At 38.7% G+C, this 70,660-nt stretch overlaps 5 protein-coding genes across 12 annotated transcripts; 3 read left to right on the forward strand and 2 right to left on the reverse strand.

Annotated features, from left to right (window-relative positions):
• The first annotated feature begins 2,469 nt into the window (after nt 1–2,469).
• Nucleotides 2,470–24,890, forward strand: LOC115725991 (protein prenyltransferase alpha subunit repeat-containing protein 1). 3 transcript variants are annotated; one of them, XM_030655685.2, is made up of 12 exons: nt 2,471–2,494; nt 19,567–19,675; nt 19,848–20,150; nt 20,826–20,936; nt 21,237–21,327; nt 22,197–22,265; nt 22,502–22,579; nt 23,165–23,254; nt 23,340–23,390; nt 23,801–24,037; nt 24,224–24,391; nt 24,478–24,890. In XM_030655685.2, exons 2-11 carry the CDS (start codon nt 19,593–19,595, stop codon nt 24,377–24,379), a joined length of 1,269 nt encoding a protein of 422 aa, XP_030511545.1. In that variant the 5' UTR covers nt 2,471–2,494; nt 19,567–19,592; the 3' UTR covers nt 24,380–24,391; nt 24,478–24,890. The 3 variants fall into 3 exon arrangements, with proteins under 3 accessions (XP_048134868.1, XP_030511545.1, XP_048134864.1); XM_048278907.1 differs by having other exon boundaries at nt 2,476–2,494; nt 19,574–19,675; XM_048278911.1 differs by lacking the exon at nt 20,826–20,936 and having other exon boundaries at nt 2,470–2,494.
• On the reverse strand, nt 5,609–16,716 carry LOC115725990 (serine/threonine protein phosphatase 2A regulatory subunit B''beta-like). The gene is made up of 13 exons (XM_030655684.2): nt 16,114–16,716; nt 11,852–12,094; nt 11,655–11,760; nt 11,488–11,587; nt 11,240–11,345; nt 10,971–11,061; nt 9,279–9,420; nt 8,686–8,833; nt 8,417–8,526; nt 7,229–7,385; nt 6,938–7,063; nt 6,675–6,825; nt 5,609–6,155 (listed from the first exon to the last, which is right to left on the reverse strand). The coding sequence occupies exons 1-12, from the start codon at nt 16,264–16,266 to the stop codon at nt 6,685–6,687; spliced, it is 1,623 nt and encodes a 540-aa protein (XP_030511544.1). The 5' UTR covers nt 16,267–16,716; the 3' UTR covers nt 5,609–6,155; nt 6,675–6,684.
• A 1,188-nt stretch (nt 24,891–26,078) lies between the features above and the next one.
• LOC115725989 (pentatricopeptide repeat-containing protein At3g04760, chloroplastic) lies at nt 26,079–28,639 on the forward strand. Its single transcript, XM_030655683.2, has one exon. It carries the CDS (start codon nt 26,396–26,398, stop codon nt 28,148–28,150), a length of 1,755 nt encoding a protein of 584 aa, XP_030511543.1. The 5' UTR covers nt 26,079–26,395; the 3' UTR covers nt 28,151–28,639.
• A 1,109-nt stretch (nt 28,640–29,748) lies between these two features.
• On the forward strand, nt 29,749–47,618 carry LOC115725985 (exportin-4). Of its 5 annotated transcripts, none has more exons than XM_048278882.1 (32): nt 29,754–29,982; nt 30,629–30,716; nt 31,251–31,359; nt 31,560–31,658; nt 32,865–32,907; nt 35,461–35,532; nt 35,634–35,729; nt 35,881–36,114; nt 36,383–36,566; nt 37,408–37,569; nt 37,866–37,992; nt 38,125–38,263; nt 38,592–38,688; nt 38,763–38,825; nt 38,954–39,063; nt 39,820–39,924; nt 41,266–41,339; nt 42,288–42,363; nt 42,794–43,030; nt 43,874–43,945; nt 44,068–44,139; nt 44,215–44,279; nt 44,367–44,469; nt 44,584–44,715; nt 45,264–45,407; nt 45,726–45,833; nt 45,942–45,992; nt 46,057–46,134; nt 46,237–46,350; nt 46,591–46,787; nt 46,868–46,937; nt 47,060–47,618. In XM_048278882.1, the coding sequence occupies exons 1-32, from the start codon at nt 29,884–29,886 to the stop codon at nt 47,246–47,248; spliced, it is 3,609 nt and encodes a 1,202-aa protein (XP_048134839.1). In that variant the 5' UTR covers nt 29,754–29,883; the 3' UTR covers nt 47,249–47,618. The 5 variants fall into 5 exon arrangements, 4 of the variants coding, with proteins under 4 accessions (XP_048134846.1, XP_048134839.1, XP_030511531.1 ...); XM_030655671.2 differs by having other exon boundaries at nt 29,755–29,982; nt 37,408–37,519; nt 37,906–37,992; XM_048278887.1 differs by having other exon boundaries at nt 29,930–29,982; nt 31,262–31,359.
• Nucleotides 47,619–48,206: 588 nt separating this feature from the next.
• On the reverse strand, nt 48,207–52,510 carry LOC115726006 (RNA-binding protein 42). 2 transcript variants are annotated; one of them, XM_030655707.2, is made up of 6 exons: nt 52,133–52,505; nt 51,628–51,805; nt 50,762–50,859; nt 49,500–49,596; nt 48,588–48,673; nt 48,207–48,502 (listed from the first exon to the last, which is right to left on the reverse strand). In XM_030655707.2, the coding sequence occupies exons 1-6, from the start codon at nt 52,373–52,375 to the stop codon at nt 48,449–48,451; spliced, it is 756 nt and encodes a 251-aa protein (XP_030511567.1). In that variant the 5' UTR covers nt 52,376–52,505; the 3' UTR covers nt 48,207–48,448. The 2 variants fall into 2 exon arrangements, 1 of the variants encoding a protein (XP_030511567.1); XR_004013488.2 differs by lacking the exon at nt 48,207–48,502 and adding an exon at nt 50,619–50,668 and having other exon boundaries at nt 48,629–48,673; nt 52,133–52,510.
• Between the last annotated feature and the right edge of the window lie 18,150 nt (nt 52,511–70,660).

Below are 70,660 nucleotides of genomic sequence, written 5' to 3' on the forward strand. Positions count from 1 at the left end.
GCAATTTCTTTACTCAAGATTTACTCCCATGGTTGATATCAAACCTATTTAGCTCTTTAACTAGCGTTCAAGATGATTGGTCACTTATGTTTGCAATTGCTCATTGTAATTTACGGAACTGGAGGAATAAATGATTATTTAAGGACTTTTGTCTTACCAGAGAACCCTTATGCTTGATTCTAGATCATGTTAAGGACATCTTATTAGCTCGAGTAGCAGAACATAGATTATCTCCTTGAAGGGACAAAAGAGATAAGCTTGTGGGTTGGACTGCCCCTTCAACTGGTTGGGTCAAGCTCAATTCTGACGAGGCCTCTAAAGGCAACCCGAGCCCCGCTTCGAGAGGTGGGCTTCTGCGTAATGAATCGAGCAACTTGCTTGCTGGATTTGCTCGGACTATGGGAGTATGCTCTTCGCTCAAAGCAGGATCGCGAGGTATTCTCTTGGATCTTAAAATGGCAATTTCTCTAAGCATCTGTAAACTTATTGTGGAGGTGGACTCGCAAGACGCTATTTCACTGCTCCAAAAGTCAACCCCTTTTCTCAACTTTGGTGAAACGCTCATTTCTCGGACTCAGAAATTTTTAATGTATTTCCAGCATGTCAAATTTCTACATAATTTTAGAGAGGGAAACTCATGTACCGACTCGTTAGCAAATTGGATTGTTCGCTCATCTCATGTGATGTAAATGACACCTCAGTTTTAAATAGGCCACCGAGAGATTTGATTCCTTTATTGTTACGAGTTCAGGTTAGATCAAGTTTCGTTAGGCGAATTATGGTGTAATATTTGGACTTCACCCCTTTCATTATTAAAAAAAAAAAAAGTAAAATATAAAGATGACGAAGTAGAAGGTGTCAACCTAGACATAGACCAGCCAACTGTAATCTACCGTTGCTATATGCCAAAGGTGACATCTCTCAAACAGAATGCAGAAAATAATGCTTTGCTTTCAACAGCTCCCATTTGATTATTCAAAAGCTTCAACTTGTTGCTTCCTAGGGCAATTTCAGGCGATCAAGCACTTTATAGGCTCACCAATTTACTAGAACCATCTTCATTTCAATTTTTTAAAGCAATGAAACAAATAATTTTGTTGGATTGGGAAGATGCCATTAGGAAAATTCAAGCTCATAGCCATAGACTACCTTCGTGCTGCACAAGTGATGTGGAAAAAGTGTCAAAAAAGTCATAAATCTATTGTATTGATGTCAATTCAGTCCTAAACTTTTTTTTAGTACCAATTCAATCCTAAACATTTTGCATTGGTGCTAATTCCATTCTAAATTTTTTATTGGTGTCAATTGAGTCATAAACATTTTGGATTAGTGCCAATTCAATCCTAAATTTTTACCATTTGTATCAATTGAGTCAATTCGGTCACTTTTGATCGGAGGTCGCTAACGTGGACGTCGATTTTCCTATATGGTCTATTTGGCACCGACGTGCATATTTTTTAATGTTATTTTTATATTTTCAAATATTTTAAATAATTTTTTTAAAAAATATTTAAAAAAATATTACAAATAATTGAAAAAATATTTAAAAAATTCACGTCAGAGCCAACCGTGCCACGTAGGACAATCGACGTCTACGTCAGTGATTTTCTGTCAAAATTGATCGGATTAATTTAATTGATACAAATGCAAAAAGTAGATAGCTTTAGTGAGAAAACCCTTCTTCCTCCATAGCTCCCACGCCACCCCACCCCACCCCTTCCCTTCCCTTCCCTTCCCTTCCCTTGCCTCTTCCTTCCTTCCTTCCTTCCTTTCTTTTTTTTTTTTTCCGGACATGGATGCGGCTGAGCTTCAACGTCGACCATGCCACATAGTGGCGATGCCTTTCACCGGGGGAGAGGCCACGTCAATCTCACGATGAACCTCTATGTAAGATCCTAGTTTCCTCCAGAAGCAGACAACACCCTCCTCTCATCATCACCTTCGTTTTCTCACTAAAGCCATCTGCTTTGACCAGAGCATCAGTGATAATTTTTATATTGGTACAAGTGAAGACTCGGGCTTCTTGCTGAAACTTAATCAACCCTCCAGTTTTTACCCATTCCAGATCCTTCAAAGCCCAAATTATGCCTCAGAAAAAACCAAACAGCGGCATCATTCAGCAAGCACTGTAATTACCACATAGCTAAAGCTGTCCAATCAAGACAGAAAAAAAAAATGCCTAAACATTATCGCGCTGACTTCAAACCAGCAAAGTCTCGTACTAGCAGTCTTGCAGCAATCGACCGTGTAAGAACACTACTCGTTTGCACATCTTTGACAGGAAAGCGAACAACAAAACTTCTTCAGAATCATCTTTCTTCAAGCAAATCAAGCTTTGAAAACACCGAAAAAGTAAGAAAAAGCGATCACCTGAGAAACACGAGGCCAAGAACTTCAGAGCCCCACGCGATGAAAGCTTGCGGCGAGGCCGCCGACGATGGAAAAGCATCAGCAGCGAGATACAGGGCAGAGAGAGAGAGAGAGAGAGAAAGAGGTTATGATCCGTACGGGAGAATCGGGCGGCGGGTGCAGGCACGGACTCTGTTACTGCGTACATCGTTCAGCTCAGGTGGATATAGCTGTAGAGAGAGAAGGAGAGAAAGTAGCCGTCGGACTCGCTTCCACTCCGCTCTAGAGAGAGAAACCCAGTGCGCCGCTACCGCCGTGAAGTTCACCCGAATTACGGAACTGCCATTCCAAACCACGTCTGACGAAAGGCGGGCTCGAGTTTGAGCGGAATTGCGAAAGTACCATTTACTCATTTAGGCGAGTTTTAATTTGTTTTTTCTCCGATCGATTTTTTCTAAATGGGTAAATAACGCAAATGAACCCTAAACCGTGACTCGACGTGCAGTATCATCTTTGAAATTTTAATTTATTCGATATGATTTATGTACTTTAGCCTGACGTGCAATGTCGTTCCTAAACTTTTAATTTATCCAATATGATCCTTTGATTTTTGGGACATGATTCAATTTAGTTTCTGAACTATATGAAAATTCCCAATGTTGTTGTTCTATTAATTCAAGTCCAAGGAAAACATCAAACATTTTCATACGGTCCATGAATTAAATTGAACCATGTACGAGAAATCCAGGGATTACATTAAATATTTTCATACGGCCTATAGACTAAATTGAATATGCATCAGAAGTTCATGTATTACATTGAACAAATTAAAAGTAAAAGAACGACATTCTATGTTGGGCTAAAGTATATGGACAGCATTGAACAAATTTAAACTTCATAAACAGCATTACACGTAGGATTAAAATTCGGAGATCATTTGCGACATTCATACGGTCCATGGTATATGGGCATAAATTTGAAGATCCGCGCGAGTTCGTGAAACACACCATTCTTAACGGCTTATTAGGATTCTCCATTTTTGTTTAATAGAATTGACAATTTCCTTAAAAAGCTCATGCCGAACGGGAATTTTAAAGCGTTCATTACGATCACGCGCATTAGAAGGGACGTCGCTAAACGGGCATGGTATTAAGATTACGATTGATTAATTTAACTAAGTAACTCATAAAACTAATGCGATCCTCTGTTTTCATACATGGGTGATGCATGTTGTTCTCATCTCACCCTGGATTCCATGCAATCCATTTGCAACTTAAAACCAAATGCCTCTCTCCAGTGAGAAAAAAATATACACATGAGTATCATCGATGGCTGTGGCGATCTTCCGTCCGCGTGGTCGCAAATTTATCATCGCGGCATAGTTTGTGATCCCGATCGCTAGATGATACAAAGGAAAATGTACGAATGCATCCATGAAACTCGGATCTCGAGTAAATAAAAGAAAAGGTTAATATCACGAAAAACGCCAAATCGGTATACTTGTGATAAATTTATCCAAAACTTTTTTTTTATCATAAAAAAATTTCAAACCCATACACCTATAACAAATTTACCCTAAATTATTTTTTTGACCGTCAAAAATCCTAAAATGGTATGCCTTTGACAAATTTATCTCAAATCGACACACCTATGGCAAATTTACCCTCCGTTAGTTTTCGTTAACTTTTATCGTTAAATTTGATGAATTGGATGATACATGGCAATCGTCAGGGGTATACGTTTGGGATTTTTACCCTTTATTTATCACAAGTGTATCAATTTGAGATTTTTCGTGGTATTAATCTAATTTAGCGAAAGCTAACGGAGGGTAAATTTGTCATAGATATATCAATTTGGGATTATTGGTGGTCAAAAAATTAGTTTGGGGTAAATTGGTCACATGTGTACTAATTTGGGGTTTTTGGTTGTTGAAAAAATAATTTGGGATAAATTTTTCACAAGTATACCAATTTGGGATTTATCATGATAAAAAAAATATAGTTTTGGATAAATTTGTCATCGATGTACCAGTTTGAGGTTTTTTATGGTAAAAAAATAGTTTGGGATAAATTTATCATATACGTACCGGTTTAAAATTTTTCATGGTACTAATCCTAAAAGAAAACATCGTTTTTTTTTTCCCTCGATTTGACTCCTTGCGATAATTCGCCTCAAATTGGCCTTCGGTACATGAATTTCCGGCGACTCGAGTGCCGGAAAGTTTATTTTCGTATTAAGGAACTGAGAATTTGACATACCCATGAGCAAAGTGTAAAAGCACTGAGATGGCAGGGCAATAAGGCGTCATTGCATGAACCATTAGGAAGAAACATATGTAGGCTCACCTGAAAAAGATGGTGGGCTCCTCTGCTCTTGGTTCTTCATTTTCTATGCTATCGGTTGAATTCCTGAACTCATCACGTTGTGCTTACTTACTCCTAGACCACATTACCAGGTACCCTTATCTACGTGTCAAGTTCTAATTGGACCAGACGGCGCTTTGAAACTACCAACTATTTTCTCCAGATTTATAACTAGCAAATCCTGCGAAATGATTTGACCTAAAACGAAAAAAAAACAAAAAAATTCCTGCTAAATGCCGCCCTCATGAAATGGAAATGTAATCCTGCGCATCTGTTTCAGCTTTCCCAGCAATTCTGTCTGAAATTTTGGGCCATCACATTGTTCTTTACCATATCCAATCTTGACGAAGCAAAAATGTGTGCAGATCTACCTGTATCCTGCTAGAAGCCCCCGGGGTTAACATCATTCGAAGTCAAGTGTCGTCAGAACCAAAGAAAGAAGTCAAAGTCGATGATGTCTGTTCTGTATCTCCAATTGAATTCGGTGTGATGTCATTGCAAGGCATCCCGTGCGATCTGGACTTCTGCATGCCACTCAAATGAACGCGGAATACAAGAAATAAATAAAATCATAATGTCAAGTGATGAGCATCAACAACATGAGAACAGTCCTTCCAGCAACATAAAGAATTTCGACAGCATGAAGGGATCAGACTGTCTTACTATGGCTCAAGACACGGGAGATTTCTCTCAGACATCAGATATGCACATGCACACGTGCTTTGAACACTAGTCCAAAGACAGAACAATAACATAGAATACACCTTATAACCTGTGGATCCCGCATAAATTTCTGTTGTTCCATTTCGGTGGCGGCAAGTTCACAAAAATCTCCTCGCATCTACTCCATTAAAAACCATCAAGAAAGATATCACTTTGAACAAGAGTCAAGGCGATTCAATCAAAACCGTCGCATCATCTAATAAGTTATTAATTATCAATATATGAACAAAATTTGCTAAAAGATTGGACTCTAAAAAGACAAAAATGTGCCTACCTACTTAACACTCGGTAAACGAACAAACACACTTAAGTTTTGCTTAAGCAACAACCTATGCTCAAGAAGGGATGACCAACCCACTACCATAGGGCAAAAAATGACATACCATACACATAAGAATAGAAACTCGATGTCTCCTGGACTACCCCTTTTGGGTCTTTACACACTTAAACTCTCTCTGCTTACACCTTGGAAGAAACTTTGCCCTCAAGCTATGATGCTCCGAAATACTCCACTGTTAGTACCGCGCTATCAGTCAGCTAACACAAAAAAATAAACCAAAGGCCATCTTCTGAAGGGAAATCCAAGATAAGACCAAACAGCTGACACCAAGTTTGAGTTCTGATGGATGCACAGCCACTTCTGGTTGAGTTTCGCAGGGACGACTCCTCAGCCCAGCCCAGCAACTAGCCTGGGGAACGATCGAAGCTTCTATTCATAACCTACAGGAGGAGAAAATTAAATCAGAAATTCTAAGAGAACGAGTTCAAGAACGAAAAATGGAAGCTAAATTAGTTAGCAAAGATGCATATCTCAGACAAAAGGTGTCCTACTTTCTTTATTAGTCATTAAACATGGAAAACGACCAGACCAAGAAAGTAAAGAAAAAGTGTTCCGCATTAACACACTGCAGATATCAGCTGGGCATATTGTGGGAACTTTGCTTGGGCACAATCTCTCGAGCAGGCAGCATTTAGATCTAATGAGCATGTTGTGCAGAAAATGACATGCTTCAAGCATGAATCATGAACTTCCATCCCATTTTTAATTTTTCTGAAAAATTATCAAAGGGGACTGTTCAAAGCAGTAAAGAAAGTTTATCCTAGGATGAAGTTGCATTAATCTAACTAGCCACAGCCTTGAAGGAATCCATTAATTTATCAAATTTCAATGTTCCATTCGACAAACCTGAATGATGCCCATACTGCTATCTTAAGATATTTGCAGGAAATCTAACTCACCTAGGTGGTCTCAGAAGGGAGCCTCAAGTGATTCATCCCAAACTTCTGCACTTCCATTGGATGCATCTTCGACATCTTCTTCCATTGACAGCCTAATATATTCTCTGTGCGCAAAGCGATCCCACTCAGTCAAGGTAGGGTTCTCCCTCTCCTGTTTCATGTCAAAAAAGAAAGAGAAATTATCAACCACAATAAACCTGGCAAAGAAGCATGACCGTGATTCTTCCTTGTTGAAATTCATAAAAAAGAAATTAAGCATATACCTGACGAATCAGAAATGGATCACGAGTTTCAAAGGCCATAAATTTATTGAGGTTGAATAGGATATTGAAAACACTTCCAGAGAGTTTACAACCTTTCAGATCATGTAGTGTGATGTAACTCTCATTCTGCAAGCAAGGAAACTTCAGGTGTTACATGCATTAGTGCATTCAGAAATAAGCATGAGAAGATGTTTGCATTTCAGCACCTAGTTGAATAAGTGTCTCCATGCCCAACTACAGCATGGTTCAAATAGTAAACCCAGCAAAATAAAAAGAAGGAAGCGGTTAAACCTCAGGTCCAATCATGTCAATGATCTGGCACAAAATATCCTCAAAAAGAACTGGTTCTTGTGCCATGCATTCCATTCGATGCAACTGTTCCTCATAAAAGAATTGCATTTCATTCCTTGTTAAAACTCCATTGCCATCCAAATCTATGCACTTGAACCTACACAAAAAAATCCAACCTCAAAAGGTGTATTGAAGGAAACAAGATGGCTCACAAACAGATCAAGATAAAGGAAATAGTTAACTTGCTTTTTCCCATTTTCTGTATCTTACTAGTGTTAGTAGCTAATAAGGATTCCAAAAGGACAAAAAATGAAGTGCAGAACATTCCACCATCTAATTACTGCTTTTTCAGTGATAACGACATAGCAGGAACCAATACTTTCACTGCGATAAATGAAACTAACAGGACATTAGCATAAAATGATGAATGAGCATCAGCTTGAGAGATAAAGCACTCTATTTAGGTACTAAGACCAGTGCACCAGCGAAAGGAACTATCATTTGACTGGCTCCCTTATTTTACAATCTAAGTTAAGTGCACGAATTGTAGGATAAAAAAGTAAAACATAAAGATGATGAAGTAGAAGGTGTCATCCTAGACATAGATCAGCCAAGTATATTCTACAGTTGTTATATGCCAAAGGTGACCTCTCTCGAATAGAACTCAGAAAATAATGCTTTGATTTCAACAGCTTCCATTTGATTATTCAAAAAGCTTCAACTTGTTGACTCTAGGGCAATCACAGGCAATCAGCTACTTTATAGCCTCACCAGTTAACTGGAACCATTTTCATTTCAATTTCTTAAAGCAATGAAACAAATAACTCTGTTGCATGAGAAGATGCCATTAAGAAAACCCAAACTCACAGTTATAAACTACCTTGCTGCTACACATGTAATGGCCTTGAGAAAACCATAAGATTTTATCCCACACCATTTGGTAAAAGATAGCTTCTAAATTCTTACCACAACATTTAAAGGTGATACGGAAATTTTTATTCCCCACCAAATATGGAGCCTAATGATTTTAGGATGATTACAATCTTTTACTAACTAGTTAACAAAGAAATATTTCCATCTGACGGCCTGAGTAAATAGTAATAATTTGATCCCGTCATAATTTACGATACCCCAACTTTTTTATACTCAAACATGATATCTTATTTAAAGGTATTCCAGCCGCAATACCAATATTCAAGACTAGGCTCAGATGACTTATCCTCCTCAGATATTATGAAGTAAACAAAATCTTCATATCCCATCTTTCCTTCAACTTTGCTCGTAAACTTCCTCGGAACCTGAGATTACAAGACAAAGCTATCAAAGAGAAAATCCTTGATAAAGAGAAGAAAAGAGTACAAGTAAGAAAGCACGGGACAAAGGATTCCATTTCCTTTGCAAGGATTCAAATTACTTTTCTCCAAAAGAAAAAGAAAAGCGATCCAGCTAACACAAACCTGAGAAAATATCCTGTCGACTATTCGGTAAGTCAACGCATGGTTACCATATCTAATAAGGTTCTCCTTGTCAATTAAGAAATCGTGATCCGCGTCCAGCTCCCAGAACTTGCAGTATATTACATAGAAATGCTCATAAGAGAAATACCTGATGCAAAGAATAATATAAGTGCCAAACGCCCCAAAGATAATATAACAAGAAAATTTCATACCATCATTCGCTCAAACTTTTTAGTCACTACTCAAATTCATAGTTAAGATGCCTGACTGAACACGGCCAAATAAACTACTTCATTTCCAATGTAAACATATTAAATCAAGATAATATAACAAGAAAACTTCACACCATCGCTCACTCAAACTTTTTAGTCACTACTCAAATTCATAGTTAAGATGCCTGACTGAACATGGCCAAATAAACTACTTCATTTCCGATGTAAACATATTAAATCTTTTCAGCACAACTTCAAGAAGTTGTGTTTAAATGGCACTTACCTGCATTTAATACAAAAATTGACAAATTATAAGCCCTGTGTGTGAGGGAAGAATTATGACATCTTAATGGAAGCATCTTCAGTTAATAATCAACCTACCTCAATACTTTGTTGATATCTTCTTCTTCATCAGCATGTTGCATTGCATCAATTAAGTTTCCACGTTTCAGCTCCCTCAGGGTAAGTTGCCCATTTCCACACCTATTTATGTAGTAAAATATTCGGTATATTACAGTTTCAGCTGCAAAGAAAATGAAGAGTTGTATCATATAATGAGGAATGCCTTCAGTATATCTGAAAGAGCACTCAAGCTTCACTGCGATATACAACATCTGCTTAGGGTTTTATGTTCTATCTGCGTCATGCAGCAGCTCATAAGTTAAATTCAGCAACTCTAAACTTAAATACAGGTAAAGAATGACAGATACCGAGCAAAGAGCAAAAGGTCACCGGACTGAACGGAAAATGAAACTGCTGTGATTGCAAAACCCAATTCATACCTTTTAAGTTTCCTTTCAAGAAATATATAGACAGCTAGTTCCAATCAAATGAAAAGAAAAGAAGAGTTTTGTCCCCAATCAAGCTAATTGAAAGGCGGAATAAAAGGATCAGTAAGAGTTAACAGTATTGTCTTCTAAAGAAATATGGAGCAGAAATATTACTCCCATTTTTTTTTTTCTTTGCCAACATAGATAGCACTATGCTGAATTTACCAAGGTTTTTAGCTATATGTACCAAGTTATCCTAAGAGAAAAAAAGCAGATATAGCAACCAAAACAGTCTCTTCGTTTATACAATTTCCATGGGCCAACTGAGTTTATATTGAGCATTGGATCATTTATCTTACAATAAATCTGAGACTAGAAAGTGTTCCATCATCTTAACCAAGTGGAGCAAGGCAATAATTAAAGGAAACTCACACTTTTTTTGTTTTTTGACCACCAAGGATAGCCATTTGAAAAACACATAAATTCAAAGAACCAGAAAACCAACCAAATATCAACAGTAAAAGAAGGAGAAATTTTCACAGTTTGAGTACTACCCGTTAACCAAGAGGAGTGTTTCATTAGGGTACCAAACAGTTGAGCTACTTCAGCTCAAGTAATGAGTTCAAGCAGCATGAACATCAACTGCGAACCTTGTTCTTGAAAACAATTAAATTAACCAACTTGTGACCTAATCAGGTAAATTAAACTTTTCCACGTTTTAGATATCTTCATAAGCTTCACGTAAGTAACAGCATAATTATATTCAAATTATATGTCAGTTGAAACTCAAGTTTGACTCCAGCAAATCTTCAAATATTTCTCAAGCTCCACATAAAACTTAGTTTTTGCTTATTGAGGCTGAACGCACCAAATGCTTTAGTGAGCCCACCTCACGTCATGTTTTGAGCTTAAAAGTTTTGACTCAAGATAAGTTTGAGGAATAAATTGTGTCAACACAACCAATATCGTAAGAAAGAAAACTTTAAATTAGAACCGGAAAAGGAATAGAAAACATAAGGAAAATCCATAGATATCCAGTGTACAAACTATATTTCCGCTTGACACATCACAGTTTAATTAATCGTGCAACTTCATCCACAGAGCTTGAACTTGTACTTTTACTTGCTGATAAGGCTGCACCTTCTGCAATAATTCGATAATATCCAAACATGCAACTGTGTTGCAGCAAAAGTTGAGTTCCAAAATTGGTCGTACAAATTTTATTTGGCCAGCGTTCATTTATAACAGGAATTAACTTTGACCACAGAACTAAGGGAAGCTGATCAATGGTTTTAGAACGAACCATATCTATCCTGAAACTCAGGCGTGCTTTGCAAAAACTCCAGACCTGGATGAGTGGCCAAAAGTTCTTGAAGCACAGGTCTAAAGTCATCCTGTTATTAAAAAAAAGGAATTTTGTAAGAGACAATTTAAGAGCCTAACAGTGTAACAAAAGCAAATTTGCCGAAATCAAAGGAAATATTATATCATCACCAATTTCCATAGTAAAACACCCATTCTAATAACCAACAAAGACTACAATGTATAAGAAGGAAACAGACAGCAGCAAACCTGAGTAAGATGTCTGAGCTCTGGTTGCTTCAAAATAGTAAATATCTGAGTAGGTATATCCTTTGTCAACATATTGCCAGTGACCCAATAATCAATAAATGCATCCCTGAAGAGCATTTAATAGAAAACTTATACAGAAAAACATAACACAAAGTTTTGCTAACAAATCAATATCTTGCATACTTCTGGTGTAGATAGTTTGGAAGGGGTGTCAAATAATTTGTATTTGCCTGGTTAGGAGTGCATACCTCATCACAAATCCAGTACCGTTAACATCAATTTTTCGGAACAGAGATGTTGAGAAGAATGATGGCAGCTTGCATATTTCCCGAGTTACAAGCTTGAACTCTGTAAGACCAGAAAACAATCAAAAGACCACTTCTAAGTGTGTCACATGGACTGAAGAAGGTCTCACCATTTATCTGCAATCCTTCTGAACGACCATAGAAAAAATGATTGATTCTATACAAACATTGTTCTTTCAGTTCAACTGGAGGGGGTTGACCATTCTTAAAGTAAAACTGCAACAGCAGAAGCACAAAAAAATTCATCATCAAAGGGCAGGAGAGGATTAAAAAGCTTAGGCCATACAACTTATAAGAATTAGGGAACCTGGGGGATTATTTCTCTGACTGGCTCACTCACTACTTTCAAGGGAGAGCCTAAATTGGAAGGAACAGCTCTCTGCTTTGTCGTGCGAGGAGAACCAGAAGTACTTCTTGGAGAAAGTGGAGGCGCACTGCCAGCAGGAAATAGTGAAGGTAGTGAATTGCTTGCAGAAGTAGTTGCAGAAGAAGAATTTCCAAGGGCATTCAGAGGATGACCTGCCTTTGCATCATTAAGCAATGATGTCACCTACACCCATCAAAATAGCAGCATCAATAAACACCTGACCGTCAACACTAGTTGAAGTCAATAAAAGTTATGCTTCAAGACGAAACAATATGAACTGCCCTTATATTTAATAGAAAAGTGAAACAAATTATCCCAAAACACTCGCACAGAATGAGGACCAATTGAACGAACCGCAAAGATGATGTGGTTCACAAGATTCAAGAATAAAAAAAAAAAAAAAAGCAAAAGCAGCACAATCCACCACAAAATACCCCCCCAAACTGAACAGAGAGTATAACAAGTATGATAAAGTTTGCTGCCTTTTACGTAATGGATTCTCCAAAAAGGCAGTTGGAAGTTAACCTCAAAGTAAAATTTGTTTATCGAAGATGAGTTCTCATAAGGCATTAAAGGTAAGGCCAACTTAGATCCCACTGGCCATGATGGAGGACAAGATAAGGGATTTGTGTTGTCAACTGCAACCGCCCACTATCGAATATTATTGTTTACCGGTATGCAAAGTGAAATTCGACAAATATCCCCAACTTATCATTTAGCGGTGTGCAAAGTGATGCTTAACAAATATCCCAAACTCCAGTGCCACTCTTGCCAATGGCCATCAATTTGAAAATTCTCAAAATTTGCTTCATACTAAAATAAATTCCACATCATAGAACAAAAACCATTCAATTCGGCCCCCCCCAGACCCACAACCCCAACAGCCCCCACACACAAACCCCAGTAAAGAGTTTGACAATGAAAATCAATACCATACAGTTCAAATCCAGTTCACATACCAATTCTTCTAATAATCAGAAAGGCAAGGAGAATATGCTTGTAATGATGAGCTTCAACAACGCTAAGAAACCAAACAAATGGAGATGGTAATCTTTTATGCCGTTGAAAACTGACTCGGCAAGCATGTAGCACATCAGTATTCAGCAGGGAATTTATTTCTTGGAAAGTCAAAAATCTTAATTAAAGAGCGTGAAGGGGTGCCTGCATTTACCACATCATGAAAGAGATCCAAAAATTTCAAGAACTGAGTACCCAAAGGGCTAGTGCTGAAGACTCAAATGTAAGGGTGCCTAGCTATCGATCTTTTACAGCAACCACACGACTTTCTTTGCTTCAGGGAGATTTCCAATTTCTTTATCCAAACAACAGAGAAACGTGAAATTTCCACTTTTACAAGAAGAAATCCTTGACCAAGCTGCAAGTTCCCCTCTCAGAAATCCCAAAATGGCCCAACTGTTGCGGAAAGAGTGGCATGGCTTGTTTCCAAGATTTTCAATTTCAGAGCAATGTTAAAGAAGATGAGATATGAATTGTAAATTCTGCATATTGAGGGAATGCCTACTGGACAGCAGTAGCACCTGACCTGGTTTCTTTATTTCTACTTACTCATGAATCCAAGGCAAGCACTCCTTAAATTACAAAGCTCTTCCTTCCAGTGCTCTAATTTCCAAGAAATAATCAATGGAAAATGAAGATGGTCACCTTCTGTTTTGTCCAGGAAATAGATCCTACAAGGTTATATTACTGTAGAGTTCCCCTCCCCGCTGTGCAGCCACTACGCATGTTCACTTTCCCAATCTTAAGCTTCCTGGAGAACTCTAGGTCCCACACCGTTCCTCCATCTGCCTGTAATATTTATTTGCGAAAGCATCCTCTTATCCTCATAGCTATAAAAAACCAAGGAACTGCTATCCTTTTGATTTGATCCTTCTAGAACAAAAATCATATACCCACAATGCACTCTGAGTTCTGTGGTTGCCAGGAATCCTCCTATTCCCTACTCATTCAGCCATCTCAAATGGCTCAATTCAATGCTACCCCCTCATGGACATCTGGCATCATAACAAGCGCAAAATGCCATTGCCCAAAACATCTCTCCAGAATGGCAGATCACAATTTGCCATTTAGCAAGAAGAGCTTTTCTGGAACTTCCATGACTAAACCTCTTGAAGTAATCAACAGCACTTACTATATGGCCATTTCACTATGGACAGTTTCTAGTCTGTTCAATAGAAACTTCTAAGTAAATTATTAATGAGTGTGTCTGCTGCCCTTTAAACTTAAGAATGCTTCTAACGAGCACGTTCTCTAGAGAACCTTTCTATTGATGAGTTCCCATGAGCTTTCTCCCTTCCCTTACCACACAAAAGAAGTATATCAAGTGCACCTAATGCATTAGCATGGACAACTTAATGGATACCAGATGAGCTCACCATATACGCACGTTTATATGATATATGTCTATATAGTGTCACCTTTGACAAGCATCTGGTCTTGAGAAAGTAGTTGCACTCATGCCGAAAGCAAATTACGAAATAGGGAGGGGAAAGATTTCACAAAAACCTCATGGTGTTTAATGATATCTGACATAAAGCCCATGTTTCTGGAGACCTCAAGTGCACTCCCCTTTAGAAGTATGGGTCCTACCTATTCGACCTTAAATGTTAACTATACATGTACTTCAGCCAAATTCATATAACACCAAGTGTTGTCAAATTCACTAATAAAATATACATGATAGAATTTTACTAAATGAAGGGATATCCGAATCGAATTTTGCTTGCGTGTTTGCAAAACTAGTATACATATAAGAATCAACTGAGATTTGATTCCATGAACATGTATTCTATTCACAGCCCATGTTTGCAAAATCCAACCAAGGTGAACTGAGATCCCGGAATAAACACAGTTTTTCAGATGTAAAGTCTGCAATTATCTTTCTTTTGTATGAGAGTAATCTATTCATCTCTTGGCAAAATATGGCGGAGAGAAGGAAACAGCTACCTGTTAGTATTCTGCAACCTCAGATCCAGTCGAAGGGCGATATAGAAGTTAATTCCAGATCAGTAAATCCAAACAAGGTCAAATTGGCACTAGAATCACAATTAGTCAGGATGGGCATAACTTCTTGAACCATCATGGCAGATACTTTCTTCCCCTCATGAATGCTTCCCTCATGGTCAATGGCAATACCATATGTGCTTTCTAAGCTTAAGAATCCTAAAGCCACCATCTACCCACTATGAGAAACCTCAACCATTCATCTTTTCTCCACAACCATTGACTAGCATGATCAAATGAATGTATTTATTACCATAAAAGCATGATCACCTGGCAATATATCTGCCATTTTATGACTATTTCTACGAGGAAACTGATCGTGTAACCTGTTGCACAAGCTCCCACCCTTTGCAATCTTCAAATTACACAATTAATAACTCCAGTTATTCTTGCCAGCATGTACTAGATTTGCTTAATGGAGTGGTTCTTCACACTTAAATGCATTATGTATTAGCCCCATTCATCTTTTCTCCACGACCATTGACTAGCATGGTCAAAGGATTATAGTATTACCATAAAAGCCTGATCACTTGGCAATATGCAAAATATACATGTAATCTGTTGTACGAGCTCCCACCACCTTTGCGATCTTCAAAGTACTCAATTAATACTTCTGGTTATTCTTCCCAGCATGTATTAGGTTTGCTTAGTGGACGTGGTCCTTCGCACTTCAATGCATTATGTTTTAACCTCGATGTTACCATGCTGATGTCCAATGAATGAATTGAACGCTCGTAGTTTGAAACGTTATGAAAAGCTTCATGTGCATAAAAACTTTATCCTATTTAGATGAGGTGACAAACAAAATCACATGATACCAAAACACATGCATCGTGGTTTAAATGCATAGAGCAACACCTTTTACCCATCCGCCCATCAGGTCTCCCACTATCTCTTCTCTGCTACCAAAACATGATGATCAATCAACAAACATTCAACTTCAACAAGAAGATTAACCATGCCATCAGTCATGACAGCCAAACAACTAACAGCTTGCCAAAACTAATAATCAACAAAATACAGTCGGCCCAGCAAATTTGCCTCGAACAAGAGTGGTGACAAAGATACATCAAACGAGGAAAAAGAAAAACACCGAATTACTACAAAGGATCACATGAAAGCAACTATTTGAAATGCACGCGCAGAGCATACTCGAATTACAACAGCTACGAGACGCATACCAGGCGATTGGTCTCGGGAAGTGAGAGCCACTGGTCGAAGATTTTGTCGACGAAGTTAGGGTTAGATTTGAGAGCCAGGGGGGACAGCTCGCCGAGTTGCAACAGGTCCGCGTCCAGAGCCGCGACATCGCCAGCCACAATGTCCATGTTCATCGAATCCTACACCAAGCTCTCATCCACAACGACTCGAAGCAAAAAAAAACCACATACAGAGAGCACCCCGGACACAAGATCGCCGAACCCTAGGATTCAAAAGACGAAGCTTACGGAGTTGCACCTCGATCACTTCGGGACCGCGGTTTCTATATATATACACAAGCGATTTTTGGAGAGTTGTGAAGCGAACGAAGAGGATCGGGAATGTAGCCGCCAATGTGAAAATCTATGGAATTGAAGAATTTATCGCGCTCCGAGAAAAAGAACCGAGGTGGTGGCGAGCGGGGAGGAGGGAGGGGGAAAGCGAGAGAGAAAACGATGGAAAGTGAGGGAAAATTCAGGAAAATTCCTGCTTAGGGATTGATGCAATCAGAGAGAAAAATTCAATTTACCCGAGAAAATTATTCCTGGGACAAAATTATTTGTAGAGAGAGGGGGTGGGGGAAGGGTTAAGTAAGCACCTGATGATGGCGCAGGGAAGGATGGGGGAAGAAGAAGATGGACTCGGACTCCGGTTCGCACGTGACTTGTCACGTGCCGTGGCCATGTGGTGCTGATTGTCGTATTTTTGAACCAAAAAATCTGTGAACTTTCTAATTATGGAGCGGCTATCCTCTCTGTCCGTCTCGTTTTTGGTTGGCAAAGCTTTGGATTTCAAGGTAGATGATGCTTTCCAAACTTACTTAAAAAAATATTTATACGATTTTAGTTACTAAATAACGTCGGTGGACTATTTATCCGGTCGATTTATATTTGAATGATTTGAATATGGTAAATTTAGAAACTTAATTTTTTTTTGCTTATGGATCAAACTAATTCAATGAATCAAGCATAGACGTAATATAATATTCGATAAGATAACTTTAATGTAACAGAAATTGAAGTATCGGTGGGCTTTCCATCTTGGTGCATGAATACTTATTCAATAACGATATGTGTTGGATGAAAAGTAAGGCCTAAAAAGATGTGTGCCGATCCATTGACCTTGAGAATCGCGCAATACCCATGCCGCACTTTGCTCGCTGTGATATTTCATGGCATACTTTCTCTTGTTCGATTCATGTTATATACAGAACGGGCTGAATTACCAATCACCGTTATATGGCAAACCATCCGACTTTAGTGGTTTTTTTTTTTTTAGTTTGAGTTTCTAGTTCTTTTTTAATACCATCCCTTTTTTTTAGTCGAAGAACTATGTTGCAAAGTTTAGACAATACATCATACCCATAATTTTCATAAATGAAAGGACGGTGCTGTATTCAGAACAGTTGGGATTTCTCGTCGTTTAACTCATTTTATTTACCAGACGAATAGAAACTTGGAATGTGTCCGTCAATCTACAAAATAAATAAATAATCTTAAACTTTCTCCTTCTCTTATAATGAAATTTGTGAATGGATTCAAACAAGGGAAAATGTTTATGTTAGTATGTTTTTAACAATCCAAAAATGCATTAAAATTATAAGCGGAAGGTTACAAAAAAAATATCGATATACAATTCTTAATTATCAAAATGGCATCGCAAATGTAACATGATGATCATAATTCCTCAAAAAAAAAAAATTTGTTTTTTTCGCTATTAATGATTTGGCTATGATGAAATCTAATCATACTTTGCTTCTTAGAATTTGCTACCAGACAAATATACAAAGGGCTGACTATCCGTAGCAACGAATTTACAAAACGGATGATCATATAATCTTCTTTCATTCATAATTTTCAGAAAGTTAATGATGACGTGTCACTAATTGTGGAAATGATGCCTGATTGATCGAACATCAACACTTTCGGCAGTCGATTCTTTATCCTTTGTTCTCATCCGAAATTTCTTGTTGACATTCTAACATAATCCGGGAAGAGAAGACTGACAGCCTCGATTCCCGATTCAACCAGATTCTCCGCGGCATCCAAAGTACGCGTTCTTCTCCTTCTTCGTCGCAATACCGCATCACGCTCTTTTTCCTTTTCAACTTTCAAAGGGCTTTTTACCTTCCCTCGGAAAAAAATCGCTCAAAACACTCTCTCCTTCTTTCCCTTGGCTCTATTAGTTTGGAGAATCCCATTGTAATCTAAGCTCGTGAAGTGGAATTTTCCAAAACCTGCAATGAAAGTTTCACCAGTTCAAGCTCGATTGAGGAAGCAAACTTAAGAAGAAGAAGAAGGAAGGCGGTATGATTTTTGTAAATGCTCTTCTCTATGTGTGAAATGGTCAAAATGATTCGGAAAACCTTCAGTGAGTTAACCGATTTCACCACGAGAAAGAGGGAGAAGAGAAATTGAAAATAGACTTTGCCATTTGCATGTGAATTTTCATGAACAACTTTAGCTATAGTTGGCTTTGGAATGTATTGATTTAGGGGACACAAGTTGATGGGGGTCATTCTTTAGTGTCTTGTTGATATGTGAAACAATTTTCTACGAATTTAGGACTTGAGCTTCTGCTGATATTTCTTTTAATCTTCAATTACCTCGGTGATGCAGGGGTAGTTTAAGAAAAGTGAAAAACTGCATTTTTTACAATCATACATTTTGTTTTTGGCAAAAAAAATAAAGAATAGGGAAAAATCCAAAAAAGGATCTGAAGCCCTCATATTTTCTCAAATAAGGACCTCAAATGAATATTGTTTCAAATAAGGGCATGAAATGCCCTCATTTTCTCAAATAACGGTCCGAAGTGAATATTATTTCAAACAATGACTTGAAATGACCATAAAATCTCAAAAAAGGGCATGATTTAAGGGCATTTTAGTCTTTTACTTATTTGATTTTTTTTTCTTTTTATTATACTTTTTCTTATCTGTTTTCTCAAAAAAAAAAAAAAAAACGGAGAAAGTGAACGTTCACAGGCGGGAGCGGCAAAGGCTAGCGGGGTCGCCGGTGGCCACAGGCGGGAGGGTCGTCCCTCTCGCCTATGTGTGGCTTTTTTTTTTTTTTAAATCAGGGAAAAGAAAAAAATGAATAAGGAAATTAAAATGTGAAATGATGAAAATGCCCTTCGGGCCATACCCTTTTTTGTAACATTATGACCACTTTAGGTCCTTAATTAAAATGTACTATGTCACTTTGGGTCATTATTTGAAATACGGTTCACTTTGGACTCTTATTTGAAAAAATAAAAGGACATCGGGGCCTTTTTTGGGTTTTTTCCTAAAGAATATTCTAGATAGCAAAAATGACTCATTCCGAATTTTCACTATACTAATTATTTTATCCTTTCTACGAGCTCGAAGATTCGATGCGGGCTGGCTTGGGCTATTCGGGCAGGCGTTCACAGCAACTTCTTCATCTCTGAGGGAGAGAGGAGAGGGAGAGGGGCACTGTAAATGGCGGACCAACCTCGCATCGACGAGGCTGGTGAGAACCCATTAGCGGAACTCGAGCTCATTCTGGAGTCCGATCCACTCATGTGAGTTTGCCGGTCGGCACGCTTCTCTCTATTTGTCGTTTCCTTCTGAAAAATGCAAAGAAAAGTTCAAGCTTATTTGTTTTCCTTTCTTTGTTTTTGTCTCGTGATCCATTCAATATCACGATATTGATAGTCGCTTTTTCTTGATGATATCTTTCTGGGTCTTTTACAGCGACGAAGTTGGATTCATTCACCCGACCCAGCTCGCGTCGCTGAACGAGGAGGGCACTGATGGCCCGGGTCCCAAAAATTTGAGGTTTTGGAGCAGGGACCGTAAGCTAGGAATTTCGACCGAGGTAATCCTGCCACTGTACAGAGAGGCAAAGCGTGCGTTTTTCGATGCGGTCCGAGATTATAAGATGCGGTGCAGCTCGTGCAGTGGTGGCGAGGATGAAGGGACCGGAAGTGACGTGATGAAGCATGGCAAGGCTTTGTTGTTGGTGAGCTCTGATTTCGGCACTGCTTGGAATTCAAGGTCTGTTTCTGGTCTAACTGTACTTTGTCATTTGCTAAGTGGGAAAAGAGTGCTCTTTTTCATCGTGCAGTAGACTTTATGTTTCAAATTGTCGTGCTTCCCTAGTCAGTCTGCTTATGTATGATATTGTGAAGGGGAATCTGTAATCCTTGGTGTATGCGTGTTTGTACCATTAACGTTGTATAAGTCATTTTTGGGAATTTATATGATGGGCACGATAATCTTGCCATTCCATTCCTAGAATTGACAAAAACTAGTACCTTTACATTAAGGCATTGGAAACTGTACTTCGGGGAAAAACTGCTTATGAAGCGGATGCTACATTATGTTTTGTGCTAGCGACATGTACACTGGTCTATTTTTGGTTCCCGGATTTTCCTAATTGGGAAATCCCTACATAAATAGTTTAGCTGGGCAATTTGGTGATTAGTACACTGCACCGAAGGTCCTGCTAAGTTCCGTGCCCCAAAATATGTTTGGTAGGATATGGTTGAGGGCCTCGAGGCCTTATTGTGCTTCTTTCCTGCCTACTAATCTCAGCTTGGAGTGAGCTAACACTATGATTATGTTGCTTTCCCTGGGTAGTTTCCATTTTGAGGCCTGGTAATTCCTTGTCCTTGTCAAGCCGGTAACCTTTTCCTGATACCTGGTCATAGTTTCTGATCTCTCATGCAGAAAGCTAGTTGCATCAAAGGAGGAGTCCTTCTCTACATACATGGATGAACTACGCTTATCAGAACTTATCCTTTCTTATTCTCCTAAAAGTGACCAAGCATGGAGCCATAGGTAATTTACTTGACTTTGTTTTTTCTATCATTTCACAAAGCGACAATATATGCTTGACTCCTCCTTTTAAAAGATGCTATACTTGGAAGGAATGTTGGACTTTTGATGATATTGTTGATCTATTATTTTCACGAAAGATTAGGTTCTCTAAGAGTTAGGTACAGGGACACCTATGGCTTGCATTCTACATATTAACTCTTCACTGGGATTTTGCCTTCCGATGATTCTCATGATTCATTTGCTGTATATGTTATTACTGCATATATAAAAAATTATCATAGTAGTCCACTTACTTGCTAGGCGTTGGGTGATCAAGAGGATTGCTGGACAAACTTCATCTCTACTGGAGATTGTTATGAAAGAGTCTGAGCTAGTGGAGAAGATAGCCGAGGTCTAATCCGAGTCCTGGATCTGGATACTATTTGATATTAAAGGTTCACTAATATTCATGTGCTGTGATTGTCTTTTTTTGATGTTGCTAGGTGTTTTGATGGTCTTAGTGCAGCTGTTTTTAACTTATTTGATAGTAGACAGCATACAGCAAAATTTATACACTGCAAATGTTTAGGTGACAGAATAGCTCTCTGCAGGTGTTCATGCGTTGCTCAGTGGAGCTTCACTTTGTCTTTTAAAATGTGAAAACCTTTAACTTCATGGTAGAGGAATGCGATAGTGATGAGATATGGTCAATGCATCAACAGGGGACTGTCAGCTTTGTACTCGCCACAATCCTGGATTATTGTGATTCCTGTTACTAAATTACTTTTGTTATGGTATCATATCCTTTACTAATTATGTGAATCCTTACATATGTGGAAATGTTACATGTGCTGTTTTGGATGTCTTCTCCATTGTGGATGCATGTTTGACATAAATTATGTTCAACTGGTTGGTCTTCTTTGTGTTTGGATGTTTAAAATCTGTTCAGATGAAAATTTTTAAATTTCAAAATACTGACTCAATTGTAGCAAAATAGATTTCACCATTTGATACGCGAGCCTTTGACATCAAATGATGAGACAAGTGATGGAATAGATATCCAATGGAAGCTTTCTCTATGTTATTTTTGTGAATTCTTCTCTAGGCCTTTCTTTATATTTTATTGTTTGAACCGGTGCAATTTATTAGCTTGGGACTTGGGACACACCTTATACTTTTTGTTTGCGTGGTAAATTGATGGTCTTGTGCTTAGAGGTTCTATCATGTGAGATATTGATGGAAGTAGCTTCTTCTTCTCAGTTGTTACTTGTCCGTGTGCAGAGATCAAAGATGAATTATCGTGCCTGGAATCATCGGTGTTGGTTGGTTTCATACATGACAAGGGAACAAGTAAGCATATGAATGTATCAATTAAATGAAAGACAATTGTTGTATGTTGAAAATTGAATAAACTAAAACCCTTGGTGAAATGTATGTGCATGATGGTGGAAGTTGACTGAGTTAAAAATAGTGTCTCTGCTTCTCGTTGAGGAGCCAATGGTTTTATGACGCTTACTTGGATTGACTTAGATGTTTTCAATTGCATGCAATTATTTACCTCTAAGGTGTTGCATGTTTACTCTCAGGTGTTAGATGAGCTGAAGAAGTCCAAAACTTGGACTGGCCTGCATGTTGCTGATAGTTCATCCTTTAATTATCGCAGAGTGAGTGCTCTGTCAAAGTATATCATACTCCCATTCCGTTGTATCTGATATGATAATTCAATTACGCGACTAAATGACACATATATGGGCTTTAAATGACGGCAAGTATTTTAAAGTATTTTCTTCACATTTACATATTAGTTTGATTATGAACGAATGATGAGCACTTCAGAATTAATTGTTGGACCAACAGTTGATATTGCCTGTCCACGCTGAAGGTACTTTTAGCAAAACGACTCCAAACCATGGATTACTTAGTAGGGTTCCACTCACAGATATGTTTTTAGAACTCGCATTGATTCATTTCTACAATTCATGCCTGCAAACTTCTATGTTGTTGCGACTCTTAGTTCTTGCTGCTTTGCTGCAACTAATTCTGTTGGCTGGGTTTGTCAGATGGAAGGAGTGTGCAATATCTTGTTTTAGTGATTACGTGATGACAGCATGATGAAAGGCATTTTGCAGTTTGACAATCACACATAATTATTGATGTCATTTTTTTTTTTTTTTTGGTCGAAATAATTCTTGATGTCTATATGCTGCAAAAGGTCACATAACTGATATTGTGTTTTGTATATGTGGTAGCGGCTTTTGACGGGGATCCTAGAGGACCTCTGCTGCAAGGAGGGAGTTGCATCTCTTGATTGCAGTTTTGAAGTTCGTCACTGTTGGAAGGTGTGACTTTGTAAGTTGCTTTAAAGCTTATATTATGTATGCATTTAAACTGCGTTTCTAATTTCACTCACTCGAATTGTCACAGGATGAGCTCGATTGGGATGAAATTTTGATAAAGAGATATGTTGGCAGAGAGGTAGAGTCTTCATTTCCTTCCTTTTATCATGTTTTATTCATCTGTATTGCTGAGGTTGGACTCAGAGAACAACTAGAGTTTCTACTGCTTTCTATTTGTTTTAGAAAAATGGATGTCCAACATCTGTCAAGAAATCCAAGGTTAGGAAAGGTCAAAGAAAGGATTACCCAACAAATATAGGCTATGTCATATCTAAAAGTAGTTGCTTATAGTTTCTATGCACTCGTTTGGGATGGCACTAATGAGGGGGCTTCTTTTTGCTAGAAGGCTGATTATGCTTTTTCGCACAAGCTAAAAGAATGAGGCCGGATCCAGAATGACATGCTCATAACTAATTTATTTGTGTTTTAAGTTCAATGTTTGAAAAGATCCTTTGATTTCCTGAGATTTCAGTACTTAAACCTTTACAGGCTTTGTGGCTCTACCGTCGCTTTCTCTCCCTGTGCTGGATAAGACATTTCACTACTCATGCCCATTCTACTTCCTGCAATTCCAATTACATTGCTGAACAGACCACGGACCCCAGCTTCTTCTTGGATAAGGAGCTGGACCTTGTCAGCTCCTGTTTGGCTGTCCAAGATGATCACTTTGATGATTTCCAAGCGCAAGCACTGTATTCCAGTAGTTATATCTTATGGTTGGCGAAGGTAATAGTCAGTTCATGCACAATGCTAGTTCTTGCCAGGTTTTATAGGAACTTAATAACGAAATATTGTTTTTCGTACTAAGAGGGAAATTCTCTCTTTATGCTTTTTTTTTTCCTTCATCATCATCATCTTCTTCTTCTTGGTCGCAAGACTCCGGTCGTACGATGATATTCCTTTCTTAATCAGCAAATGCCCAGTCCTCTTGAGATTGAACTGCGACAAAAACTGACAGCGAGGAATATGAATGACTTGCTGAGTGAATTTTGCCCCAATAGCTCCTTCCTCTGTGGGTCTTCAGCAGAAGATGCGGAAGGAACTCAAGCTGCGCAAGGGCAGCTATAGTCAGAACCATAAGTAAAATTCATACTCAGTGCTGTTCCTCTGCTCATTTACTGTGTCCAGCTGTTTTACTTATGTCAATTTGGTGGAACATTTTGCAGATATGGAACTCCAGTTCCTTATCCCTTGCATTTCGCGGAAGACGACATCAGCAGAGGCAAACACAGTCATTGGCTTTTTTCTATTTAACCCTTCTGTTTGATCTGCGCTTATTTATCTGATGGAGAAGATGGAAATATGGCAGCTACTGCTGCTTTCTCAGTAAGTTCCATAAATTAATTCTGCTATCAGGGTTTGGATGCTCACAAGCCGCTCGTTTTTAAAGTGAATTGGACATATTGTAGCTCTGTATAATGAAGCCAATGGTTCTTCAAGCCAACGGGGGATGATGGGTGAGTGATTACTTTAGCCGTTTGTTTTCAGTTTCCATCAATTTCGCCGAGCAAATCATATGCTCGGGTATATCAATGTATTTCCGAGTTTGAAATTGAGGTGCGGCTGTCGCATTTACTTTGATTACTTGTACAGATTTTATGATGGTGTCCACTGAAATGATTACGTGGACAAGATCGAACTATTAATTTTTGAACTTTATACCAGCATAAGATTAATCCTTCAGAAATTGTACTTGTACTCATCCCATCAAATTAACAGCTATAAACCTGGGAAAGAGGTCCCTGAAATATTTGGTAAAGTGATTGCATGCAAAGTAGCACATATATGGAGATTAGCTCACTAGGAAATAACTAGAAGCAAGTTTTTAAATCCTGTTGAAGGATCAAATGAGTATGCCACAAAAACTAGGAGGTCTGGCAGCTGAACCAAGAATGAGTAGGGTGAGAATAGTGAGACGTGAACAGGTGATAAAGGATGGTGGCTCTTATTGATCTGGGAATAATACTCCACATGATCCTCCGAGAGGGATTAGACTCGTTACAGAGTGGAAACTGTAATTTGGTCTCGCAGAAATGCGCCCCCGACATGTTTTAGAAGTCGCAATTAGTTGTTTTCTACCACATCAATCTTGCAGTGTCGAATGTAATACGTTTCACAGCAAGAGCGGAAACGATTCAGGTCGTCTTTGCTTGTACTCAGATTCGAACATCCAGCACGAATCTGAAAGTCTCAACCCCACCTCACATTCGGAGATGACTCGACGGGTAACGTTACTTATGGTTCCTACGATATGGTTTGTTCAGTTTAAAGGGTTCATTGTAATCATTGTTTTCGCTTTGACATCGATCAAGAAAGGGGAAACAAGGGAAGGCAAAACAGGGAAAACAAGCGAGAAAGTCAGTAAGGAATTGAATGGCCAATAAACTTTAGTTTAATATTTAATATCATCCATAAACTTATAAATTGTTCAATTTGATTCATGGATTGTCGTTCTTGGACTTTAATTTGTTCGATGTGGTCTTTCAACTTTGAGAATATGTTCAATTTAGTCTCTCAACTATATGAAAATATCCATGTAGTTATTTCATTATCCCAAGTTTAAGGATAATATTGGACATTTTGGTATAATTCAAAAATTAGATATGTATAAAAAATTGATGAATCACATTGAACAAAGTTCGGAAATGACATTGAACATGTGTCAAAAAGTTGAAATATCAAGATCAGGGATAATATTGCATGTTGAACTAAAGTTCATGGACTATTGTAATTATCCTTAAATAATTCGACCCATGTTCAGATTTTGGGTTTAAACGAGCAGCCATCGCATACCATGTCCAGTCAAGCGACAGCGTTTCGCTTCCACTTTTGTCTGCGTCTTCCCTTATCTCAATTGTTATCAGGTTCGCGAGTCCAGCAAGATTTCGTTTTTGGATCACCTCTCGACCGCCAAAACTCCTCCTCTCTTTCCTTCTTCATTCGCTGGCGAGAAGACAGAGCACCAAACCCAAAAACACCGAGGTAAGCAAGTTGTCTCGTTTCTCTGTCATCATCATCTTCTTCCTCTAGATTATGACATAGAAGTTATCCCGCAAAAAGTGAGGGGCCAAGAAGCATCACCTGATGGCATCGGTTGGCTCACTAGAGCTCTTGCCTCAAGCCCTCCCCTTCGCCTCGCAGCCAAAACCCACTTCACATTCGCACCGAGTTTGCACCTTCGTTAGATGTAGACATCCCAATCATCCGAGCGAAGCTAAAACCTCCTTAAACCCACCAAAGATCAGTGCTTCTGCTGAGACGGGGCCGACTCATGTCCAGTCCCCTGATTCCAAGGACTCCCATTTGATCAAGCTCCTCGGTAGGTCTTGTAAAGCGGGCAAGTACAGTGAGTCCCTCTACTTTCTCGAGCGCATGGTAAATAGAGGGTATAAGCCTGATGTCGTCCTTTGCACAAAGCTCATTAAAGGGTTATTCGGGTTAAGGAACTTCGAGAAGGTTGTCCGGGTCATGGAGATTCTGGAGAAGTATGGCGAGCCAGATGTGTTCTCATATAATGCGGTCATTAGTGGCTTTTGCAAGGCGAATCGGGTTGAATCTGCCAATAGGGTACTTCAGAGGATGAGGAGCCGGGGGTTCTCGCCAGATGTTGTCACATATAATATCATGATTGGGAGTCTTTGTAGTAGGGGGAAGCTCGATTTGGCTCTAAAGTTGTTGGATCAGTTATTGAAGGACAATTGCCTGCCAACTGTGATTACATTCACTATATTGATAGAGGCGACTATTATGGAGGGCGGGATTGATGAAGCTCTGAAACTTTTGGATGAGATGTTATCGAGAGGGCTCCGACCAGACATGTACACCTATAACGCTATAATTAGGGGATTGTGCAGAGAAGGACTGGTGGATCGAGCTGTTGAGTTTGTTAAAAGCTTGAATTCTAGGGGTTGCAAGCCCGACGTTATATCTTATAACATCCTCCTGAGGGCACTTTTGAATCAAGGGAAGTGGAATGATGGTGAGAAGTTAGTGGAAGAGATGATGGCGGAAGGTTGCGAACTGAATGTTGTAACCTACAGCATTTTCATTAGCTCTCTGTGTCGTGACGGGAAAATTGAGGGCGCGATGAGTGTCTTAGAGGTTATGGTTGAGAAGGGGTTGACTCCAGATGCTTATAGTTATGATCCGCTGATCGCTGCATTTTGCAAAGAGGGAAAATTAGACATGGCGATAAAATTTTTAGATAGGATGATATCTAATGGATGCTTGCCAGATATTGTAAACTACAATACAATCCTTGCCACACTTTGCAAGAATGGAAAGCGTGATCAGGCTTTGGAGATCTTCGCGAAGTTAGATGAAGTTGGTTGTCCTCCAAATGTTAGTTCTTATAACACAATGTTTAGCGCACTCTGGAGCTCTGGAGATAGATATAGGGCTCTGGAGTTGATATCAGAAATGATAAGCAAAGGGATTGACCCTGACGGAATCACCTATAATTCTCTCATATCTTGTTTGTGTAGAGATGGTATGGTGGATGAGGCTCTAAGTTTGTTGGTAGACATGGATAGGAGTGGATTCAATCCAACGGTAATCACTTATAACATTGTTATACTTGGGTTGAGCAAAGCGCATAGGATAGATGATGCCATTGAATTGCTTGTTGTCATGGTTGAAAAAGGAATCCGACCAAATGAAACCACTTTTATATTGTTGATTGAAGGGATCAGTTTTGCAGGATGGAGAGCTGAGGCGATGGAGTTGGCCAATTCTCTTACCGCCATTAGTGCAATATCTGAAGATTCATCTACGCGTTTGAACAGAACCTTTCCCATGCTTGGTGTTTACAAAGATCTTAGTTACATGGAAACTAAGTAGTAACACGACATCTAGGAGCAATTGTCCCATTTTTTTAGCTAGTAGAATCCCCTGGATTAAGGTTTGGTTTTGTCTAGAGGACTTCATGCTGCTCTGCGGTACGACCTTGTCCGAAAGCCATATCTGTAGACACAAAGCGATACGGTTGAAGGTACGTCAGAAAATCAGCAGGCGCAAGTCATGCCTATAGAAGATAGTATCTGCTGTGATAGGAGAACTTAAAGGCAGTTCAACATGTGAACCACCATATGCTCAATGCTTGATGAAAAATGAAACCTCATGGTGTTGCAGGTAATCCTGAGTTTTTAGTTCAGACAGCACAGGCAAAAATTACAACAATTTTTTGTGCCGTTTTCTTTTTTGGATTTAGTTTGTCAACCATTTCACCAAGAGAGAGCAACATGGCCTTGTAGCATATTAGTGCTTTTCAAAGAATACTTTTGGTTCTGTAGCGGTAAATTGATTTGATTGAGTATTGGTTTACTTGTATTATGGTCTAATACAGACTGACGACTATACGATTTCTCTCTGCGTCCCGTCAAAGAACAACGTTGTCTTGCGTAGCCTCGAATTTATCCGGGAGCCTCGACATATCCATGATGCGAATACTTTCTTAACTTTGCAAGTTTGGCATACTATAAGCAGAATAAAAAGAGTTGATACCTCGTTCTGTCTTTTGCTAAAAAGCCTCCTCAGGGAAGTCAGCAGAGGGCAAGAGCTGAAAGCAGACAATGTTTTGCGTTGGAACTGTTTCTTGAGGTGCTCGGTTCTGGATCTTAACATGTTTTCCTTGAGGGGCAAAAGTCACTCAGATGCCCGTTTCATGTCATTCCAGCTTTCAAAAGAACATCTCCTCCTGGAGGACTGGAGGAGCATGTCAATTGCTTGAAGCGAGTGTGAAAAAGATTTAAGGTTGTCTTGCTGTCACTTTTAACATTATTGGGTATGAGGTTGGGCCTAAGAAGAACTTCCAAAACACTTTTGTCCCCTACTTGGTCCAAAGCTCACAAGACTCAATAATATTAGGTTTATCTGAGGAGAATTTTCAGCACTGATGCCCAATAACTTTACAAGAACTAATGGGCAGGCTCTCACAAAATAAGGTCATCTCAGCTCTTACTTATTGCATGATAAGAACACAATACACGCAAATATCACCGCCGAGATAGCACAAAAAATTAACTTTTTTCCTTGACATGATAAATTATTATCGACACGTTACGATAACATATTTTTGCTATACAATAAATGTCGTCTTAAAAAATTAATATGAAGTAACAAATGCAATACATAAAAGTTAATGGTACTTTATTGCAAACCAATACTTCAACTAAACAAATCACATGTGATCGATTATGAATTTTACCATTTCGGTATAATTTACCATTTTTTTTATCGTGCTTCGCGGTATTTCGAAAATTGAAATGATTTCCGACGTGCGGATTCTTTCGGGTCACGAGTGATGCCAATGCATTATACTTTAAAAAAATTATTTTGCTAAGTAGGGACATTTCCACTTGTAAATTAAATGTCATTTTGGGGCTTCTGCTATATCTACGTGGAAAAAACGGCGTGTCGCTAGCAAAAAGCAAGTCTCTCCCCTTTCTACCAAGTTAGAAAGAAGAAGAGCAAGAGACTGCAGCTTCTCGGCTTCTTCTCTTCTATCATATTTGCGCTGAATCGCCAGTTCGCCCGACCAATCGCTCTCCTTCTCTCTCTCGATCGAACAAGCGATGCAGGGATTTTCCGGAGGGGGAGATGGCGCGACCGCCGAGCTCGCCCACCTCCAGTCCACCATGAGCGCCATCGAAGCCGCCTGCACCTCCATTCAGGTCTCATCTCTCCGTCTCTCTCTCGAAACGGCTCCAAATTAGCTGTTTTCCCGCGCTAACCGCATGCGTTCTTGGCTTGCTGAGGAAAATAGGAGCTGGATAGAGATAACCCGTTGCCAGAAATTCTACAGTCTCTTTGCGCTATTTTAGATTTTGTTTTAGTCCTTTGATCATTTCATTCGATCGACGCATGTCTTTGAGTTCAGACGCCAGTCGGAATGATCTTTTCATGATTTATTTTTTTTGCCTTTTGTTGCTGGTACTCGATGTATTAGATTGAGAGCAGTTGTGGCTTATTAGTTAATGACTTGGAAAGGGAAATGCTATGCGTTTGATCATGATACCTGGTGGCGTTACCTTGTTTCTGCATGAGAGTTGACTGATTGAGTATGTTTCTCAGGTTTTGATTTGTTATGTGTCTACATGTATGATCGATGTGGTTTGCTGGCTCTATACGAGGATTAGTTTATGTTTTCTTCTTCTTCGTCGTCTTCTTCTTCTTCTTCTTCTTCTTCTTCTTGTTTTTATTTTTCCGGTGAAGAGAACTAGGATTAGCTCATGCGCATAAAAATTGGGGCTATTTGAGTGTTGTGGCACATATGATCTGGAACTTGGGTCTAACAAGCAGTGGTTTTTGTCCCACCAGATGCATCTAAACCCAGCAGCAGCTGAAGCTACTATATTGTCTCTGTCTCGATCACCTCAACCATACAAGGCGTGCCAATTTATTCTGGGTTAGTAAAAGCCTTGGTCTTTTTTAACCCTTGTTATGGATTGGGGATTTATTGAATCTTTCGATTTGGTGGTAAAATTTCTTTGGAGAGTAAGGAAAGTTGTTGAAAGTTGCTGTCACTTGGGAGATAACTGGAGATTAGGCTTAGACATGTGTAATTATTTCATTTTACTTGAGAAGAAATCTCTTGACACTGTCGAGCCTGTCTGCCTCCACACAAGCCCCAAATTTTCTCATACTTTTTTTTGTTGTTGCAAGAATAAGAAAGTATTGCTGGAGAGTTACAGCAAGTAGAGGCATTTTATCATTCTTGTTTATGTATCAGATTCATCCTGAGCCTAAATGAATACTATAACATCTTTCTAGAGAATGCGTAAAAGTCCCAATGAAGCATTCCATAGCTGTCTGATCCTGGAGTGGAGGATTTATCGGCAACTTTATTTGGATTCAACGTCTCTTGTTGCTAGTATAGGTTTGTGGATGTTAAAGATTCAGAACATGAATGCTGAGCTGGTAACTCAATTTTCTATTTTAGAAAACTCTCAGGTGGCAAATGCAAGGTTTCAGGCTGCTGGAGCAATACGAGATGCAGCTATCAGAGAATGGGCTTTTCTAACTGCTGAGGACAGGAGAAGCTTGGTTAGGTATTTTTCTTGCTAGATGTACCTTAAACCTCTAGAGAAAGTCAAGATTGGTAGTGGTTCCCTGTCAAATTGTAACTATATTGGTATCGTGTTCGCGTGGCACCTAGTGATATCATACTGTCATTCTTGTGATGCAATGTCCATTTTTAAGCAGTTCTCAACTTAGTTCTCCTCACAATGAGTTGCTACTTTGTTTGCAGTTTTTGTCTTGGCTTTGCTATGCAACATGCTGGTTCACCTGAGGGTTATGTCCTAGCAAAGGTTTCATCAGTGGCGGCTCAGTTGCTTAAAAGAGGCTGGTAAGTTGAACTTGGCTTTTATTCAGAAGGAAAATATTGTGTTTGTGCTTGAAAAAAAATTAAGGCGATCTCCTCTTTCTTGTTGGCTGACCACCTTAAATTTCTTCTTTTGGGAGTCTTGTAAAGTTTAATGCATGTGTATAGTATGGCTAGCAAACGGCCTTAATTTTTTCTTGTGGGTATAATGGTGGTAGGCCTTTGGATATTCTGTCCTTTCTGAAAATTTTCATGTCTTTAATGAAGTTACTTATCACAAAAAGGTAGAGCAAAGTGAACATCGCCCCATAAAAAATAATGTTGTCATTTGCAAAAGCAAACTCGACCTGTTTATCTCACTATCCTTGTGGGCCACCTTAAACGTCATTGGCCCATTACCCATTGTTATAGCGTTACATACGGCTGGATTGTTCATGTAGCACTTGGTCCTTAGTCACCTATGTCATGCTCGACTGTCAGTATTTGGTGATGATAATTGGGGATGACGGAGCAATAAAATATCACTTCATATCCTGTTTGTTTGAAAATCTGCTGTACAAGAAGTCGCCGTGCACTGTTAGTGTTGCCCTCGATACACTGGCCATTGCTCGTCAAATATGGTGGAGACTGTGTTGGATTTGGAGGCAATGAATTGCCACGTAGCTTCAAGTGTCTCAAGCCACCATCTTGCCAAATGGGAGTGGACGTGGAGGCTTTAGCTTCATATTAAACCATTTTAACAACTTGATGTTAATCATAACTGTTAGACGAGCTCGGAAAAGTTGCCCAAGATCATAAAATTGCAAGTAATTATGTACATTCCACTGTGTATGAGACTTGAATCTCATAGTCGACAACTAGAATGAGGAGAGAGATAGAGGGTTGGGGAAAGAAAAAAAGGGGGGTGAGGTTGGGGTAGTGGAGTTAGATTCACTGAGGCTATAGTAGAGCTGTCCTCGATTAGCTTGAGCAGAGGACCTTGGGCTTGAGATGCACTTCTTGATCAGGTAGAGACATTAAGCTCCTATAGTTGTCTTTGGCGTAATGTAGAGCAAGCAATATTTTATCACGAGAGACAACTTATATGCTTTCTTTGTGTCTAACCTAGCGTAGTATATTTGTCTAGTTATATTGCTACTTTTCTTCCGTCACTCAGAAGTGCCATATATCCATCACTAGATGCATTCTGACAAGATCCTTTTTCGTTATGCATGTAAATATCTTGCAAAGGCATGATTTCTCCACAGCTGAGAAAGAGACCTTTTTTCACCAGGTGTGTTTCCTCTCTATTATCCATATCTTTGAATATACCTGTGTCAATTTATTTTTGTGCTGTTCTCCTGCACTTATTATGCATTTTCTTATTAGACATGTAGATCTTGTGTCCTTGCGGATTTTTTTAATAGATAGAAGACGTGATCAATTACCGTTAGGATGACAAATAGTAATGCACTAAGGGCCTGCATTTTAACCATTCTTATTCTCTTATTCTGATTCTGGGAATAAAAAAGGATGAGAATCGCATTTGGTAACGCAAATAAATTTGATTATGATTCTGTTCCCGGAATCAGTTTTAGAGAATCAGAATCAGTTTTAGAGCAAAATTCAGAACAAAAAAAGTTTTGGTTCTGAAAAAAAGAATCACTTTTGATAATCACAAAATAGAATAAAGTCTCACGTCTCTTACTTTTTCCTCTCAATTCTCTCGTCACTTTTTCTTCTACCTAATAAAAATAAAATAAAATAAAAAAATTGAAAAATTTTAAAAAAATCACAAAAAATTTAGAAAATCCCTAAAAATAGAAGAAGCTTAGATTAGGCTAGTTTGACCTCATTTTCATAAATTTGGGCCTAAATTTTTTAAATTTCATAGATTTCACTCTTTTGCAAAAAATGTCGCAAAAAATGAGGGCGTCCAACATATGGATGGTAACATATATACTCGTAGCCATGCGTCACAAAATATGACCATCTTCACATGGAGCTGGAGCTAAACACCCACTTGGATTTAAGAAAGAAGCTGCAAAATGATAGTGAAGGACTTGTACTTCTTATCAAGGAGTATAATTTGATTTTTTTTTTGTCAGTTGATAATTTAGTTATTCGGCCGCTATGTTTGTATATTTTTTTGACAATATAGCATTTAAAGAAAAAAAATGAGTTCTTAATATGGGAACTATCCCATACTTTAATCGAATTTCAAACTTCATGCATTAAAATTTGTGTTTCATTTATGACATGCTTAAAAAAAAAAAGTATTTTAAAATATTTTAGTGTGCATTGGAAATTAGCCTTCAATTTAGGATGAAATTTTACAAAGTAACTATATACTTATTTGACTTAAATGAAAAAAATTAGGGAGAGACAGTTTTTCGAAACAGAAATTTTGTACAATTATCAAACGCGTTTCTATTCCAGGAACAGAAATTCTATTCCAGGAACATAAAATTTTAGACAGTTATCAAACACGTTCTGATTCTCTAAACTCTATCCAGGAATAGAATCAGAAAAAGTCATTTTAATCAGAATCAATTTTCCGGAATAGAATGGTTACCATGCACAGCCTAAGACACCCAATGAACAGTTTATTTCCGTCCTCTTCCCTATGCCTATATTCTTCAGTCTTGTGGTACAGATTGAAAATCGGCTAATTATGGCCCCATTAGCTGTAGATGAATTGCGCTTCTAATGAGTTCACAAGTTTTGTATCCATTATAGATGTGTTTGGTGGGCAATGTAATACCAGTTTCTTTTTCAGTGGAGTATGCCTGCACATTTGGAGGCAACAAGTATCTTTGAGATTCTAGAAGCTTTTCTGACAAATTTTTAATGTGATAGCGTGTTTTCTTTTCAACCTCCGATAAATTCATGTTTTTCTTCCTAAATTTACTTGGTAGCCCCTTCCATCCCTTTTCCTTAGTTTTTCCCTTCTTTGAGTAGTACGTAAATCTTCCCAATCTTTGGTGAATCACACTAGTAACTACTGGGGCTACTGTCTTTGCTACATTCTCCTTACATCTACATGAACTTTGTTCTCCCTTTTCCTTTCTAAATGGTGTACTCCTGAAAGATGTATAAACTACAAAATTTTTCATGTTAGATAATTATTCTTTGCCGTTGTCTTGTTTGGTGGGTGACCTGTTTTTTGTCTTTGCTTTGTCAGTTATTCCTTCCCTTACTGCATCAACGTCTCTTCCTTCTTAACGCTCTTTGTTATTCAAGATTTTACACGAACACTCCATCCTTCGAACTTATACAGAGGTGTTCTTTTTTCTGTTTTTAAGAACTTAAAACAGAATAAGAAACTGATTAGTCAGATTGTAAGGTCACTGTTTTCAGGGATGATTTAGAAATAAGGTTCCTCTCTCTCTCAATCAAATGACATTTTATGTGGATTTTTACTTTGTTGTTGCTACTATATTGGAGGAACTCTATGATTATTACCAAGGAATCCATTTGCTTGGTTGCTCTAAACACGTAGAGTGGGGAAGCATGAGTTATTTCAACCTCGAAAAATCTGCTTCCACGACATAGTAAATCAAATAAAGCATTTTGTATTATTACCAAAGAATAAAGCTTTTAAAATTGTTCTCTGCGAGTCTTACATCTTACAAGGAGTTTGGTCTATAAGAGATTATGTTATGATGCATAAGTTTACGAGGATGCCTTGAAATTCACATTCCTTCATCTATAGATCTCTCTTTTGTAAACTTTTTCCTATCCCACTCTTTGAACACGTATGCCATGCTGTTTTAGAATACATTATGTTAATATACATACCTATATTTTTCTCCCTTTCTTGTATCTGACAATCTTCCATTTACAGATTAAACAGGCTTCTCTTGGGATTCATGGTGTACATGTGCAGTTTATAGGAATCAATTTTTTGGAATCCTTGGTATTTGGAGTTTTTACAATCTTACATAGTTTTTGGTGCATAGTATCTGAATGGACTCTTTGCTTGCTTTCGCCCTTAGGATTACTTTGTTGCCCCCTCGGGTGTCAGAGTTTTCTCCTTCTACATCGAGTGCTATGGGCCTTCCTAGGGAGTTCCATGAGCAATGCCGTAGGTCACTGGAGCTGGACTATTTGAAGGTGACATGTCACTGTCACACCTGTTTTCTTATGCTTACTGCGAGTGAAGCTGCCCTTATAGATTGGCTGGCTATTCAGACATTTTCATGCAAATCATGCATCATGTTATATGATAGCCTATTTATATGTTCTTCATTGTACTTAATGGTAGGTGTTCTATTGTTGGACACGCGATGCTGCTCTAAGCGTTGCAAACAAAATAACTGAGTCTGATTCTGCAGTAGATGAGGTTAAAGTTTGTACAGCTGCACTTCGTCTCATTCTCCAAATTCTGAATTGGGAATTCCAATGCAACTCAAATGGCAAAAAAGGGGTCAATGTTTTCTCAAGTGGGATTAGACAAGATGCTGGATTGTCCAACAGGAGTGAGTGCATCTTAGTGCAGGTTTGTTTTCTCAATAGCTTCTCATTTTGTGCAACAATTTGTGCTGTTGTATTCAGATAAGTGACTTAAGAACTGGGAGAAGTCAGGAAATTGTCTGATCATTCTGCATACTGTTGGTGCTTGTTGGTTCCTTTCTATTCTTAAGAACTTCTGTAGTATAATATTTGACCTTTTCATCTGATCCTGTACAATGTTTACCTGTACCGTACTTGATATATCTTTGCCACCGTATTGATAATGATATCCTGGTTTTATTTGCTGTTAATAGCCTGGTCCTGGATGGCGTGACATCTTAATTTCAAGCAGAGATATTGTTTGGCTGTTGAACTTATACACAGCTCTTAGACAGAAGTTTTCCCATGAAGGCTTTTCAATAGACTGCCCAATTGCAGTTTCTGCTCGAAAGCTTATTATGCAGTACTGTTCTTTGACAGGCACGATATTTCCTTCAGGTACAAGTACAACTCAAAATTGAATGTTTAATTTATCTTCAAAGCAACAAACTCTCGTCTCCTTTTTAGGTTAAAGCAGTTTACGATGCCATTATCAGTTTAATCCTTCAGTTGTTTGTTTTGCTTGGGTTTGGTAGCATATAATTTTCAAGCACTTCTGAACGACTGATCAGGGTGGAAGTACACTTTAGAATCGTATATTGAATGTTGGCAATATAGTAATTAATCTGGTGAAGGTGTCATACTAACAATGTCCTATGGTATGTTCTGGTGGGCATAAGGACCAAGTAAATGCCATCAAGTAGACTGATTGATGAACAAACATTGTGGTTCATTTCTGATCCAAGGCTGGTCATCTAGTAATAAGCTGTATATCAATATTGTTGCTTGAGCCAGTTCCTAGATTGCATTGTTATTTGGAATTGGCAAACTGATGCGACACCTCGAATTGCTATTAGGAAATCATGGTATTTAAACCTGAAGTCAAATATATTATTCGATCTTTGTAATATTTCAGAGTAGTAATCATTGTCAGCTTGTTGAATGGAAATCTTATGCAGCTATAGATCTCTTGCCACAGCAGCAATCATACCAGATGCTTTCCCCCCTCCCCTGAAAAAAAAGAATCCTCCAAAACCGAAGAAAGTGGCTTTTATTATCAGTTCAGGATTGGCACTTCCCCTGAGCTTGTGATTAACCTCTCTTCATTCATGAAATTTAAGATTTTCCTTTCATTAGCTTTTCATTAACATCAGGTAGCTGTAAGAATCAGCCATTTCTCTGATTTCCTCTTGATTTTAAGAATTCACTTTGCTGACACTAGTCGTCATTTAATATGCAGACAACGGACAACTGCAGGAGCATCATCTGCTACAACTGCTTTCAGGGATTATACACTGGATAGACCCACCAGATCTTGTTTCAAAACAGATTGAATGTGGAAAGAGTGAAAGGTCACTTTTCTCTGAATCACCTTCAGCTGCTGGCTATTTCTCTGACTATGTTTTTGTTAGAATATATAAATATTAAACCACGCCTTCTTCTAACAGCTTAAGCTTTTAGAGCAGTTGGTCGTGGTCCCATCAATTCTTACATGGTATCGGAGCAGGTGGTCCTAAGTTCAAATCTTTCCAGGCCCCTATTTGCCTCCCCAAATGAATATTTCCACGCTTAGTACTAGGCAAAAAGACCAGACTAAGCGTGAGGGGGAGTGTTAGAATATATAAATATTAAACCACGCCTTCTTCTAACAGCTTAAGCTTTTAGAGCAGTTGGCTGTGGTCCCATCAATTCTTACAGTTTTAGTGACCCATCAAATTCTTCTTTCCTGTTTATGCAGTGAGATGCTTGATGGTTGCCGGGCACTGTTGGCTATGGCAACTGTGACAAGTCCAACTATGTTTAACCAACTCCTTAAATCAATTAGGTTATTATTCTGTTCATGCTTAATTCTTGGTGTTATGTAATGATGCGCGGAGCTCTTGATTGCTGGATTGCTACTTGATAGCTGTTATCTGTATGTAAGGCCTAAAACGAATTGACATATTCCACTTGTCAGGCCATTTGGTACCTTTACCCTGTTATCTACCTTGATGTGTGAAGTCATAAAAGTCCTCATGACAAAGGCCCCTGATGAGGAAACATGGAGCTGGGAGGCGCGTGATATCTTACTAGATACCTGGACTGCTCTGCTCATGGTATATATTGTCAATGTTTCATAGCATGCATGCAATGATATCATTTGCGTCTAGAAACATCGAACAGAATCCATTTTTCAGTAAATTGCTTATCTCTACGCCATAGAGGAGGGTGAGTGGATTTCAAATAATTCAGCTGAATGGCTTAGCCGGCAGTTTATCAGTAAAATTTCCTAATTATAATGAAGATCTTTGTTTGCGAGTTCCGGAAGTTTGAACAGTATAGCTCGAATCCTTTCTTTGGATAATCTTATTCCCTTTATCTTCTAAAGTTTCTCATTTTCAACCATGAACCATAATTTTAAAAGAACTTATTTTCTATTATTAGCCTCTGGATAGTGCTGGTGGGATTGTACTACTTCCACCTGAAGGTGTTGATGCTGCGGCCACCCTCTTCACATTCATTGTAGAGTCCGAGCTAAAAGGTAATTATGTAGGTTGTTTGCAGCATCACTTTGTTTCTCTGCCACAAGCATTTGGCTAAATCTTGGTACCACAGCTGCTTCTGCTTCTGCCTTCAATGACGATGTTGACTCGGACTACCTTCATACTTCCATTTCTGGTAAGTCAGTTCAATGTCAGAACTTATTCGTCTTTGCCTTTCCTTCATGGCTTTAGTTCCTTTTGTTAGCAAGGTGTTTTTATTAGATTTAATGCTCGAAGGATTTTATTGTCGACCTATATTTACAGCAATGGATGAAAGGCTAAGCTCTTATGCTCTTATTGCAAGAGCCGCTATTGATGTTGCAATACCTTTGCTGACAAGACATTGCACTGAACGGTTTACACGTCTACATCAGGTTTGCTTTGATATATTTTGATGGCCTTTGCTCTAGGTGTAGCATTTTCTTGGTTATTTGTTTTCCTGGGAAGTATTTGGATGGCTAGTAGTTGACATGGAGATTGATTTTTGAATTTTAATTCATCATTCAAACGGCTATCCTATATTTGATGCAGTCACTCTCTGTGCCATATTAGGAACTCCTGAGATTGGACATTTTCCTAATTGACTAATGTTACTTGATTGCTCACTGACTTGCGAGGTAATTGAAAGATTAGGTTCCCATAGGTGGTGTTTTTCTTCGTAAATATACGGTTCTAGTGCACAAAAAAGGAAACAAAAGTAAACTTTAGGTGGAAATGTACATATCTGTAAGTGACATAAAGAGTATGCTTGGACAGGAGATTGGCAAATAGAAGGAAGGTCTTGGAGGAAGTGTCAGTAAAGCGTCCAGGATAACTTTCATGTTTCTCCAAGTCATTTACTGATTGTCTTCTTTTGTCTGATCTAAGGATCTCTCCAAAAGCGGTTAGAAGTTTGGTGTATTTATAAGTACAGAACCTGGATGTAAGCTGATCAAGGATGTGTAGAAGTATAAATCTGTCATGAGCCATTCAATTCATAGTTATGCGCAATACAATTACCATGGGTTGCTTTGATAAGATTCTTCTCCCTTTAAATTATTCGCGTCTTGCCTTTTCCGGATAAATTTTCATTATTTGTTCCATTCTCACTGTTTGTGGCTTGTCTACTAAATTATTTACGCAATATGTAGGGCGGGGGCTCTTTAGATCCAACCGAAACCTTGGAAGAAGTCTACTCTTTGTTATTAATAACGGGCCATGTACTTGCTGATGAAGGCGAAGGAGAGACACCCCTGGTACATTGTCAATATTTTCCTTCAGACATATTTTTTCACTACAATCATAAAGTTTACCCTTAGCTAATTCTTTGGAGAAAATGACTGTTGCTTTAGATTCAATTGATTATTTTCAGAATGATAAGATTCCTTGATTTGGCATTTTGTTGCATTTGCCTTTTCATTACAATACTGTTCTTGTCAGAGAGAGGTATATGTTTGTGATGCAACAAGAAGTTGAGCTTTGCCACGAGTTTTACAGTCCTTTTGGCTAAACATCCGCTAGGAAATGGCTTCTTCTCTCTTTGAAATCATTGGCCCTGCTTGTTCAGGAAAAAGACAAGCTCTCTGTGCTTGAAGAATGTCTTATGATCACCAATAAAATGCCGGCTTCAATTTACCCTTCTTGCTAAGCAATTTTTAGAAACATCCAGCTTATGTGAGCCTAACCCGATCCATGTGAGCTGTTAGATGATGTGGGTCTCACATAGGACCTGGTAATTTGATAGTTCACATGACTCGCATGAAACCAGTGCAAAAAAATGATATTTGCTCCGTGCTTTTCTTGTGTCAGTTTCATGAGATGCATGTCGCAGTTGTCTGTTGTTCCTTTACTAACCCTGGAAAAATCCCGTCTAATCTAGAATCCCCTCTAATCAAATTGGGTAATTAAACTTGGCATGGATGGATGGGGCCAAATATGTCTGATATTAAGCATGCCCAAGAGTTCCAAGCACCTCACCGTCGATTTTCTTCCTGAGAATGGGATGAACCAAATTTCACCAGAATGTTTGTAAAGCAGTTCACTGCAGAAATAACCTTTTCCCATGTATTAATCTTTGACATCACTTCTGAGGTCAGGCATGCTCCTGTCATGCAATAGAAAGCAAAGATGAGTCAATGAAGAAAAGCTAGAATGAGAGAATATATTTAACAATGTTTTGATGATGGGGACAGGCAATTGAGGATAAGATAGAAGAGACTTGTATGATGTGGTTTTGACGTATGAAATCTGAGCTGTTTGGATGCTTTAAAAAGAAGCCATAAGTTTACCATAATGACTCCATCCAGAAGGCATAGGTGAGGTCTGAGAACATATGAGATCTTCAAAAGACTGTAAATCAAGATTCTTCAGAACACGGTGATGGTAGAGCAAAATGGCATAAGATATGTGTTCTGGCTCCTAGTAGTGACAAAATGACTGTTACTCATTCATGTTTCCATGCAAACCAGTTCCACGTTAAGACAGCTCTTCATTAAAGATAATGCAAGATATGCTTGTCTTTATTTAAGGTTAAGGATGACATATTCAAACAGTAATCCCATAACTTGACGGTTTGTGCTTATGCAATGTGATTGCAGGTTCCAACTGCTATACAAAGGCATATTGCGGATTCTGTGGTACCAGATAAAAATCCTGTTGTCATCCTTTGTAGGTACTTTTCATTGTTGACCTTATGAGACAACGGCACATACTTCTAAGTGCAGTGTATTTAACATTCGAACAATTCCCTTGACAAAAATTTAGTCATATATTGCATCCTCTTTGTACAAAAGGGCATATGAGGGCATAAAGAATACTGGTTTTGTAAAAAACCTCCTTTCTAACTTTTGCTACTGAAGCCTTCTGCTTCAAGTCTAATTCCAGCTATCTGATAGCAATATCAGAACGTTCACTTTCTTTATTTGCTTCCATGCTACTGTCAGACTCTGCAGAGAATAACTCAAGTATGAATTTGTCCTGTAGTCGTGTCTTTTGCGCACTTGTGCTGGGTCATGAACATGCTTGACATGTCATGTTGCACAAGCACATCATCATACCTGAAAGTTTCAGGTGTATGTCGAAACATATGTTCCTCATCAAGAAAGTACCTAATACTTACTGGTGTAATACTAGGTTGACCAACACATTGGATGATGCTAGACAAAGATGCTCACCGCTAAAGATTTTCATTGGACTTCCACAGTTGATTAATCATTTTATTAATTTACTAGTGGTCATAAGATGTGTAAATGCTCCTGTTCTGCTTCTACAATAAATCGATATTGGTATATACGCACATAACAAGAATGAAAAGAAAATCTTGCTTGGTTTGTAGAAGAAGTAATTGAAAAGAGGCAATGTGCACTTGTTCTCCTGCGTGCTTAATTTAATTGTCTGGCCTATGAGCTCTGCTACACAGCTTGGAGACATTGTAAGCCTTCAAATCGGTTGCAGTAGTGTAAAGCTGACTAATTTGCCAATGCAACGATGGTTTTTTTTTTTTTTTTTTCTCACTTTACCTTGCAGGACTGTGATGCTACCAGAGCTTGTTTTACTTTGTGCGAGAATGATTGGTCCTTCACGTGGGATATTTTTATATGATTCTCCTTTGTTGTTGCAGCTCAATCGTCAGGTTTGCTGAACAAAGTTTGAATCCGGAAAGTAGATCATCATTTTTCAGTCCGAGACTTATGGAGGTACACCTCAAGTTCATTCCCTGTTAATGTGGATGCAGTTTATTCCTATTTACCTATAGAAGAGATTTTCACTGGATGTAAGTTGGTATTCAATTTAACGATTACTTTAGGATGATGTGCAAGAGTTTCTTATCAGTCTTATCATGCAAGTAGTAATATAAGCCACATTATGTATGTTAGGGTCAACTACCTATTTTGACTCTTCGCCAGAAGATTTTGGCAGTAGATACACACAGAAATTGCATGTCACCATTTCCATTGTCACATACCAAATCCTTGGTCGCATACTTTTTGAAATATTATGTGGCCATGTCTATAAAGTTATTCTTCAATCAGACTACGCATTTTTGGCATGCTTGAACTTGTCTGGGCTTTCACTTTGCACTAGCCTTGCTCTTGATTTATGTATTGAAGCAAATGCTTTTTCTAGGCTATAATATGGTTCCTTGCAAGATGGTCCCAGACTTATCTAATGTCACCGGAAGGATCTCAAGACAGCAGTTACAGTTCAAAAGCTGATAATATGCACCAAGTTCAGTCAATAAGTTCTGGGCAAACTGTACTCAGATATTTCAGTGAGTATGATCATGGCAAGACTGTGCTTGACATCATTGTCCGGGTAGCCATAGCAACATTCATGTCCTATCCAGGGGAGAAGTTTTTGCAGGTACAGTCATTGATTAAGCTTCTATCTTTCTAGCATACGGATGGACACTTCCTATCACAGAAATAATTCTCTTTCTATATGTATATTTTTGTTTTATGTGGTGTGATTTGCAAAGGTTAGTGTGCCTTGATAAAACGGGACCTACTGTTGCTTTACAATTTTTCGCAGCTGAAATATCTCACGTTTTCTTGCAATTCCTTTGGGTCCTGAAAAGTAACGTGTCAGGCCCTAGATGTTGGTTTTTGGATGTCTTTACCTGCTGTTATAATACAAAGTTGACAAATTGAGGGAAATAGAGCAACCTGATGGAAGTAACTAAAAAGATGGTGACGGGAATAGGCAAAAAGAATGAGAGGGAGGAATTGAGAAAGAAAACATGAAAAAAAATGGAAGCATTAGAACTCATCACAGAAGAAATGAAATAGTGTTCAGTCAACATTCACCCATTAGGAAAAACAAAAAGTGACGGTGATAGGCAAAAAGAATAACGGAGAGAGATTGGAAGAGGAAAAAGAGAATAAAACGACGGAAGCATTAGAACTCATTGCAGAAGAGAGGCATATTCTTCATATTGCTCCAGCAAATTTCTGATGAACTGCTATTTCTGTTCTATCTGTGGCAATTCAACTTGCTTACCAGATGCTTTTTTTTTTTTTTTCAAGTACCATATGATGCATTGTGTGATGGTTTTTCACATTTGTGCTGAAATTTCTGTCTCCTGCTTCAAGAATACTTCTGTTTCCCATAATTTGGGCATTGCCCCGGACTAACTGTGTTCTTTCAATATATTAGAAACTTTTTCAAAATGATGGACTAATTATATACTTTTTATACTTTGTATAGGGCCTGACCTGTTACCAGCTGCTTCATGCACTAGTTAGGCAAAAAAACATATGCATACACCTTGTAACGCTGGTAAGCTGCTTAATTTTTATGTTGTTATCAATAACCGTGAATATCTGGTAAGTAGATACTTTGAGAAACTTAAAATTCTTGTTATTTGGCATAAATGTAGTCTGTCTTGATGTATTTTATAGGAATCCTGGAGCAAGCTGGCCATTGCTTTTGCTAATGAGAAAATGCTGTTTATGTTGAATGCATCTCACCAGGTACGAGTTATAGTTTTTTTGAATGGGTTATAGTACTTTCTCCCTTTAGCTGAACTTCTTCTTTCTCTTTGTTAGAAATCGTTGGCTCAAACACTTGTTCTTTCTGCATCTGGCTTTAGAGATTCTGAGTCAGCAAATCAGTGAGTGCAGTTCTCCTCTTTGTTCAAGAATGATTCAAACCGCTGCTGATTGTGTGCCTCAGGACTAATGCCAAAGTTTTTTCTCAGGTATGTGAGAATTCTTATGGGGCATATGACAGCATACCTAGTAGAGATATCCTCCAAGAATGATTTGAAAAGAGTTGCTGAACAGCCCGATACCATCCTGTCGGTAAGGGATGGATTCTTTTTACACCAACATGCAGCAACAAGCTCCAATTGTTTAACTGCACACCTGTCAGTCGCCATTTTCTTCCTCATTTTTCATTGAAGTGGCCTTATGTAGGTTACTTGCCTGTTGGAGCGGCTTCGTGGAGCTGCCAGTGCATCAGAACCTCGAATGCAGAAGTCCATATATCAGATGGGGTCTTCAATATTAAATTCTACTTTGATTCTTCTTGAAGTTTATAAGCATGAGGTATTCATGTATATATTTGGCAAAAACCTCCCCATGTTAAGTCGTCGTTGAAGTAAAATGAAATCTGTGTCATAGCAAAGAATTTAGGTCCAGCAGATTAATGATGTATCTTTATGTAGTTAGAAATTTGTAGTTGTTTTCTCAGTAAAAGAAGAAAATGTAATTTTCTTTGATGGTGTTAACTTCTGGTAGCACAAGTGCCTCTTGGTTTCTAGTTTATGCAGCTTTGTGAATCCCTTCGCAGTTTTCCTCAACAACTGAAGCTGAAATAACAAATCCTGGCTTTAAGATTAAAAATCAATTTGTGCCATACTCAAGTACATAGAAAATTTCTTGACTTGGAGAATGATGAAAAGGATTTCCAATGTCATTATTAACAGACTTCCTAACATTGTAAGCAAAGCTTGTGTTTTGCAAAGGATCTAATTGATTGTGATGTCAGTGTATTCTTTTATTTCATTTTTTAGCTGCAGTAGATACACACTTGACTACACTATCGTATTGGATGCCAAAGGTTTATTTGAGACTAACCCCTTTCTATTGTGTAGTCTGCAGTCATTTATTTGCTGCTGAAATTTGTTGTTGAATGGGTGGAGGGACAAATTAGCTACCTCGAAGCACAAGAGACCACAGTTGTTATTGATTACTGTATGCGCTTGCTTCAACTTTACTCATCTCACAATATTGGCAAGGTAAGAAAACTATCTCAAGGTAGACTCTTCTTGTTGGCTGGCTGAATTTCTCTGTAAGATTGTGAAGAAGTCATGATTGAAGCCCTTGACTGGATAATTATTTCCAGGACCATTTACCTTTTCAACTCTTGTTTCGCTTTTCTAGACTCACTATACCTCCATATGGTGTCCAAACTAGGATTCTTTTCTGAAAATCAAGCTGTTCTTGTAACACATTTTGTTTATGTTCTAGCTGCCAGTGTTATGCTTTTTCTGTTACTATCTTAAGGGTTTAGCATCATATTACTGTGATTATTTTGGTTTCCTCCCTTCTTCCAGATTTCCTTAAGTCTGTCAAGCAGCTTACTCAATGATGCAAAATCAGAGAAATACAAAGATCTGCGGGCTCTGCTTCAACTCCTTGCTAGCCTTTGTTCAAAAGATCTGGTACTCTTACACTTATGTTCATTCATGATTTCGTGGTTTGCCTCTCCTAATGTTATATGTATTTTACTATTGTAAATCATTTATTCTACCATACTTGATCGAGTGTAGGTTGATTTTTCATCGGATTCTTTGGAAGCCCATGGAACAAGCATATCTCAGGTGAATCTTATGATGCAAAGCACTAAGAGATGTGTTGGATGGTGTCTAATTATCAACTTTGCAGGTTGTCTTCTATGGTCTTCATATAGTCACTCCTCTGATATCTTTGGAGTTGCTGAAGTACCCCAAGCTTTGTCGAGATGTGAGTTGAGTTCGTACACGTCGTACGAGAAATGGACTTGGGACTTTTTTCTTTGAGTTCTGCATGATGTTTACTCCCCTTCTTTTCTTTTTATCACTGCAGTACTTCTCCTTGCTGTCACATATGTTGGAAGTATATCCTGAAATGGTGGGACAACTAAACAATGAAGCCTTTAGTCATATTCTTGAGACTCTTCAATTTGGTCTACATCATCAGGTAATGCTTTCAGCTTTTCTTCGTGAAAGGAAATTCATTCTTTTAGTAACTATAGGTTGATGAATCGGTCGGAAGAAAGTTATTTCTCATATATGTTTCTTGATTGCTCATGGCTCCAGTAAATAGCATCATCAAAATTGGCATTCTTCTCCTTGGTGCTTGGTTGATATGCATTTGCTTTGGCTTGTGGCCTTATTTCTTTTTGTAACGTGAAAACGTCAATTTCTCCACACGATTTAGGATTCAGAAGTGGTTAACATGTGTCTAAGAGCTCTTCGAGCACTTGCTTCCTACCACTACAAGGAAACAGCTAGTGGGAAGATGGGCTTGGGATCCCATGCCTCGAGTCTTAGAAATCCCAAGGGCGAACTACAGGAAGGCATTTTTAGTCGGTTCCTTCGTACAACATTGCAGCTACTTCTTTTTGAGGATTATAGGTAGGGAACTCATCAATTTATTTCTTGTAAATAGAATATTAGTAGCTATCTCGTCTCATGTTTAAATTCTGCTGTTTCAGTCCCGATCTAGTCGGTGCTGCTGCAGATGCGCTCTTTCCCTTGATACTCTGTGAGCAAGGCCTATACCAGGTACATATGCACTTAAATGTCGATTTGATTATGTACTCCTGCTGAATTGTTTAGCGCGTAACCAAACTAGCATGTTAGATATTTAATGAAAATGATACTGCTTGACTCCTTGTATTTTACAGAAACTAGGCAATGAGTTGATAGAGCGACAGGCGAATCAAACATTTAAATCAAGGCTGACAAATGCATTGCAATCTCTCACAAGTTCGAATCAGCTTTCTTGCACACTCGATCGGATGAATTACCAAAGGTTTAGGAAGAACCTGACCAACTTCCTGATTGAAGTTCGTGGGTTCTTGAGGATAGTGTGACTCGTGCAGATGTCTCGTGTGTGGATGATCAAAGTTGCAGTTCTGAGTGAAGCTAGTTTTTGAAGTGGAGAGAACCTTCTTTGAGACATTCATCAGCGCGTGCATAGACACAAAGATTTGCCTGCACATGAACACATGGACACCCATTGATCCAAAAGTGCACTTTGAGAACTAGGGAATCCGCTCCCGAAGGAGGAAGTGCAGAAGGGTGTAGTCGCTTCGGAGGGGCGTGAAAAAATCATCAATGATGATGTAGCAATTTTGAGCCATTGATGTTACCGTTTGTCTTGTAAATGAGCATAATGATTTTGTGTAGATCGTTTCACCCCATGATCACTATTTACTTTCATTGCATGCAGGATTTGTCCCAGCTCTTAAAACCTCTCTCTCGCACTCTCGCTCTGCGTGTGCCTGTGCACACGAGCGTAAGATATGCCGCTACTAAAAAACTGGGCTAACGTGACACTAAGCTAGTGGTATTTGCGGTGCTTTATCAGAGACAGCTCCAATCCTGTCGCGGTTCTGCCAAAGAGAAACTTACGGACGCTTCCAAGTTCCGCCCGTACATAGTTTCGGTAAGGATAGCTTTAAGTCCTGATGCAACTACATGCTGCCCGTCTAAAGGAAATTTAGAGATATTGAAAGGTCGTCTGACATTTTAGGGAACGTTTTCCTGCCTCAGTCCCTTGAGAATTCTACCCCTTCTTAGTCCTGAGCCGCTACTAAGACAGTATAATAGCAATTCTGAAAAGTCGTTCCTAATGTGGGCATAGGGAACAGGTTTCTACACCGATGTGCCATAGGACAATAATCTACATACAGCATTGGAGTTCAACGAAAAGAAGTGAGATGCAAGAAATGAAGAACAGAACTATCTGGACTAGCAAACTAGTGTCAAACAAAAAAGCCATCACGAAAAACAAAAATTCATGCTACATTCTGCAAGGTCAGTTGGGAATAGTCCCCAGAAAACACTATGCACGCCCGGCATTCTGAGATAAATTATGGACATTGACAGTATGAAATGGTGTTCATGCAAATAGTCTAAGAACACTAAAGCTAATGAGATGATATAAATCGGGTAACCACATGATTTGATTCGAGTTAAATGTGCCCAAGGATCACTAGATTTAATACACAGTGAGAAAAACATCGAAATCTTAAGATTATATAAAAATGAGTAGAAGTCATGTTCCAGAGCTATTTGTGAAATATCCCCTTCTTTGAAAGCTTTGGCTTCTTCTGACTATGATTCTGCCAGAATAACAAGGGAGAAGTTAGCGGCGGAGGTGAGATCAGGGAAAGGAGAGAGAGGGACCGAGTTATGAATCTTGGATACCTTATGTCGTCCTAAAGCCTCATAATCAGTTCTCTCCTTCCAGTTGCTTTTTCGGAGCTTAATCGGACGATTCCCCACATACTTACCTGAAATAGTACATAATTAAAATAATTCAGTCATTTACCCACGCATGTCCATGTCAAAGTAAATCATGGAATTACGCCTAGTTAAATTATTAGGTTCACGACAGACTGAAGGTTGAATCCAATTGGCTCATTCTGATCCAAGCCTGACAGAGATAAACAATTTCCCATCTCATAATATTATACGGAAAATCCTACACTCACCACGATTGATTTACAATATTTGTTTACTAATTGATGTGTCAAACTGTGATTTGGCCATTATGATTTGACAGTCATATAGTAAGCCAATTTTATAAACCAAGTCTTACTAATTGTAGCATTTTCCATATTATACTCAAGGCACAGAGCTCGTACTTTAACATAAAAAATTAAGTACTGCGGTGTCCACACAACAGAATCGACCATACAGCAGATTAGTAATTCTTGTCATATAGAAACCCAAAATGTTTTAGAAGAAGCTAATGGATTTTCATTATAGGCCCAAAAACAACAAGATCGCAAATCTAAATGAAATCACAAATCGAGTAATGAAAGAGTTTATAGTTTATGAGATAAAATCATCTAAGCCTCATTCAGAAAAGAGATCCTTAGAGCTGCAATCATGAAAGCACAATCCCTCCTCTACGCTAGGTGTCTTACAAGGGAAACAATTTATTGCCTCCAAAACTGTTGCCCATGAGAGGCCTCCAGATATGAACATTCAAATGCTAACAAAATCAAAAACTACTACTTTCAATAGTGCTACAAGAACTAGACCATGGCATTTCAATTGCTTAAACACTCCAATATGTATAGATCCAATAGCCATTGAAAAAGATACACATACCATTCATCTCCTTGAGTGCAGCAGCAAGGTCAGTTGTATTGGCAAAGCTAACAAATCCATAGCCCTTGGTTTTACCTGTCCGCTTGTCTCTGACAACCTAAATTTAACAGATTGTGCATAAGCATTTAAAAGTTGTCTCCACTGGAGGATTTAGCAAATAGGCATTGCATTGTAAACATATGATTCACTCAACATAAAAGCAAAAACTTGAACAGTCCAAAAGCATAGAAACGAGTTCCAATAAGCTTATAGCTACAGAAAAGGACAAATTACCCACCAACACAGCAAAGAAACTACCAAAACAAAAAAAAAAATCAACCATGTGAAGGGCGTTCAGTTATTTACTTTGCAACATCCGCATTTCTACCTTGAATATACGCAGACAAAGGAAAGGCAGCCAGAAACTTAGTCCTCTTGGACGCGTGTATTGGCAGAGGAATAAAATCTCCAATTAAATATGAAGGAGTCAATTATCCAAATGAGGCACTCAGAGGAGTTGCACAAATAGTACCCTTTTTTTTTTTTTTTTGGTAAGGGTACCCCACTTTTTTTCGTTCCATTAATTTGCAAAATCGCTACGCTTTTCAGGATTTCACCCAAAGAACAAACTAATGGAAGATACATTAGCCAAATACAGGAAAATGTGGAAGAACTTGCACATTTAAATAAAATCTATTGCAACATGTTCTACAAACACCATCTAAATCTTGTGTTTGGAACCCATCATGACAGAGCACTCTATGAGTAGCCTATACTCTCAAGCATCATTAGTACGATGCATTCAAAACAGGCGTCTCACTACAGCACAGCTAAAGCTCCTAGGTGCGAAATGAGTTTGCATATTTAATGAGCCACACCAAGCTTTTGTTGCAACACAGGCACAACTAATAACGAGTTAAAATTTTCATTCATATTGCCTTAGCAAGTTTTCATGTGCGCAATAACTAACCCTCTAAAGTAATCAGGATAATGAGATGCACCAATTTTGCCAAGTGTCACGATTATCAACCTATTCACACTAGTAAAAGACGACCCTAATGGAGACACCCGATGAACTTCTACCTAGCATGCACTAATAGGGATGTATAGTTGAGCAACACAACAAAAAGCATAACCTACCTTAAAACAGATAAAACAACAGAATTGCTCTGACTTCTTCAAACAAAAATCTGAAGCAAAAAATGCAACATCTTCACTCAACAGGTCATAAACAACAAAAGCAATTCGTAGGGAACTGAAAATATCAGTCTTTCAGGACATACCTTGGCCATGTTAAAGGAAGGAAATCGCGAAAAGGCTTTTGAAAGTACATCATCATTCACCTCATTACCAAGATCACCACAAAATAATCGATAATCATCTGCAAGTACCAAGAAAATGAAAAGATGTTAGTATGTCTACAAATGACGAAGAAGGAAATTGTACGTCCAGTATCCGACTAAAAGAGAATAACAACACCAAACAAATTGAAGCTACAAGCATTCATCTACTCCTATGCTTGAAAAAATGCAGAGAACAACAAATCCAGAACAATTTGTAGGCAGACTACTTCCAGTGGATGGCATAAACCAGGAACTTCAATGCTATAAAATAATTCATGCGCTTTTCCATTGACTGTGTAAAGGGATTCACTGTTACTGCATAGCCTGCAAACATATATAATCAAGCATGCAATTCAAACCTCATGTTACCAGCAGCTAATTCAATGGGGGTAAACACGAACTTTGCCAGGTTCAGAATATTTTCAAGAGGCCAGGTCACAGAAAGCAGCAGCAAACAAAATTCTCCAGCTGTGATCTTTAGAAACCGAAATTACTTAAACTAGATTGAACTCAAAATGCATAACCAGCCAATCTCAAAGTACGAAGAACCAATCAACTATTTCCAGTTTTTCAGAGGAGAAGTAAAGGATACAGCTCCTACACCTAAACAGTAAACGCTAAAACAATTCAAGCCAAAAGAAGCTTAAACTCTACTCAAGAACTTCTGAATGTTCAAATTCTCTATCAAGTTTGCAATAGAAAAAGACTTGCACACAATGCAAACTTTTGAATAGATCATGCTAAGCCACTCCGACACGTACAAGACAAATGCCAATATAAGTCAAGATAAAGGGAACAATTCACACTTTCAGGCCACTCCGCAAGTGTTGGATCCTCCCACGACTGCCCAGCAGCTTTACGAGGAATTGCTTTCTTCTTGGCTTCCGCTTTGTGTTCGATGTCGCTGCTAGCAAGGGCAGCTTTTACACTCTCAATTGCTTCGGGTGTAATAATCTGTGCATCCTTTTGAAACAATTGCTGCGCCTATGCAATTAAAACGAAAACTTTAGAAAAGGATTGAACATCGACAAAGGCGCCCTGCATTTTGTTATTTGGTATCCACCATCAACATAAAGAAATTGCTTAAAAATCCTTCAATCAATTTTCAACAACATCAAAACTTTCCCCGCAGAAGAAACTACAATTACGCCTCTCTATCACAAAAACTTTCCATCCACTCTCTACCAGCTAAAAAACACATTTACAAAAGACTCTCTCTCTATAGCTCATACCAAACAAACAAGACTACCAGAATCCTTCGATTAAACCGGCCCTTGAGCTCTAGCAACAACAAATGACGGATAAACTTACCTGCTGAAACTGAGGGAGAGCATAGACGCCGGCGATCGGCGCCGGCGGGGGAGCGGGGTAGACAGGGCCGGCATAGGCCGTCGCGGCGGCGGCGGCCACGGGAGGCGGCGGCGGGGGAGCTGCGGCGGCGTACTGCGTGGTGGGCTGCTGGAGGTGGAAGGGAAGAGGGAAGTAGGAAGATCCGGTCTGGTAGGTGAACTGGGAAGAGGCAGAGGTTGAAGAGGACGAAGGTAACGTCGACATGGAAGGGATTGAGGGAATCAATGAACGAAATTGGAGATTTCTAGGGTTTCTTCGTTTCCTGTTCTCGACTGGAGAGCGACAATGGAGGAGAAGGGGAGAGGAGCTTCTCGATTTCTCTCTCTTCTCGAATGTCGCTGGAGATTCTGATCGTCTGTTTTTTTTTTTTTTTACTCAATTACTTTCATTAATCTCCGCTAAAAAAATTAAGTGAGAAACAATGCAGAGCAAGTGCAAACCAGATAAATTCTATACAACTTCAAAATAAAATAATTTCTAAATAATAAGATAGATTCTATATAATTAAAAAAAATTCAAATAACAAGATCAATCATTACAACGACGATAGGAGTAACAAGCTCAAAGAACAAATTTATGAATCCGCACTCGATTACCGAATTTGCCTTCAGTAATGAGAATCCGTCGAGATCTTTATCTGCCGTTACGACTTTACCTACCAGCGATATGCGCATAAGTTCAGCGTCCCAACACCATCGCCTTGTAGAATAAAAAGCTCGAACGAGCACAAATGTGACAATAAGAGTTCCTCTTAATTCTTGTTTACATTTTCCAAAATCAATTTTTATATAGAAAAATCGCAAATTGATACAAACTCCCAACTCACTTTCGCGTTACAAAAAAATCTTAAACCGCTATGCTCGTGTCGGTTTACCACAATTTCACTCTAGGATTTCAGTAGATTTTTCGTGAGTGTATTTTTTGTGCCGCAAAGAAATAATTTAGAGTAAACTTGGAACGGATGTACCAATTTGAAATTTTCTGTAGTGGGAAAGTTGATTTGAGGAAAATGTGATATGAATGCACTGATTTGAGATTTTTTTTTATGGCATTAGCCTCAATAGATGTGTGCCAAATGAAAAAGTTAATCAAGACACTAAGGGTGGGTTTGGTTCAACTATGAAAATGAATTTTGGGAAAATGCAAATACCTTTAACTTAAAGGGCTTTGGGGAAATACAAATGGCATTTGGTAAAAAAATCCTTTGAAAAATAACTTTGGGCTAACTAGAGTTTTGCAAAACAAATTTAAAAGGGGGCTTTCTACCGTATTTATTTAAATAAAAATAAAAATAAAGAAAAAAAAATCAAAACCCAAGGATTACGGTTGCCACGGGTTGAGCGAATCTCAACAAGGGCCATGCGACCCTAGGCAAGGGTCATGCAACCCCGGCGTGGGCTGCCCTGGGGTGACGCGACCACGGCGGCCGTCACATGGGTTCATGTGACACCCGACAGCCGCCCCTAGAGTCACGCGACCCGGGCGGCCTCGGCCGAAGGACGCAGATCCGGTGAGCCGGTGGTTGTAACTTAGGGTTCGGATTTTTTTTTTTTTTTGAAAAAACAATACAATAAAAAAAATGAGGGGCAAAATTGAAATTTGAAAAAATAAGTGATGGTAGGTTTGGAAGAAAAAATCATAGCTCGGCATTAGGCCAAACGTTGAAAGCTAAATGCTGGTAGGGACAAACATTTCCAAGGCCAATTTTCATCCTAAAGCCCCTTGAGAATGGTTCCTAAACACCCTGCATTTTTTCTCCGAGAGGCTTTGGGCTCTAATAGGTTTTGAGAAAGTCGAATCAAATCCCCCGGAAGTGTTTGGGCCTGATGGATGTTACTGGTGGGCTCATTTATGGTGTCACAGGTTGCGGGCTTTTCTCAAACTATGGAGCTCGTCCATCCTAACACTCTGGACTAACCAAGATTAAAAGATAGATAGAAGCTAGTCCTCTTCCTCTACTTTCACGCTGCTTCACTTGGCGTCTGAAACTAATTTTCAACCGTCGAAGCATGTAAATGAGATACGTATCGCCGGTCGAAAAATGTCGACACATACGTAAGAATAGAGACATGTCAATGGATCGGTAAGACGTTCGGAGGCACGTTTGTTCCGTCTCGACCTGGCAATATTGGATTGGTTCGGTTTCACTCAAGTCGAGTTTCGGATTAAATAGAGGTTATATTGAACTTTTAGCTGTTTGACGGTATTTTAAAAAGGATAAAGCAATGAATTTTGTAGAAGTTTGTGCTCATGACTTTAACGACTAAGAAAGAGAAAAACACACTTACCCCTGGGAAATTGAAGGAAACTTTCAAAAGGAGATGTGTTGATGGCGGACGTGCTTCTCTCTCTAGCCCCTTTTCTAGAGAAGGAAAATTTTGAGTTTCTGGCAAGCAGCAAACCAAACCCAACCATTGTCATAGGGTATCGCGAGGGCTAAACATGTGTGCGCAAGTTATTCGATGTGATGAGGATTCGAAAAACACATAATTATAATTTTCGTTATACCACTTAATTTTTTCCAACTTCATAGTCTCGTCACCCTTTTATTTGACATTACGGAGTAGGCTTTTTCCCCACTTAGCAAATCTCCAAAGTTTTTCGTCTCGGTACACGATCCGTACCACTTATTCATTACGCAACCCACATCTACCGCCATCGACATGAATAGCTATGACTTAAAAGATTGACTTGCCATCACAAGAAATGGTGATAGAAGTGAATTATGTAATAAGAGAATCACACAAGCTGTGTATCTAGAATAAATCCAATCTCCAATTGCATGCCCCTATACGAGCACCTAAAATCTAGTCCGGGGACACCTATCTTATTTACTATTGCTTTATCAGTTAAAGAGAGTTCGATACCCTTTGACTTTTCTTTTTATTCCCCCTGTGGAGCCGACCTATAGGGTTGACTTTGGTGAAAAGCTTACAAGATATTGCACAACCATATCTTTTGCAACTTTTATTTTCACAGCCACAATCTATTAATGCTAATGTGATGCGCTTTGACAGACAAAGCTCCTGTCATTATAAACAAAGTAAAGACAAAAGCTTCGCAAAACATTTCTTTTCGTACAAAATGGCACATATGCCTGGCATAATGTTTAGGCGATGCCATTCATTTAAATGCCATTTTAGAGTTGGATTTTTACATCAAATGCGAATACCAACTAAAATAATTTCACAAGTGGCCTTATACAATCACCCGATCTCCATGCAGGTGCTTCTTCGCAAGACCCGGTTCAAGGAATTTTGTTTTTTTGTATTTCGTTCGATTTCGTAATATATATTTACTCAACTGTTGCTATGTATCATCTATAAGTAAGCAATTTTGTTTCTTGTAGGCATTGTTAGGATATGCAATTCCACTCCCCATACATATGTACAAACGAGTGATGGACGCAAGACTCTCTCTCTCTCTCTCCACATGAATTTTTGCCTAAAGCTTCATATTATCCTATCTAGGTCAAATCTGTTATGAGCAATATGGATAATACACATTCTAGTTTTTTCTTTTGTTGTCAGAAATACACATTACAGTTTTTTTTTTGTCAAACACACATTCCAGTAGATCGAGCCTAATTATTCACATGCATAGTGTACTTTGGCCACACAACTCAAATTCAATTCATATACACACTAGGTAAGCACCAAACGGTACATGTTAAATAAAAGGTCCTCTAAACCTTCAAGACATAGGTCGCTATGAAAAATGGATAGGCACATAAATGGTCACCGAACTTTGTCACAATGTGCAATATCGCTCATAAACTTTTAATTTGTTCAATGTGGTCCCTGAATTTTTTGTACATATTCAATCTAATCTATGGATTATATGAGAATGTTCAATATTATCCCCGAACTTGAATTAATCAAATGACTATATTGAACATTTTCATATAGTCTAGAGATTATATTAAACATGTACGAAAAGTTCAGGGACCTCATTAAATAAATTAAAAGTTTATGGATGCTATTGTACATTGGACTAAAGCTAAACAACCATATGGAACAAATTAAAAATTTATTGGGACAAATACTTAATTTTGAATTACATAAGACCCGATATTCTTCCCCCAACTAGAAATAAGCAACATGGTGTTTTTGTGAATACCAAGACCATCGCCACTAGAGAGTGCCATTTGGGCCCGTGGGCCCGGAACCGGCCCGTTGACCGGACCCACAGTGTCGGAACCGTGGGAAGTGGCCCGGAACCGCCGGTTCGGGCCAGCTCGTAACCGTGAAACGAAAAAAAAAAAAAAAAAGGAGGCCGGTGGGGCAAAGAGCCGTTGGGCTCTCTGCCCCCGGGCCCCGCCACTGCCCCCTCTCCCTCCCTCCCTCCCTCCCTCCTTTGGGCCGTTGGGAAAATAAAAATAAAAGAATTAAAAATAATTCTTGCCTATAAATACATATGCTCCCTCTTCCATTTTTGTCACAAATTCTCTGAACAATCTCTCGAATTCTCTTTGAAATCCTCTCAAATCGCTCAAATTCTCTCAATTCTCTCAATCCCGACTCAATTCTCTCAATCGGATTTCCGATCAATTCTCTCAAAAATGGCAAGTGAAAGCAGAAATGCCGACAAGGGTAAGATGACTATGGGAGATTCCGAGTATCCCAATCCCGAATATGATCCTCGTGAGTATTCATGTTGGGAAGACGACGACGATAATATCGGCGATGTCCCGATTCCGAACGTCAAGCATATCCCAACACAAGAAAGTCTTCATCCTCCCACTGGTGTCGAAGAAACGTCAACGGCAAATGAGCCGTAACGGAAGGGCCGAGATAATACATCCGACTTGTGGCTACACTTCGACAATGTACGTGATGAAGGCAAAGGTAAGTATAATATAAAATGTAAATATTGTTCGCAAACATATAAATTTACGAAAGGAGACGGCTACGGAACATTCCGTCGGCATTTGACGAAAAAACATCCAACGCAAGCGGGGATCGACAATACGCAACAACAAATTTCCGGGTACGCCACTTCTAATCCTCATCCTTTATTTCGTTTTACCGATGCACTTTACAAACAAACATTAGCTGAATATATTGCCCTCGATCATGCTCCGTTTAATACTGGTGAAAATTTTAATATGAAATATTTGATAAATACTGCGTTGGTTCCGCAAGCACCAACTATTCCAAAAAATACTCTTAAACGCGAAGTTTTTCATCTTTATAAAAAAGGAAAAAAATATTTAGCAAAATTTTTTGCGGAATTCAATGGACGTGTGCATATAGGTAGCGATATTTGGAGTGATCCTTGGCAAATTCATTCTTATATGAGTGTCACGTGTCATTGGATAGGTGACGATTGGACGATTCAAAAAAGACTTATTGCATTCCGAGTTTTTGATGAAAGACATTCGGCTCATAATATTTATAGAATAATTAGGCAAGTTTTAGAAGAATATAATTTAATAAATAAAGTATTTTCAATTAATTTTGATAATACCGCCGCAAATACCGCTTCTATTCTCGAATTAGAAAATATTTGCAAACCCACTTTTGGCGGACAATTTTTTCACATTAGATGTGCTTGTCATGTTTTAAATTTATGTGTATAAGATGGTTTACGAACTCTTGACACTTCTCTCGCCCCAATAAAGAGTGCAATTAAATTTTTATGGAGTCGTCCCCATTGTATGAAATCATGGGAAAAATTTTGTAAACAAAATGGGAGAAGGGCAAGAAGATTTCCAAAAGATATTCCGACTCGTTGGAATTCTATGTACGAGTTGCTTCGGCAAACTTTTGAATATAAAGTTTTATTATGTATGTTTATTTCACAAAATATTTCCAAAATTACTTTACTTCCTCAACATTGGGACGTTTGCAAGAAAATTTTAGATTTTTTGAAAATTTTTAATGATGCTACTAAGACTTTATCTGGTATTTATTATCCTACTACGCATTTATTTTTAATAGAGTGTGTTAATATTGGTAGTGTTTTTAGTGAATATGAAAATGATACCGAATTAGGTCGAACTATTTTAGTAATACGAGAAAAATGGTTGCATTATTATTTGCAAATTCCTCTTGTATATTTAGTTGGTATTGTTTTTTATCCACGTATTAAATTAGACGGTTTACAAGATTATTTGAATGTGTATTATCATGATTGTTTACATTTGGAAGATTCAATAGATATTTCAAATATACTAGGAGATGTTAAAGAATCTATAGTAGCATTATATGGAGAATTTTGTAGTAGATATGGTTTAAGTGATTCCGGATCTTTACAATCTACTGCCTCACGTAGCGAAGGTGGTAGTTCACTTAGTAGAGGGTATAATATGCTTAAGAGTAAAGGAAAAAAAAAACAAAAAGGGGCAACATGTAGTATTTCTAAATTAGAAAAATATTTAACCACTCAATTTGAGTTTCGTGATGCGGAACATAGTACAGATTTCGAAATCTCGAAGTGGTGGAAAAGTCACCAAATCGATTATCCAGTTCTCGCCATCATCGCTCATCAGATATTAGCAACCCTTTTTTCAACGGTTGCAGTTGAACAAGCATTTAGTGCTGGAGGATTAATTTTGGACTCTCGCCGTTCAAGATTAAGCCCGGACTCTGTGGAAGCTCGAGCTTGTGTCGGCGATTGGACGAGGGCGAAATATCGACACCAAGAGTTAGATCGTGAACACGAATTTTTTAGCGATAATGTTGGAGATACCACCGCCACGGGTACCACAACGGGTAGCGACGATTGATGATGAGGTAAGTTGGGGTTCTCAAAGGTAAAAGAACTACATGGGTTTTGATTCTTTTATCCCCAAGAAGATATATAGACGCTTAATGATAATTCATTAAGTTCAAGCCCATTTCTCCTCTCTCTCTTTTTTTCCCCATATTTTATTACAATGTACAATTTAATTGTATTTTATAATCTATAATTTATTATGTTTATTTTATTATTTATTATTTTAAAAATTAATATTAAAAAAGGAATCGGAATGAACCGCCGGTTCCGAAGCGGAACCGGAAGTATACACGGCCGGTTCCGATTCCACCGAACCGGCCGTGTATAATCGCCACACTTTTTGCAATAGGTGATTATAATCTAGTCGATTGGTGAGTACATAATCATCGAAGAAATTACCAAAAAAGTCATAAATTTATTGCATGTATGTCCATCTAGTCCTCAACTTTTCAATTTGGTCAACTGATTCCTCGACCTTTCGATGATTTGCCAATGTAGTCATTCTTGCTTATTTTGGCCAAAAATCACCGTCGTAGATGTCTGAAGTAGATAATTTTTGCAATTTTAGAAATAAAATTTTATCTATTTTGGTTTCTCTTTTTCATTGTGGTTGGCGACTTGTGGCTGGTGAGGACCGATGAGGTCGCTAGCCACAATAAAAGAATAAAAGAATATATAGCACAAAATAAAGAAAAAATGTAAAAATTATTCACATCAAGACCGACCGTGCCATGCAAGACGACTAGCATTCATGTCAGCTATTTTCAACTAACGCTAGCCGAAAGAACTACGTTGAAAAATTGTCAAAAGGTTTACGACTAAATTAACCAAATTAAAAAGTTTAGAAACTAAATTGACAACTGTACAATATGTTTAAGACTTTTTCGATAATATATCATGATGATCATTTTGGGCCTATATAAACCCCTCAACTCGAGCATCCATTGCGCATTAGATCTCCATATAGAACCCACGAGAGTAGAGTTCCTCAAATTGAGAGAGAGAGAGAGAGAGAGAGAGAGAGAGAGAGAGAGAGAGAGAGAGAGAGAGAGAGAGAGAGAGAGAGAGAGAGAGAGAGAGAGAGAGAGAGAGAGAGAGAGAGAGAGAGCAAATCTCCAGCAAGTCAACCTCCAAATACTTACCAAAACCTTGTTTTCTAAGAAAAAGATCAACGATGTCGGTCATTGGAACATGGGCGTTGGCATTGATCATCGCCTGGCTCAGCCACTGGGTTTACAGATGGAGGAACCCTAAATGCAATGGGATTCTTCCTCCTAGTTCTTAAGGCCTTCCTCTCATTGGTGAGACCCTTCAGTTGATGGTCCCTCGCGACTCTTTGGACCTCGTTCCTTTCCTCAAGAATAGAATTCAAAGGTAGTTCTTTAGGGCTTCCTCTCATTGGTGAGACCCTTCAGTTGATGGTCCCTGGCGACTCTTTGGACCTCGTTCCTTTCCTCAAGAATAGAATTCAAAGGTACTTGATAATACCAACGTCATCTTCACATGCAAAATTCTGATTTTGTGTAATCACATATCATTATTTTTTCTCAATTTCTGTAGATTTGGAAGGCATAAACCACAAGGTTGTTGACTCTTGAGTTGCATTTTGCATTGTGGGGTGTAAGCTGCTTAATAAATAAAAGTTAATGGATAAATCAAGGGCGGCGCTATTTCCACCTCCTATATGACTGAATCCACTCAATTTTCGTAAAAAAAAGACAAAATTGCCTTCTATTATTACTTTACAATTTAAATGGTGGTTCCAAATTTATTTATGTTCTTTTTATTAATTTTCTAATAGCTATGTAGGATCTACCTACCCTAATTGAGAATTTCATATGTTCAGTTTTTTATTTATTAAAGATTTATCTTATATATTAAAGGATATATTTTTGTTTATTTTACTTCCATAAGAATTTGTTTTGTCATAGAGAGAAATTTTCAAAAAATCTAGTTCTCTTCTATGTTGTTGATCAAATTTGTGGATATATTATTAAGTGGATGAAATTTAATGGAATCATGACACTGCATAAAGTAAGATTTTTTTTTTTTTTGAAAATGTCATTTTAGATTAACAAACACGAATATCCCCTATGAACTATTTATTCCCAAAAAAAATATATCTCGTCGTGCATAATAAGTTTAGTGTTTTCCTTGATATTCCTGTAACACCTCGGATGCTTTGATAAAAAGTATCTCGCTAATATAGTAAGAAATTTTTTTTTATAGAGTAAATAAAGAGACTTGACATATATTTAAATTAATGAAATCAACAAAAAGTTCACCAACAAAGCGAGCTCTTATGATAAGAGGGACAAAACATAGAGCAGTACGATGAAGAAGATACTTTTTGGTTTTATACTATATTAAAGAATGTTTTTTTTCTTACTACTAACGAGATAATTTTACATTGAGCGCATAAAACATTACAGGAATATCTGAAAGTGCATTTTTCTTTAATTCGCTAAAAAGCAAAACATCTGAAATGTTTAATTATGGTTATTATCCTAAATAGAAAATGAAAAAAATAGAGAAAAGGAGGAGTGTGGCCATAACTTGATATTGTAATTGAAAAATTAAAGAGTAGTTTTGTCTTTTTAGTATAAAGGGATGGATCTAGTTTTTTTTTTTTTTTTTGCCAAAGGATTTAGTCATTTATTGAGTGAAAATAACGTTGCCCATTAAATAATTTTTTAAGAGTTTTTAGGCCCCTAGAGTGTCAAGTGCAGCATTTTGCCATTGTTCCAATGGGGACTATGTGCAATTTACTTTAGTGACATAAGTGTCATGTCAACGAGTGCCCGCGATGGGCTTTTTAAGTATATTTAATTTTTGGAATGATTCAATTTTTAAAGCATGGATCGTGCATCACACGAGAAGAATCGACACATTGGAAATTGCAAAGTTTGCTTAACTAGTTGCGCCCCTCTTCATTGGTTCTTTGGGTGCAGGTATGGGACGACGTTTCGAACAAGTGTGGCCGGTCGGGCGATAATAGTATCGGCCGATCCGAGATTCTGCCATTTCGTCCCTCAGCAACACGGCAAGCTGTTCGAGTTGTGGGCTCTAGACACATTTGCGACGCTCTTCGCACAAGAAAGCGAGGCCGGCCCCGTCGTCGCCAACGTTCACAAGTACATCCGAGGCACGGTTTTGAAGCATTTCGGCGCGAAGGCTGTCAAGGAGAGGTTGCTTCCTTTGATGGAAGAAGCGTCGGGAAGCAACTATACAGAGCTGGTTAGGCAGAGACTCCATTGACGTGAATTATGCTACAGGAACCGTAAACACCGAAGCCATGGAACAAAAGGCTTTTGAACGATCTTTCCTTTCCTCCAAGCAAGGTAATATGTCGAACGTAACATTTTGTTTTTCGATGTTCTTGATAGATGGGATCGAATTTAGCGCAAAGCTACTGTTCAGTCATGATCCTGCCTGATCATCGAACAAATTGGGCAATTTGTTCTTTTCATTTGTCCGAGGCCTCTTGTCCATTCCTTTGAACATAACGGGGTACGATATATCGCAAATGCCTCAAGGTAAAACTAGTCAGTTTCCGGGTTGAGTCAATTTTTATGGTACAAAATCTAGGTACAAATCTTTGATCTACAAACTGCTACTGCAGGATCGAAGGAAGGCGCTGTCGATCATTCGAAGAACTGTAAAAGATCGCCTTTCTTCCCCGCGGGAGATGGAGACTTCACGATGACTTCCTTTCCCATGTCATGCAAGAGATGAATAAAGAGAAATTCTTAATAGAGGATTTCATGATCCAACTCATATTTGGCCTTCTCGATGCCTTTTACTCTTCAAGTATGCTCCCGAGCTCAATGAGTCAAAGTTCTTTGGAGCTATCTGTAAACAATACAGTCTTGTTGAACCGTTGCTGTTCAAAAAATTGGTGATCCATGAATCCTTAAGGTTGGGAAACATCTTGCCCGGATTGTTTCGGAGAATAACGAAAATTGAAGTGGAATGGAACAGAACGGTAATTTATTTCGATATGATGATAGTCGATTCATGTTGCTTTTTGTTATAAAATATGATCGAATGGGATGAACAACAGAATCAAGAAAGGCGAAATTCGTCGGAATCCGATTCTGGGCCTCGGCGAAGGCTTGCACATTAAGATCATGGAGAGACAGAAGTGAAAATTTGTTCTTAGCTGTTTGGTGTTGTTAAGGGAAGAAAATACTTAGCAAATATTTAGGGAATATTTGTTATTCTGTTACCTTTTATATCTTAAGTGTAAAGGGAAGAAAATATTGAGGGAATATTTGTTATTCTGTTACCTTTTGTATCTTATCTCTTAGAGTCCTTTATATACGTTGTGTTTGCAACATAATCATGTACTGAAAAAGTGGAATAAAATTTTCTTCCCTAAATCGTAATTCTTCTCTGAGCCTCACACCTCCATCATATATCTACTGTAATTGCAGTAGCTTCCTCTACATATATTGAAATTAAGTATTTTTTTTTTCAAGTTGGTATCAGAGCATCTTGGGCAAAAGCATCATCGATCCATGTCTGAAGAAACATCACCTTCTGCACCGATGCCATCATCAACCACCTCAAGCAACCCCACCCTCATGTCACCACCAAGTATTGGCGAGAAGATAACTCTGGGATGAACTTTCTAATCTGGAAAACGCAGATCTCGCCTTATTTACAAACTGCCTGGTTGCTGTCCATTCTGGATGGCACCGAACTTCAGTCGGAGGAGACCAATCCAGCATTTGAAAACTGGAAAATTCATGAGTCCATTACCTTGGCTTGGACCCTCAATTCGTCGACCGCTCCAATAGTTGCCCAATTGACGAGTCACACACGGCAAGTGTTTGGAAGTGTCTTACGGACTCGTATGCCTCTCAATCAACTGCTCGCACGCCCGCTTTACGGCTCTAGCTTCAATCACTCTGAAAAGGCCACCGACCCATCACGAAATTCCTACAAGAAGCCACCAGCCTCACTGCAGTTAGCTACTATTGGCAAACCTTTATCTATTAATGAATATCATACTCAATTGTTTCGTGATTTGGGTGCTGAATTTCAAGTTCTTGACACCGCAATTTCCTTTTTAACTCAAACCAAGTCTTTGACAAAGGACCAACTCATGCCTTAATTCTTAATCACGAGGGAAGGCTAGAGCTAGCTTCGGTAACAAATAATCATCCCCCACCGGCGGCTTTTCAGACCAGCTAAAGACCACCTCCTTCTCTGCAGACCCGTCACGGGTCCAACAACTTCCATACATATTTTAATCAATCTGGAAATTTTTCTGGAATATCCCATGGCCATGTCTCACGTTAAGGAACTGGAAATCGCGGGAGACGCTGCAATGGAGGAGGCCCATTTTGTCAGGTTTGTGGCTAGCAAAGCCAAAGGGCTAATACATGTTACCGCTTTGTTGGATCAGTCCAACCCGCACAAGCCCACTTGATGTGTCCGGACTCACTGCCACAGTATTTGCCGCCATCAAGTCCGCTCTCTACTCTCACATCTTCCGCGTGGTTTATTAATTCAGGTGCTACACATCACATTATGAACAATTATGCAGGACTTACAAGTGTCATTCTATATTCAAGTTAAACTCAGCTTGTTGTGGGTGACGGTGTCTCCTTACTAATCACCCACAGCTACATTCGTACTCTCTTATCTGTCCTTTATACTTCGTCAAATTTTATTCGTACCTCGAATTACTAAAAACTTATTTTTCTTGTCTCAGTTTGCACTTGATAACCATTATGTTTTGCAATTCAATTCTAACTCATTTACTGCCCCATCTATTAAAAATGGTCAAGAAATCCTCCGCGGAGTGCTTGACAATGGGCTTTACCGCGTTACCTTTCCGTCCTGCCACTTTTTCATACATTCTGCATTAGTTGGTTCTCTCACTTTGTGGCATAACCGCTTGGGACATGCCACCACCGACCGGCTTGTGCATCTTCTCAATTCATGCAACATTAGTTTTAGTCGTTATTTGTCTTTAGTTTGTAAGGCGTGTGCTATGAATAAAAATTACCGCCATAGTCATTATCCTACTTTGTCTAGGTCAAAACATCTTTTGGAATTAATGCATTTTGATATTTGATGTCCCTCTCCTGTTATTTCATTCGATGGCAATAAATACTATGTATATTTTATTGATGATTTCTCAAGTTTTACTTTGTGCTATTCATTCTCATCTCGCAGTCAATTTTGTTCCATTTTTATAGCTTTTCACGAACTCGTTGAAAATCAACTTAACTGCAAAATTAAGACTATACAGTGCCACGGAGCACCTGAATTTGTCACATCCATCGAATTTGCCTAGTACATTAGAGAGCATGGCATTTACCAATGGGTTTGTTGTCCTTATGCACCTTATCAAAACAGGCCAGACTGCGGAACGGAAACATTGACGTATAGTCAAAATTGGATTGACTCTTTTTCATCAAGGTTTTATTCCACCAATGTTTTGAGAGTTTGCTTTTGAAACTGCGGTTTACTCAATTAATCGCACGCCAACACCAGTCGTTGATAATATTTCACCTTGGGAGGCTTTATTTCACACTAAACTCGATATTACACACTTGTGTGCGTTTGGGTGCAGTATATCCATTTCTTTGCCCTTACTCTCCCCATAAGCTTGCACCAAGATCCAAGGTTTGCATTTGTGGACTATCCTCCAGGATAGAAAGGATATCGTTGCTATTTCCCCAAGAATAAGCGTTTATATGTTGTTATGGATGCCACTTTTGATGAGGCCATCTATCTTATTGATGCCACGCTAAACTCCTCTCAAAATGCCTCAGCACCAACACGTGTGGAACTATTTTCATGTTCACATCCTATGATGACTTGTCTTCGAGGTGGGACCATAGCTCGTCGAACTTTTAAAAGAAATCACGCCTCGGCTCTTGCGGTTCAGTCCAGTATTCCTGAAGAACCCTCTTGTTTTTCCAAGGCTGCAAAGGATGAGAAATTGTAGCTCGCAATGCAGCCCGAATACAAAGCACTAATGGAGAATGGCACATGGAATCTTGTTCCTCTTCCCACTCATGCTCGACCTATCGAATGTAAATTGGTGTATAAGATTAAACTCCGCTCCGACGGAACTATTGAATAATATAAAGCAAGATTGGTCGCCAAGGGTTTTCATCAATAAGAGGGTATGATTATACCGAGACGTTTAGCCTAGTGGCCAAGCACGTTACCATATGCATCATCTTGTCTTTGGCATATTCTCAACATTGGTCCATTCGATAATTGGATGTCTCTAATGTGTTCCTACACAGATTACTAGAGGAGGAAGTTTATATGACTCAACTGCAAAGTTTCGTTGATGCGAGTAAGCCCGACTATGTTTGTCGTCTTTGACGCTCGTTATATGGTCTTAGACAAAACACCTCGCGCTTGGTACACCCACTTGGGTTTCTATTTGTGCGACTTGGAATTTGTCATATCCAAGGCCAACACCACCTTGTTTGTCAAACACACGGCTGATTTCACCATTTACTTATTGGTGTACGTTGACGACATTATTTTAACCGGTTCCCCGAATGCTCCATTACATGACCTCATGCATTCCCTTCAGTTCGAATTTGCTATCAAGAATTTAGAGGGCATTCATTATTTTTTAGGATTGAAGTGCTTCATACCAACAATGTGTCACATCTTCACCAAGGTCAATTTATGAGGAAAATACTGAAAAATGCTAATATGCAATCTGCCAAACCCACTCCTATAATTCCGTGGAACCAGACATGGTTGCTTCTCATGAGCCACTTGCAGATCCATTCAGTTTCGAAGCATTGTGGGAGCACTTCAATATCTCACTCTTACGCGGCTCAATATTGCATACGAGGTGAATTCGATTTGTTAATATCTTCACGGCCCCCACTATGGCCGATTGGCAGGCCGTGAGACGCCTTATGTGTTACTTGGCTGGTACGGTCTCGCATGGTCTTCTTTTTACTTGAGCAGCAACCACGGAGCTCCATGCATTCTCTGATGCCAGTTGGGCGGGCGATAGGACGGACCGTCGCTCTGTTGGTGGGTTCTGTGCTTATCATGGACCAAATCTCATCTCTTGGTCATTTCGCAAGCAACAAACCGTGGCTCATTCCAGCACCAAAGCAGAATACAAATGCCTTGCGGATACAAAAACAGAGTTAATGTAGCTTGAATATCTTCTTTGGGATCCTCATGCGCAACCACCCGAGTCGTCCACTCTTTGGTGTGATAACTTATCCGCCATCTACTTACCCTGCAAATCCTGTGGTTCATGCTCAAACCAAACATGTGGAAATTGATTGCCATTTCATTCAGGAACGCATTAATCGGAAACAATTGATTGTCTGCTACATTTCTACCGATGAACAAACTGCCGATATCTTCTTGCCTGCCTGCCTGCTGGTTTCTTTAATTGCAGTCCAAGCTAATGATTCGCCCTCACCATTAGCTTGTGGGGGGATGTTAAGGGAAGGAACACTTCGCAAATATTTGGGAAATATTTGTTATTCTGTTACATTTTATATCTAAACTGTTGAGGAAAGAGAATATTTAGGGAATATTTGTTATTGTGTTACCTTTTGTATCTTATCTCTTAAGAGTCATTTATATACAATGTATTTGCAATGCAATCATGTATTGAAAAAAAGGAATAAATTTTCTTCCCTAAATCTTAATTCTTCACTAAGCCTCACAGCTCCCTCATGTATTTACTTCAATTACAGTAGCTTCCTTTATATATATTGAAATTAAGTATTTTAACTCACTTTTACATACTTAAGTCATATATAAGTTCACTAAATTTAAAAAATGAGTCAAATGTGAGTTTAAAGTTATAAAGCTTATTCGAATATAGATTTTAATGAGTTTTAGCTCAACTCATTTTCGACCCATTTTTTACCCATGGGCTATAGCTTTCCAAGCCTCCCGCCGCCAATGCCACTGCTCGCTCGCCACCACCCATCACCTCCTCCCTCCCCGCCGCTGCGCACCCACTACCACCTGCCCATTCTCGTAGGTATGTTCGGGCGACGCTCTTATTTTTTTCTTTATTTCGCTCTCTCATCTTTCGAAGTTTGGGAATCCCACAAATGCGCTAAAGCTGGATACAAAAGTTGACGTTCCTGAACCCAAATCAGACCCAAGTGCTGATCAGATTACTTGGGTTCCTCAGAGCCACCGACACTTCGGTGGGCAACGCTTCCCATTGTACAAGTGACCGTGACATATTAGGTCACAAAGAAACGCAGGTCGGGCCCAGGTCCCGGTTGACTGGGACCAAGGCCTCCAGGGCGAAGCTGCTGACATAAGAAGCAAGGTTCGAGACCTCAGCGGCCGGTCTAGAACCCTTGAGGCTGGTCTTGGGCAAGTCCCCATCGCCCTAGCCCAGGTCCCCGAAGACCGGACCTGGGAGCCCATCTCTCTGGCTCGGGTCACCCCGAGAATGAGTCCGGGCACGGGATTGGCAAAACCTGAATTCCAGACCTAGAGTTATACTTGAGATTTTGACTTCATTATTTTTTGCAAAATACAACAGAAAAAAACAAGAAAATGACTTGTCCTTTGAAAATATTTTACAATAAAGTTCTTTTTCTGTAAAATAGACGAAAATACAAATATACTTGTGTTGACGCCTAAATTTTGACTAATCTATTTTTTGCATAAAAATTATAAAAAATCATCTCACATATTTATTTTTAGCGTACATTGCATTGGCATATAATTGGGCAAGCAGAACACTTAATTTAGCATGCGTCTAGACTAGGCACGGGATGGAAAAATACACCGAGAAGATTTGAAACTTCAGGGACTGTATTGTAAATACTTAAAACTTCAGGGACCGTATTGCAAATACTTGAAACTTCAGGGACCGCATTGCAAATACCAAGAGAAGATGAAGAAGGGAAGATGATGAAGGGAAGGTGATGAAGAGAAGATAAAGAAGAGAAGATAATGAAAGGAAGATGGTGAAGGGAAGATGAAGAAGAGAAGATGAATATGAAGAAGGGAAGATGAAAATGGAAGGTGAAGAAATGAAGATGAAGAAGAGAAGATGAAAATGGAAGGTGAAGAAGTGAAGATGAAGAATGAAGGATGGAGAACTTTGCCTATAAAAGAGGAGGAGAATTGAGAGAGTTTGGGGGGGGAGTGGAAGAGAATTGAGAGAGTTTTGAGAGAGTTTTTGAGAAGAATTTTTAGAGAGGAAAAAGAGAGTTCTTGAGAAAAATCAGAAGAGAAAATTCGAGAGTGAAGAAAAGAGTTTTAGTCGAGCATCATCTTCGACGAGTCCCGACACATATTTCGCCTCTCGCCACCCAACAACGCCATTGCTTGCCATTTTCGACGACAGCCGCGTTCTTCCAGCTCCGAGATCTTGAAAGGAACTATAACGTGTATGTGAGTAAGATTTTGTGTAATAGAAGGTAATCATTTCCATCTCGATCTACAAAAATGTAATCGTTTGGTTTGAACATTTGTTTTTTTATTTTAGACATGCCACGTGTTCCAAATTTTAGCATTATTACATGTTAATTTATTTTTATAAATACTCGTGATTGGCTGCGTTTTCTTTCTTTCTAAATCACCCATGGTGTATATCGTACAAAGTTCAATGTTTTACATCCCCATAAAAAAGAAGAAAAAACCAAAAAAATTGCATCTTTGAATTTCAAGTAAAATCCATCAAAATTGCCAAATCAAATATTTTTCATGAAAATGGTACCGAAAGGGCGTTAGAGTAATCTGACATAACCAAATCCCCGAATTCAAAATCTCCGGTTCGCGGAAATAAGATAGTTTTCTCCCGCTATTTTATTTAGGTTTCTAATCAACCTACCGAAAATGATTAGTGGCGACTCCAAATTCAAATCACATTGCATGTTAATTTTTTGAACCTTAAGTTGTGATTTGGTATGGATTTGGGAGAGTCCGAGTTAGGTTAGTTAATTAATTAACCCGATAATCCATTAGCCTGGAATTTAACTCGTTTATTTTTTTAGAAGGTCGCGACAACTTGGATCACAATGTACCATTTTAACTCTATTTTGTTCATATCAAGATCGCGAATTAAAGGGAAATATCAAATTGAAGAAAATACGAATGCTTACAGTACCCAAATAGATCGACCGATTTATGCATATTAACACGAGCCAAACATCAAACACATTGAGAAGGGGAATACTGCAAGTATTAATGGGCAGGTGGGCAAGTGGCGGCGGCGGCGACGGGCGGGCGACGGGCGGCGGGCGGGCGAGCGGGGAGGGGAGGAGAAGGGTGGAAGGTGTCAATATGAGTTGGATCGAGTATGATTCGGGTATAGATGGGTCATTGAATTTTCATTGCATAAATATTGATCAATATGGATCGGATCATATTCGACCCAACCCAAACCCGATCCGACCCACCCATTTGACACTTATGAACTAGTAAGGGCGCTTCTCAAAGTAGATGATCTTCCCGTTGCAAATATGAAGATGTGAGCTTATCTTATAATTAGAAATCCTATATCTTGCAAAGGGGACATCCTATTTATTGATTGGTTGGTGCGTGCCCAACCTGAGTATCTAGGGTTGCCAAATCTAACAGGTTGACTTTGTTTTTTTTAAATGCGTGTGATAACAAGTTGACTTGATCGCAGCGATTACAGTGATTTTTACTTCCATGTATTTCGATCTTTTTAATTTTGCGGCTCTTGCAATTTGACTTTTATTTAATGCAAAAACCTTGAAAATATTGAAAATGTCAAAGTGAAACGGACTGCTTTGACGGAATTATCGCATG

This window comes from Rhodamnia argentea, chromosome 1 (genome assembly GCF_020921035.1).
Source record: "Rhodamnia argentea isolate NSW1041297 chromosome 1, ASM2092103v1, whole genome shotgun sequence".
Classification (NCBI taxonomy): Eukaryota; Viridiplantae; Streptophyta; class Magnoliopsida; order Myrtales; family Myrtaceae; genus Rhodamnia; species Rhodamnia argentea.

Excerpts from the sequence above, each read along its gene's own strand:
- LOC115725990 (XM_030655684.2), bottom strand. The coding sequence starts at position 16,266 with ATGAACATGGACATTGTGGCTGGCGATGTCGCGGCTCTGGACGCGGAC. Across the intron at positions 12,095-16,113 it reads TTCCCGAGACCAATCGCCTG|GTGACATCATTGCTTAATGA; the intron begins GTATGCGTCTCG and ends TGATGGGTGTAG. Across the intron at positions 9,421-10,970 it reads TGAGTTTCAGGATAGATATG|CTGAAACTGTAATATACCGA; the intron begins GTTCGTTCTAAA and ends TTTTCTTTGCAG.
- LOC115725991 (XM_030655685.2), top strand. The coding sequence starts at position 19,593 with ATGGCGGACCAACCTCGCATCGACGAGGCTGGTGAGAACCCATTAGCG. Across the intron at positions 22,266-22,501 it reads CATACATGACAAGGGAACAA|GTGTTAGATGAGCTGAAGAA; the intron begins GTAAGCATATGA and ends GTTTACTCTCAG. Across the intron at positions 22,580-23,164 it reads CATCCTTTAATTATCGCAGA|CGGCTTTTGACGGGGATCCT; the intron begins GTGAGTGCTCTG and ends TATATGTGGTAG.
- LOC115725989 (XM_030655683.2), top strand. The coding sequence starts at position 26,396 with ATGGCATCGGTTGGCTCACTAGAGCTCTTGCCTCAAGCCCTCCCCTTC.
- LOC115725985 (XM_048278882.1), top strand. The coding sequence starts at position 29,884 with ATGCAGGGATTTTCCGGAGGGGGAGATGGCGCGACCGCCGAGCTCGCC. Across the intron at positions 29,983-30,628 it reads CCGCCTGCACCTCCATTCAG|ATGCATCTAAACCCAGCAGC; the intron begins GTCTCATCTCTC and ends TTGTCCCACCAG. Across the intron at positions 37,570-37,865 it reads TGGCTATTTCTCTGACTATG|TTTTAGTGACCCATCAAATT; the intron begins TTTTTGTTAGAA and ends CAATTCTTACAG.
- LOC115726006 (XM_030655707.2), bottom strand. The coding sequence starts at position 52,375 with ATGTCGACGTTACCTTCGTCCTCTTCAACCTCTGCCTCTTCCCAGTTC. Across the intron at positions 51,806-52,132 it reads CTCTCCCTCAGTTTCAGCAG|GCGCAGCAATTGTTTCAAAA; the intron begins GTAAGTTTATCC and ends TTAATTGCATAG. Across the intron at positions 48,674-49,499 it reads TGCACTCAAGGAGATGAATG|GTAAGTATGTGGGGAATCGT; the intron begins GTATGTGTATCT and ends GTACTATTTCAG.